Source organism: Triticum urartu, chromosome 5, assembly GCF_003073215.2.
Source record: "Triticum urartu cultivar G1812 chromosome 5, Tu2.1, whole genome shotgun sequence".
Classification (NCBI taxonomy): domain Eukaryota; kingdom Viridiplantae; phylum Streptophyta; class Magnoliopsida; order Poales; family Poaceae; genus Triticum; species Triticum urartu.
The window spans coordinates 567,750,613-567,822,701 of NC_053026.1; positions in this window are offsets into that span (position 1 = coordinate 567,750,613).

Consider the following 72,089-nt stretch of genomic DNA (forward strand, 5'->3'; position numbering starts at 1 on the left):
CTCATTAAGGTCTCTCTCCCTGTCAGGAGAGTCCTGGCCAAACTATGTTCGGCAGGATTGGGATGCGGATGACGAAGAAATTCACCGCCCACCCACCACCCACTTAGTAGCCACTGTCGACAATTTGACCGACATGCTCGACTTCGACTACGAAGACATCGACGGTATGGACGACGATGCGGGAGACAAAGAGGAACCACTGCCCACAGGGCACTGGACAGCCACCTCATCATTTGATATATACACGGTGGACACACCCAAAGAAGGCAATGGCGACGAGACAGCGGAGGACGACCCCTCCAAGAAGCAACCCAAGCGCCGACGTCAGCGGCGCCGCTCTAAGTCTCGCCAAAGCAAAAGCGGTGACACCGGCACAGGAGATAATAGCACTCGGACAGTGCCGAAGACGACAACAATCCCCTCCAGCAAGATTTAGAGCAGGAGGATGGAGAAGCCAGCCCTCCCGAGAGAGCGGCAGATGGAGAGGCGGAGGATGATAATTACATGCCTCCCTCCGAAGACGAGGCAAGCCTCGACGATGACGAATTTGTCATGCCTGAGGATCCCGTCGAGCAAGAGCGCTTCAAGCACCGGCTTATAGCCACGGCAAATAGCCTTAAGAAAAAGCAGCAGCAGCTTCAAGCTGATCAAGATTTGCTAGCTGACAGATGGACTGAAGTCCTTGCGGCCGAGGAATATGAACTCGAACGCCCCTCCAAGAGTTACCCAAAGCGCAGGTTGCTACCCCGACTGGAGGAGGAAGCATTAAAACCTACATCTCCAGCGTATGACGCGGCTGATCGGCCACCTCGTGGCCGCGACAGAGAGGCATTTCAGCCAAAAGCTCAGCCCGCACCCCGACGCCACTCAAATAAAAATGTCAAGGCACGGGGAAACACGCTAGACCTGCGAGACGTATTGGAGGACAAAGCAAAACACGCAAGATCGATCTACGGATCACGAGGGCGCGCCACCATGCGAGACGATAACCGTCACGCCGGATACAGTAAAAGTAAATCCGGCGGCCGAACACAGCGGACAAGACTCATTTGAGCTGCGTCGACATAGCCCAGTACAGAGGCGCCGCACACCCCCTATGCTTCACAGACGAAGTAATGGATCACAAATCCCAGAGGGTTTCAAACCCGTAAATATAGAATCATACGACGACAACAGATCCTGCGGTATGGATCGAGGACTTCCTCCTGCACATCCACATGCCCGCGAGGAGTCGGCCTTGCCTGACTTAGGTGTATATAGCACCCCAATTCGGCCTTCCGAATACTAGGGGCTTCGCCAAAATTTAAAATTGTAGACTTCTATGGCTAAGTGAGATGATAAAGCATTATAGTCTGATTGCCTTGTTCGTTGTGCTGAGCACCTCCCTCGAAGGACCCAACAATGGGAAAAGAGTGGTCAGATTTATCCCGAACACCCCAGCACTCGTGGCATGGGGGCAGAAGCTCGACAACTGGCCATCTCTCAGATTTAACAAACAGCCGCATAGAAGGCAATATTTTAAATTCAAACAAGCATTGCATAGCGCATATGAACAAGTTTTCATAATACAAGATCACACGAGAAAGTTCATTCAAAAATTACATCCTTCGTACACTCGTCCGCCACAAGACGGGCACCCTTCAGGACACCCTCATAATACATCTCAGGGTGGCGATGCTCCTTGCCCTGCGGTGGCCCCTCCTTCACCAGCTTCTCGGTGTCCATCTTGGCCCAGTGCACCTTCGCACGGGCAAAAGCCCGGCGGGCACCTTCGATGCAGACGGACCGCTTGATGACTTCCAGCCGTGGGCAGGCATCCACAAGCCGCCTCACCAGGCCGAAGTAGCTGTTGGGAAGGGAGTCGCCAGGCCACATCCGGACTATAAGGCCCCTCATGGCCTGTTCGGCCGCCTTGTGCAGCTCGACCAGTTGCTTCAGCTGGTCGCTCATAGGCATCGGGTGTTCGGTCCAGTATACTGAGACCAGAACAACTTCTCCGTCGAGCTTCCCTCCTCGGCCTGGTAATACTTTGCGGCATCCGACACGCGCGGGCAAATCTGCGAATGCTCCTGGAGAGCTCCGGACTCGGGTAAGTAACAAGTAATTTACTTTCACATGCTTGCTTTGCATATTGAATGCCTTACCCGCCGCTATCTTCCTCATCGCCTCAATTTCCTGGAGGGCCTTTTGGGCTTCAGCCTTGGCATGCTTTGTGCTCTCGAGGGCCGCGGCAAGCTCGGACTCTCGCGTCTTCGAGTCAAGCTCCAAAGTCTCGTGTTTCTTCACGAGAGCCTGGAGCTCTTGCTGCACCTCGCCCACCCGTGCCTCTTGTTTCTCCCGCTCGGTGCGCTCCTTGGCCGCTTTGTTTTCGGCCTCGGACAACGATTGCTTCAGGGTCGCCACTTCGGTCGTGGCCCCTGGCACATTCATGATGATCCTGTCATTTCGCAACCACATTTTCTTTTTTATATAGACAAGGTATTACTTACCTTTTGTAGGATCGAAAGTATGTCAGAGGGGGGGTGATAGACTACTTGACCAAATAAAAACTTAACCTTTTCCCAATTTTAGTTCTTGGCAGATTTTAGCTACTTTAGGACAAGTCAAGCAATCATCACACAATTCAAGCAAGCATGCAAAGAGTATATTGGCAGCGGAAAGTAAACCATGCAACTTGCAAGAATGTAAAGGGAAGGGTTTGGAGAATTCAAACGCAATTGGAGACAAGGATGTTTTTGTCGTGGTTCGGATAGGTGGTGCTATCCTTCATCCACGTTGATGGAGACTTCAACCCACGGAGGGTAATGGTTGCGCGAGTCCACGGAGGGCTCCACCCACGAAGGGTCCACGAAGAAGCAACCTTGTCTATCCCATCATGCCCATCGCCCACGAAGGACTTGCCTCACTAGCGGTAGATCTTCACGAAGTAGGCGATCTCCTTGCCCTTACAAACTCCTTGGTTCAACTCCACAATCTTGTCGGAGGCTCCCAAGTGACACCTAGCCAATCTAGGAGACACCACTCTCCAAGAAGTAACAAATGGTGTGTTGATGATGAACTCCTTGCTCTTGTGCTTCAAATGATAGTCTCCCCAACACTCAACTCTCTCTCACAGGATTTGGATTTGGTGGAAAGAAGATTTGAGTGGGGAAGGCTAGAGATCAAGATTCATATGGTAGGAATGGAATATCTTGGCCTCAACACATGAGTAGGTGGTTCTCTATCAGAACATATGAGTTGGAAGTGTAGATGTGTTCTGATGGCTCCCTCCACACAAAATCCAACCGTTACACACAATTTACCAATCTCGGTGGGACCGAATCAACAAACTCGGTCGGACCGAAATAGTAAACCTAGTGACCGTTAGAGATTTTCGGTGGGACTGACATGCAACTCGGTAGGACCGATATGGTTAGGGTTAGGGCATAATGTAATCTCGATGAGACCGATTACACAAACTTGGTGAGACCGATTTGGTAATAAGCTAACCAGAGGGTTGGTCAGGCAAACTCGGTGGGACCGATTCGCTCTTCTCGATGAGACCGAAAAGTTACGAAAAGGAAACAGAGAGTTTACATTGCAATCTCGGTGGGACCGATCCGCTCTTTCGGTGAGACCGAAAAGTTACGAAAAGGAAACAGAGAAATTGCAATCCCATCTCGGTGAGACCGAGATCCCTATCGGTAGAACCGATTTGCTAGGGTTTGGCAATGGCTATGACAAGTGAAACTCGATGGCGCCGGGTTGAAAGAATCGGTAGGGCCGAGTTTGGCTTTGGGTTTAGGTCAAATGTGGATATGGTAAAGTAGCTGAGGATTTTGGAGCATATCATTAAGCACATGAAGCAAGAGGCTCATTAAGAAACACCTCATCCCTCCTTGATAGTATTGGCTTTTCCTATGGACTCAATGTGATCTTGGACCACTAAAATGTAAAATGAAGAGTCTTGAGCATATGAGCTAGAGCCAATCCTTTGTCCTTAGCATTTTGAGGGTTCCACTTTCAACATCCATGCCATGCCAATCATTGAGCTTTCCTGAAATAATCATCTTGGAATAGCATTAGCTCAATGACTATATGTTGTTATGAATTACCAAAACCACCTAGGGATAGTTGCACTTTCAATCTCCCCCTTTTTGGTAATTGATGACAACATATAGATCAAAGCTTCGACAAATGATAATAAGAATGAAATACATCGTTGCTTTGAGAAGTATGTGATAAGTAAGAGCTCCCCCTAAATTTGTGCATATTTAAAATTTGCTTTGGACTGCAAATGCACAAAGAGTTAGAGTCATGGGTTACTCTTCCATGTCACATACATCTTGGTGGAGCGCTCAAAAAGATAAGAATGAAATACATGCACTCATCACCAAAGAAAGTGAATGATCACATAAGATAGATAAGATATATCAAGCATGCATAAGTGTAGCTTATGATCAAACACATGATCATCAATGTCTCACAAGCATATCAAAGTATCTCAACCAAAAGCAAACAACGTTTGAAAAACCACCAAATAAAGCAAGAGAGAATAAAAGCAACACACTCTCTCTCGAAGCCTATGATCTATACATTTTTCTCCCCCTTTGGCAACAAGTTACCAAAAAGTTCCTAGAAAATGCATAGTGCTAGATCGACTCTCAGGCTTGATCTTCTGGTGGTGGTGGAGTCTGGATCACTCCAAGGACGAAGCCTTCTGTAGATGTGGTTGGAGTTGGAGCTGAAGTAGATGCTGGAGCTGGTTGGGCTGGTGTTGTGGCTGGAGCTGAGGTGGTGGCTCTGGTGTCAGGAACTAGCACTGCAACCGACCTCTGAGCTCGTGGCACTCTGGCAAATGCATCAGTTGTAGTCTTCCCTCTCCTCTCCTGCATGTCATCTTGAAGTTGCTCCACTGCAGACTGAATCTCTGTTACTTTGATATCCATGTCATAGAACTTTTGTTCTATGATCCTCTCTAAGCTCTTCTGATTCTGAGTGAGGGTGGCCAATCCTTTCTCAATCCTCAGAGTTGATGCTATTAGGTAACCGAGCTGCTCCTGCTTGTTCTTCAAGAAGTACTCAGATGCCTCCTCTTGAGTTGGCATCTTGGCAGCTTTCTCCATCCTTGCCATCTCCTTCTTTGCTTGTGCTTGTGCTGATGATGGTTCATTTTCATTCATCACAACTTCATTGTCCTCAAAATCTGGATGGATGGGCAGGTGTTCCTTGTCCAGCAGGTATGTGCCTGTGCCCATCTTTGAGTTAATTAACTCCTGGATCTGAGGGGCATAACCACAGCTCCTCTTCTGATCAGCTAATGTCCTCTTAATGGTCTCTACCATGAGGCTCATCACCTTGAACTTCTGTGGGACATCAAATACGTGAATCAAATTTATTGCATGGCCTCTGATCATCTTGTGATCACCTGACTTGGGCAACAGAGTGTGCCTCAAAATCCAATTAATAGTTGGCAACCCTGACAGAAGATAATGCACTGAGGCAAACTTGAAAGTTTCAAGAGCTTCATTTGGGATCTCCTTGTACATGTTTGACATGGAATTGTGATCCATCTTCTTCTTGGCATAGATATCCAAGTCATCTTCCCGCTCTTCTGGGGCATTGATCAGCTGAGCCCACTCAGCAACTGTTGATTGGTACCTCGTACCTTCAGACATCCACACAATCCTTCCATCTGGATAGAAGTGTGCCGTGGAGTAGAATTGCATAATCAGCTCTTCATTCCACTTTGTGAGCTTCTGCCCAACAAAGTCTGCTACTCCACAAGCTTCGAAGCTGTCTTGCACTCTAGGAAAGTGCTCTTCATTTTCCTTGATATATTTCCAATCAACCCATCTCATGTCACAAACAATGGGCTTCTTATCTAGCAGCACTGTCTCATAAAAATCTTGTTGTTCCTTGGTGTGAAACCTGTAGTCGACAGCAGTTCTTCTCCTTGAAGCATATGGAGCTGCTTCTCTCCACTTCCTGAGCCCTGAATCTCTCCTGATTTTCATGTTCTCAGCCACAAGATGAGCATCATTATGGTCTGGAATCTTAGGCTTGAGTTTTCTTAGAACTTGTCCTTCATCATCATCTTCAGCAGCTTCAGGCACCGGGGCCTTGTTCTTCTCAGTTGCAGGTATGCTCCTTGTATTCCTCTTTGGTGCTGACTTGGGCTTGGAGGTAGCTTTGGGTGCTTCCTTGGGCTTGGATGTAGTAGCCCCTGATCTTATAGCATCACCCATCAGCTTTGGTATCTTAGGTGCTGGAGCAGCAACCTCTTCTTCCTCTTCCTCTTCAGAATCTCTCATGATTGAGGATCTCCCAAGCACTCTAGTAGTGGTCTTTTTGATCCTCTCCTTCCTCTTCTTCCCTTCAGCAGCAACTGGCTCTATGGGTGCAGGCTTTTCAGGAATCTGAGTTGAAGCTCTGGCCTTTGGCATAGGCTGCCTACCTGCTGGCCTTTTGATTTTCATCCCTGGCTTTGTGCTCTGTGCTGGGCCATATTCCTTCTTGAGCACAACTCTCTTGGAAGTTGCTTCCTCTTCTGCCACATAGTCCTCATCCTCTGAGTCTGAGGTTCTCTTCTTCCTTTGTCTGGTGGCAGTTTTGGCAGGTTGCTAGGGGTGCTCCTGCTGCCTTCATCTGAAGAGCTAGAGGGACTAGTGCCCTCACTCATGTGCACCTGCTCTTCTGACATGTTTTGGCTGTCACTCTGATCTGACATGATGAACAAGCTGACTGCTGACCCTGTGAACATTTTATAGATGAGGTAGAGTAGACGAGCATCACAAAATGCAGAGATTTTTGCAAAAGAATGATTCAAAATCTTAGTTTTAGTTTCCCACAGAAATCATTTCGGATCTACCGATTTTTAAACTCGATGATACCGAAGCAGTTTTGGAACCTAAACTAGTGAACTCGGTCAGACCGAGTCACAGTTCGGTGGCACCGAGACTGCTAGGGTTTCACAAAGTTCCAAAATCGGTCACACCGATTAGTAATTCTCGGTCAGACCGAGTCTCACTTGTGCAATGGCACGAGCCAAATCGGTGGGACCGAGTTTTTCAACTCGGTGGGTCCGAGATGGTTTCGGCGGAAACCTAACCCTAAAATTTTCGAATCAATCCTATTCTACGAACGTATTGACTGGATAGGAGTGTTTCGATCGTGGCTAGAAACAATAAGATCACAATCTGCTAGGAATCAGATAGGGGATAGCACAAAGATCGAGTCCATACCCTAGTTCGGCGGAGACTCGCTACGGCGGCAACGGCGGGGTTGAATTCTGTTGACGGCGATGGAGACCAGCGACTGGAGGCGGCTAGCGGTGAGGAGACGATCCGGAGACCACGTTGGCAGAGCGAGCTATCGCGTGGGCGAAGGGGTTCGGAGAAATTTCCAAATTTTTGCCCGTGACTATATATAGCCCGACCCTGTCGGTGTGACCGAGTGGAACAACTCGGTGGCACCGACATGCAAAACTGTATACAGTTATTCCAACTCGGTGTGACCGAATGGTTCAAATCGGTTGCACCGAGATCGAAAATTCAGATCAACTTAATGATCTCGGTAGGACCGAAAGTAGGATATCGGTCAGACCGAGAATCACAAAGAGGTTTTGGAAGTTTAAGTCTATGACGAATCGGGGACTCCGAGTGCTCCTCACACAGAGTGGTTCGAATCTGACTTGATCAAATTTTGTGATGTAGCATGAATAGAGTTTGAGACGAGAAAAGCATAGATAGCTAGAGGAGGTTCTTAGGCATTCTTGTTCATCCACTTGGCAAAAGGAAATAAAACCAAACAATCAAAACAACAAGTGGATGTCCTCGAATGAGTAAAATATGCAACCAACATGCTCACACAATAAAATGGCAATTGAAATATGTGACAAAGCATGCACAACCAATTCTAGCATCTATCAAGCAATTGGCGATGACTAGGTCATCTATATATGAGTATATTGACTTAGGAGTCAAGTGAGATCACTTGATCATAGGTCATACTCATCGTTTGAGCTCAAGTGGGGTTACCACTTTTACATAAAGCATTGTTGTGTTCACATCTTTAGAGTTGCTTTAGCTCAAGTCTTACAGTAAAGCTCCCCCTAGATGTGATATCCCCCCTAAGAGGGATGAACTAACCTTGGGTTTTGTCGATGATGACTTCATGTAGATGTTGAAGATGTGGATGCTCAATGTTGATGTAGATCACTTGGAGCTATCCATTTGAGTGAATTGCACTTTCAATACCTTGTCCCTTGTCTTACCAACAAGAGGGTTTGTGACTCCTTGAACTAGTGTAAGATGTGGAAGTTGATTGCACTTGTTCTTGCCAAAATGATAAGAGTGAAGTATGTTGGCGGAGTCACCCTCAAGAACTCTCTAGTTCTTCTTCTTTTGGATCCACACCATCTTGATGGGAATCCTTGGAGTTGTAGTCGTACTTGATGAAGTGGAACTTGAAGTGGTCTTGGGAATCCACTTGACTAAGGTCTTAGGAGCTTCTTCAAATGCATCAATTTCCTCTTGAAGCTTGTCCTTGCCTTTTTGCTTGTAGTCTTGTGGTGGAAGATCATCTTGAGCTTGTGTCCCCTTGAAGGAAGTATCATACTTCTCTTGTTGAGGAACAAACTTTGTCTTGGGGTATTGATCTTCTTCCCACTCAACTCCATTGGCATTGAACTTTCGTTCAAAACCAACACCTTGATTCTTCCAGTGCCTTCCTTGCTTGCGCACAATTTCCTCGAATTTCTTACTCCCGGCAAGGCTTTTGTACACTCCTTTCTCTATAATTCCCTTCAATAAGCTATTTTCTTTCTCAAGTGTAACTTGGCTAAGAGAATCATTAGTGGAATCAAGAGAACTACTAGAAGCAACAATATTGGATTTAGCATGATCATTGTTACTACTAGAGGAAGAATCTTTCTTGTTCTTGTTACTAGACTTGACTTGAGGCATGTAAGTGGATAAGAGTAAACGCTTGGCAATGTAAGAAGAACTTTTCTTGCGGAGATCATCATTGATTGCCTTTAAAAACTCATGCTCTTGCTCAAGATTGAGCTTTTCAAAGCGTAACTTCTCATGAGCTCTTAAAAGTTCTCGATGATCTTCGAAGATAGTTTCATGAGCTAACTTAAGAGTGTTTAGTTCTTTAGTTAGAGCCTCAATCTTCTCCTTATCATTGTCATTCGTTTTATCTTGATTAGCATGATTAATTGACATTTCATCATAGTATTCATCACTAGAGTTGTCAACAAGTAAATCATCATCACCTAACAAGTCATCTTCATCACTATTAAAATCAACATACTTGGGGTGTGTTACCTTAGGACCTTTGGCCATGAAGCATCTTCCAATTCCTTAATTTGGTGAGTCAAATATGTCGTAGGAGTTGGTTGACACAAGTGCTAGACCGGCAACACCTTCATCTTGAGTATATTCGGAATCGGAGTGATAACTTCTCTCGGAGTGGTTGTCGGAGTCGGAGCCGGATACCCATTCACCAACATGAGCTTGATGTCTTCGTTTTGTGTAGCTCCTTGGTGATTTTTCCTTCCTTTCCGAGTCCTTGCTTCTCCGTGAGTATCTTCGTTCATAACGATCATCTCTACTCCTTCTCTCTCTTGGTGGTGATTCTTCTCTTTTGCTTCTTCTTTTTAGAGAGTCTTCTCTTCTCTTGTAGGGAGCTGTACACTCATTGGAATAGTGTCCGGGTCTTCCACAATTGTAGCAGTTTCGCTCTCGACTAGAAGATTTTTTGTCATTGTAGGACCTTGGCTTGGAGCTTCTATCTTTGCTTCTACTCTTGTAGAACTTGTTGAAGTTTTTCACCATTAAGCTCAATTCTTCATTGAAGTTTTGTTTATCACTTGATGATGTAGGGGCTTCACATGAGGCTTTGTAGGCACCACTTGATTTGTTGTGAAGTTCCTCTTTATCCTTAAGTGACATCTCATGAGCAACATTCTTCCAATGACCTCCGTTGGCTTGAGATCTTTGTAATTGGGCATCATTTGGATCAATGTGCACACGGTATCATATTTTCCATCCAAGGCTCTTAGAATCTTCTTGATGATGAATCTATCGGTCATCTCTTCACTCCCTAAGCCGGCAATCTCATTTGTGATGAGAGCAAGCCTAGAGTACATTTCAGCGACACCTTCACCATCCTTCATTTTGAACTTGTCAAGTTGACTTTGAAGCACATCCAATTTGGATTCCTTGACGGAGTCGGTACCTTTGTGCATATCAATCAAAGTGTCCCAAATTTCCTTTGCATTCTCAAGACGGTTGATTTTGTTGAATTCTTCGGGGCACAATCCATTGAAGAGAATATCACAAGCTTGAGCATTGTATTGCAACATCTTCAACTCATCCGCGGTAGCTTCATGGTTTGGTTCTCTCCCATCAAAGAAGTCACCTTGCAAACCAACACACACAATAGCCCAAACGGCGGGATTATGTCCAAGAATATGCATTTTCATTTTATGCTTCCAACTAGCAAAATTAGTACCATCAAAGTAAGGACCTCTACGGTGATAATTTCCCTCACTAGACGCCATACTATCCTAGGTTGTGAAACCAAGGCTATGACCACCAAAAGCTATGGAAATCAAAGCAAATGGAGACCAAAGCTCTGATACCACTTGTAGGATCGAAAGTATGTCTAGAGGGGGGTGATTAGACTACTTGACCAAATAAAAACTTAACCTTTTCCCAATTTTAGTTCTTGGCAGATTTTAGCTATTTTAGGACAAGTCAAGCAATCATCACACAATTCAAGCAAGCATGCAAAGAGTATATTGGCAGCAGAAAGTAAAGCATGCAACTTGCAAGAATGTAAAGGGAAGGGTTTGGAGAATTCAAACGCAATTGGAGACACGGATGTTTTTCCCGTGGTTCGGATAGGTGGTGCTATCCTACATCCACGTTGATGGAGACTTCAACCCACGAAGGGTAACGGTTGCGCGAGTCCACGGAGGGCTCCACCCACGAAGGGTCCACGAAGAAGCAACCTTGTCTATCCCACCATGGCCATCGCCCACGAAGGACTTGCCTCACTAGCGATAGATCTTCACGAAGTAGGCGATCTCCTTGCCCTTACAAACTCCTTGGTTCAACTCCACAATCTTGTCGGAGGCTCCCAAGTGACACCTAGCCAATCTAGGAGACACCACTCTCCAAGAAGTAACAAATGGTGTGTTGATGATGAACTCCTTGCTCTTGTGCTTCAAATGATAGTCTCCCCAACACTCAACTCTCTCTCACAGGATTTGGATTTGGTGGAAAGAAGATTTGAGTGGAAAGCAACTTGGGGAAGGCTAGAGATCAAGATTCATATGGTAGGAATGGAATATCTTGGCCTCAACACATGAGTAGGTGGTTCTCTATCAGAACATATGAGTTGGAAGTGTAGATGTGTTCTGATGGCTCTCTCCACGAGTGAAGAGGAGGTGGAGGGGTATATATAGCCTCCACCCAAAATCCAACCGTTACACAATTTAGCAATCTCGGTGGGACCGAATCAACAAACTCGGTCGGACCGAAATAGTAAACCTAGTGACCATTAGAGATTTTTGGTGGGACTGACATGCAACTCAGTAGGACCGATATGGTTAGGGTTAGGGCATAACGTAATCTCGGTGAGATTGATTACACAAACTCGGTGAGACCGATTTGGTAATAAGCTAACCAGAGGGTTGGTCAGGCAAACTCGGTGGGACCGATTCGCTCTTCTCGGTGAGACCGAAAAGTTACAAAAAGGAAACAAAGAGTTTACATTGCAATCTCGGTGGGACCGATCCGCTCTTTCGGTGAGACCGAAAAGTTACGAAAAGGAAACGGAGAAATTGCAATCCCATCTCGGTGAGACCGAGATCCCTGTCGGTAGAACCGATTTGCTAGGGTTTGGCAATGGCTATGACAAGTGAAACTCGGTGGCGCCGGGTTGAAAGAATCGGTAGGGCCGAGTTTGGCTTTGGGTTTAGGTCAAATGTGGATATGGGAAAGTAGCTGAGGATTTTGGAGCATATCATTAAGCACATGAGGCAAGAGGCTCATTAAGCAACACCTCATCCCTCCTTGATAGTATTGGCTTTTCCTGTGGACTCAATGTGATCTTGGACCACTAAAATGTAAAATGAAGAGTCTTGAGCATATGAGCTAGAGCCAATCCTTTGTCCTTAGCATTTTGAGGGTTCCACTTTCAACATCCATGCCATGCCAATCATTGAGCTTTCCTGAAATAATCATCTTGGAATAGCATTAGCTCAATGAGCTATATGTTGTTATGAATTACCAAAACCACCTAGGGATAGTTGCACTTTCACCTTTGTTCTCCTCGAGCTGCCTCTTGGCAAGGCCGAGCTCTTTCTCGGACTGCTCGAGGTCCTGCTTCAGTGCGGCGACCTCCACAGTCAGTGCGGCAGAGGTCAGCAGCGAAGCCTGCATACGCATACAGACATACTTATATTAGACTCCTGCAGATATTATTGATCCTCTATTCGGCTTTTCTTTGTGAACACCAAACAGAGCATCAGGGGCTACTGTCTATGCGGTAATATTTTTCCTATATTTTAAATACTTACCTCAAAGCTTGCTAGAAGGCTGGCACAGGCTTCAGTCAGTCCGCTCTTGGCGGACTGAACCTTCTTGATCACCGCACTCATAATAGTGCGGTGCTCTTCGTCGATGGAAGCGCCACGAAGCGCTCCCAGCAGGTCGTCTGGTGCCTCTGGTTGGACAGAGGTCATCGGTACGGACGGCGTGCCCCTCTTAGAAGGGGGCCGCCTGCCCGAGTCCGGAACCACTGGGGGTTCCGGCACGGTGTTCGGCTGAGGGCCGAACTTGGAACCCCTGGGAGCCTTACTCCCTTCGCTCCTGGAGTCCGAAATGTCGCCTTGAGGCACCTCCGGGACTGTCTCACCCCGGCTCGGTGCCCCTTGAGACAATACATCGGCATTGTCCGTAGGGCGAGGAGAGGAGGCGGATGGAAGCGGATCGCTATCCATATCCGACGAGTCCAAGGAACCGTCCGACGAAGATACGTCGATACGGGCTCGAGGCGGACTGCATGATCATATTCGAAGTTAGGGGAAGCAGTGCAACAAAAGTATGCTATGAGTTACTCTGGTATCCGAATACTTACGACTCCCCGGTTGTCGACTCCCCGGCTTGGCCCTGAGTAACCACTCGTCTTCGTCGTCGGCGGCGGCGGTGGAACAGTCCGGAAGGAGAGTCATTCCCTTCTTGGACCGTTCGGCCTCCCCGGTTGGGGCGGCCTTCCTTTTCTTGTCTCCCCCGGCTGGAGGGGGAGAGTCTCCATCTTCCTCCTCCTCGTTTTCACGGGAGGAGTGCGTGTCGGAGTTATCGTACGATGTGTCCGATACCACTTGGCGCCGGGAACTCTTTCGGGTTCCCTTGGCCTTCTTCTTAGTCTTCTCCGGCACCTCATAAGGAGTCGGAGTCCGCATCTTCGTCAGGACAGCATCCGCAGGGTCTTCGGGCAGAGGGGCCGGACAGTTAATCTGCTCCGATGTCTCCACCCAGTCCTGTCAAAGGCATGGGAGCTCAGACCCCTCACATGGTTAAGCTATGGGAAATAAATACCCTACCAGATGTACAGAACTTACCGGATTCGCAGGGCGCTTCGCGCTTAGCCCGCGGTCCTCGGTAAGAGAGGGAGGGACCTCGGCGCCCTTGAACAACACCTTCCAGACGTCCTTATGCGTTGTGTCGTAGAGCTCGCGTAGAGTCTGGTGCTGGGCCGGGTCGAACTCCCATAAGTTGAAAGCCCGTTGTTGACACGGGAGGATCCAGCGGAAGAGCATGACCTGGACTATGTCGACAAGCTTAAGTTTCTTGCTTGTCATGTTCCAGATACACTTCTGGAGTCCGTCCAGCTCCACCGATGAACCCCAGGACAGGCCCTTCTCCTTCCAGGAAGTGAGCCGCGTGGGGATTCCAGATCGAAACTCGGGGGCCGCCACCCAGTTGGTGTCGCGCGGCTCGATGATGTAGAACCATCCCGATTGCCACCCCTTTATGGTCTCCACGAAGGAGCCCTCGAGCCATGTAACATTGGGCATTTTACCCACCATGGCTATGCCGCATTCCGCTTGTTGGCTGCCTACTACCTTCAGCTTGATATTGAAGGTCTTCAGCCATAAGCCGAAGTGGGGCCGGATGCGGAGGAAAGCCTCGCACACGACGATGAACGCCGAGATGTTGAGGATGAAATTCAGGGCCAGATCATGAAAGTCCAGCCCGTAATAGAACATGAGGCCGCGGACGAATGGATGGAGGGGAAACCCCAGTCCACGGATGAAGTGGGGGAGGAAAACCACCCTTTCGTGAGGTTCCGGGGTAGGGACGACCTGCCCCGCGGCTGGAAGCCGGTGCGCGATATCTGCGGCTAAGTATCCGGCTCCATGTAGCTTTTTGATGTGTCCCTCCGTGACGGAGGAGGCCATCCACTTGCCTCCCGCTCCGGACATGTTTGGAGAGAGTTGAGGAGAAGGATGCAGACTTGGGCGCTGGAGCTCGAGTGCGCGAGAATGGATGAGCAAGGAGGAAGAAGGCGTGCGTAGAAAAAGGTGAGATCTTATCCCTTTATAAGGGCGGACTAAACTATGCGCCCCCACTAGCCTGGCAAAACTCGCTTATCCCCAAAGCGCCATAATTGATGGCGCGGTTGGGTTACCCACGTCCATATTGACGAGAATCCCGTAATAAGGGGAACATGATCTCTGCTTTGACAAGACGTGTCAAGAAACCACCTCGCGTTATGTGCGGGGCTGGTTAAAGAACGGTTCAAATAATTACCGGGCTGTGGCGTGATGTCATGCTGCCGAAACGTGTCAGCAGATTAGATTTGTGGTAATATTATTCCCTCTACGGTGGTATGTGGAACTTATTTTGCAGGGTCGGACACTATCCTTGTATTCAAACTCTTCCGTGGTGTATTCGAAGGAGGAACCCGCCTTGCAATGCCGAAGACAACACTGCACGCCGGACTCATCGTCATTGAAGCCTGGTTCAGGGGCCACTGAGGGAGTCCTGGATTAGGGGGTATCCGGACAGCCAGATTATATCCTTTGGCCGGACTGTTGGACTATGAAGATACAAGATTGAAGACTTCGTCCCGTGTCCGGATGGGACTCTACTTGGCGTGGAAGGCAAGATAGGCAATACGGATATGCATATCTCCTCCTTTGTAACCGACCTTGTGTAACCCTAGCCTCCTCCGGTGTCTATATAAACCGGAGGGTTTTAGTCCGTAGGACAACAGACAATCATACCATAGGATAGCTTCTAGGGCTTAGCCTCTCCGATCTCGTGGTAGATCTACTATTGTACTACTCATATTATCAAGAATAAATCAAGCAGGACGTAGGGTTTTACCTCCATCAAGAGGGCCCGAACCTGGGTAAAACATCGTGTCCCCTGCCTCATGTTACAATCCGCCTTAGACGCACAGTTCGGGACCCCCTACCCGAGATCCGCCGGTTTTGACACCGACAACAAGCATTAAGCATAGCAAAGTCATAGCAACATCAATCTTAGAACATATAGTGGATACTAGGGATCAAACCCTAACAAAACTAACTCAATTACATGATAAATCTCATCTAACCCATCATCGTCCAGCAAGCCTACGATGGAATTACTCGCACACGGCGGTGAGCATCATGAAATTGGTGATGAATGTTGGTGATGATGATGGCGATGATTTCCCCTCTCTGGAGCCCCGAACGGACTCCATATCTGGCCTCCCGATGAAGAACAAGGGGTGACGGCGGTTCAGTATCGTAAAACGCGATGAATCCTTCTCTCTGATTTTTTTTCTCCCCAAACGTGAATATATGGAGTTGGAGTTGAGGTCGGTGGAGCTTCGTGGGACCCACAAGCCAGGGGCGCGCCCCCACCCTTGTGGACAGCTGGTGGGTCCCCTTCGGTTGATTCTTTCGCCAATATTTTTATTAATTCCAAAGATATTCTTCATAAAGTTTCAGGTCATTCCGTGAACTTTTTTTTTCTGCACAAAAATAACACCATGGCAATTCTGCTAAAAACATCGTCAGTCTGGGTTAGTTCCATTCAATCATGCAAATTAGTGTCCAAAACAAGAGCAAAAGAGTTTGAAAAGTAGATATGATGGAGACGTATCAGGCACCTCTAAAAATCCCTACTTCCCTCTGCGATGGGCCTTTATTTTTTTACTTTATGCAATTTTTATTTTTATTTGAGTCTCCACCTTCTCTCTTAAAGCACCAACTAAGGGGCACTATGATCATACTTGAGCATTGGGTGTAGCTAATATCCAAGCGTGTTTCATGAATGGATCAATGATTGAGCATAATGGGCTAGGGATAACTTGCTTTACTGTTGATATTTTGAAAGACATGGTTGCTTGTTGATATGCTTGAGTATTGAAATCTTCATGTCAAAACTAGACTATTGCTTTGAATCATATAAAAGTCCAAATGTCCATGCTGCAATACAAAAGAATAAGTGATGAACATGATAGGAAGCATTCCACATCAAAATTCTGTTTTTATCATTTACCTACTCAAGGACGAGCAGGAATTAAGCTTGGGGATGTTGATACGTCTCCAACGTACCTACAATTTTTGATTGTTTCATGCTGTTATATTATCATTTTGGATGTTTTACAATCATTTTATAGCAACTTTATATCATTTTTTGGGACTAACCTATTGACATAGTGCCCAGTGTCAGTTGCTGTTTTTGCTTGTTTTTTACTTCGCAGAAAATCAATACCAAACGGAAACAGAACAAAACTTTTTGGAGAATTTTTTTGCACCAGAAGACACAAGATGGGCCGGAGAAGTACCAGAGGGGTGCCCCGAGGGGGGCACAACCCACGAGGGCGCGCCTGGGCCAGGCGCGCCCTAGTGGGTTGTGCCCACCTCGGTGGCCTCCCGCACTGCCTCTTTGCTCTATAAATACCTCTGAAATCCAAAAACCCTAGGGGAGTCGACGAAATACAATTCCAGCCACCGCAAGTTCTAGAAACCACAGATCCAATCTAGACACCATTCTCATTGGTGCCTCTCCGATGATGCGTGAGTAGTTCATTGTAGACCTGCGGGTTCATAGTTAGTAGCTAGATGGCTTCCTCTCTCTCTTTTGATTCTCAATACGATGGTCTCTTGGAGATATATGCGATGTAACTCTTTTTGTGGTGTGTTTGTTGGGATCCGATGAACTTTGAGTTTATGATCAGATCTATTTTATCCATGAAAGTTATTTGAGTTTTGATCTCTTATATGCATGATTGCTTATAGCCTCGTATTTCTTCTTCGAACCTTTGGTTTAGTTAGGCCGACTAGATTGATTTTTCTTGCCATGGGAAGAGGTGCTTTGTGATGGGTTCGATCTTACGGTGCTCAATCCCAGTGACAGAAGGGGAAATGACACGTATGTATCGTTGCTATTAAGGATAACAAGATGGGCTCTATTCCTACATGAATAGATCTTTTCTAAATCATGTCATCGTTCTTATTGCATTATTCCGTTTCTCCATGAACTTAATACACTAGATGCATGCTGGATAGCGGTCGATGTGTGGAGTAATAGTAGTAGATGCAGGCAGGAGTCGGTCTACTAATCTTGGACGTGATGCCTATATGATGATCATTGCCTGGATATCGTCATAATTATTTGAGGTTCTATCAATTGCCCAACAGTAATTTGTTTACCCACCGTATGCTATTTTTCTCAAGAGAAGCCACTAGTGAAATCTACGGCTCGTGCGTCTCTTCTTTATCATATTTGCCTTCGAGATATATTTTTATTTGCTTTTATTTTCAGATCTATTAATCTAAAAACCCAAAAGTAACTTTGTGCATTTTTTTGTTATTTATTTTATCTCGCGTTCTCGCGAGATCTATTTATCCAATCTACTACAATTTTATCTATCTTTTTACTAGGGAGGGGTTGACAAACCCTCTTTTACATCGGGTTGCAAGTAGTTGTTCTTTGTGTGCAGGTACCGTTTACATAGTGTTGCGTGGTTCTCCTAATAGTTCGATAACCCTGGTCTCATCACTGAGGGAAATCCCTACCGTAGCTGTGTTGCATCATCCCTTCCTCTTTGGGGAAATACCGACGTAGTTCAAGCCGCATCAGCGCGCCCTGGTGGGTTGTGCTCCCCACGGGCCTCCCCTCTGGTACTTCTTTGGCCCACTGGGTGTCTTCTGATCCAGAAAAAATCTCCAAAAAGTTTCATTGTGTTTGGACTCCGTTTGGTACTGATATTCTGCAATGTAAAAAAGTAAAAAATAGCAACTAGCACTGGGCACTATGTCAATAGGTTAGTCCCAAAAATGATATAAAGTTGCTATAAAATAATTGTAAAACATCCAAGAATGATAATATAACAGCATGGAACAATCAAAATTTATAGATACGTTGGAGACATATCAATACCTTGGTTTCATAATTGAGGGAAATACCTACCGTAGCTGTACTGCATCATCCCTTCCTGTTTGGGGAAATACTGACGCAGTTTCAAGCCGCATGAAAAGGAATTTCTAGCGCCGTGGCCGGGAAGACATCATAAACATCTATCATTTACCTAATCACAAATCTCACCTCCTTGCAATTTACATTATTTGCCATTTGCCTCTCGTTTTCATCTCCTCCACTTCTAAAATGTTTTTGCAAAAATACAAAAATATTTTTTGTTTGCCTTTTTGCTGCTCGATCTTTTGTCCTTGTGTTGCCATGTGTTTCCTATTTTCTTGCATCTTCGCTTGCTAAAAATCTATTGATATGGATCCTCATCCACTTGCTATTCTTTTCAAGAGATCCAATTATGATGAAGCAATTGCTAGTGAATTGTGTTCACTATATTATCTTTATGAAGTTTTGCTTGAAATTCTTGAATCTGAAAATTGTGATGAAGTGTTAAACGAAGAAATTTATAAAGTGATTCATGATAGCTCCTTGAATGAAAAGCATGATTGCAATGATGTATTATAAATTCTATTAATGGCAATTGTTTTAGTGATATGCAAAACCCCAAGCTTGGGCATGCTTGTTTTGTTATGTCCACTACATATTGCAATGATCATGATTGGGGTGATAATGATTCTCATGATCTTGAAAATTTATTTAAACCTCATGATGAATATGATTGCGATAATATTAAAAGTGGGTTTGGAAGAGTGTCAACTTTAGCTAAAAATAATCCCACATATTTGGAGAGTGTTCAATTTTTTGAAATTTTTGATAAAAGTGGGCTTGGAGAGGTCATGACTTTATTTGATTATAATCCCACTATTTTGGAAGAGTGTCAACTTTGCATGTATGTGGATCATGAAGAGAATATTTTATGTGATAGTTATATTGTTGAATTTGATTATGATCCTATATGTAATTATTATGAGAGAGGAAAATATGTTTATAGAAATTTTCAAGTTACTAAATTACCTCTTGTTATGTTGGGATCGTCAATGTTTTATTCCTCTTCTTTGCATATGTTAGATTTTTCTTGTCTTGATAATTTGTGCTCCTATAAAATGTGTATGCATAGGAAATATGTTAGGCTTAAATGTGTTTTTCACATGCTACATGATGCTCTCTTCGTGTTTCAATTAGTATCTTTCATGTGCGCAACATTGAAATCTTATGCCTAGCTAGGGGCATAAAACAATAGCGCTTGTTGGGAGGAAACCCAATGAATAAAATTTATTTTTGCCTTTTTCTTTCTATTATTGAGTGTTTGCACAATTTGTCTACTGTTATGATTGTGTTTTTATGTTTTAATTAGTGTTTGTGCCAAGTAAAGCCTTTAGGACCATGTTTGGTGATAGTTGATTTGATCTTGTTGAAAAACAAAAACTTTTTGCGCCAGTAGCAAAACTGTTAAAAATCACCGAAGCGCGATAAAATCCTGATTTTCAAGATTTATAAACAAATTGCCTATGTTTTCCTAATTTTGCAGAATTTTTGGAGTTATAGAAGTACAGACAAAGTCCAGATTACTATATACTGTTTTGTTTTTGATAGATTACGTTTTCATTGCATTATGTGCTTATTTTGATGAATCTATGGATTGTATCAGGGGGTTTAAGCCATGGTAAAGTTGGAATATAGTTGGTGTAATGGAATAACAAAATATGAATGGGTTTGCAACAATACTTATAGTAGTGATTTGCTTTATTATACTAACGGATCTCACGAAGGTTTTGTTAAGTTTTGTGTGATTGAAGTTTTCAAGCTTTGGGTGAGATCACGATGGATGAAGGAATAAGGAGTGAAAAGAGCCTAAGCTTGGGGATGCCCCATGCCACCCCAAGTTAATATTCAAGGAGAACCAAGCAATTAAGCTTGGGGATGCCCCGGACGGCATCCCCTCTTTCTTCTAACGACCATCGGTAATCTTACTTGGATCTATATGTTTGTTCGTCACATATCATGAGTTTTGCTTGGAGCGTCTTGTATTATATGAGTCTTTGCTTGTTTTTCTTTTTTGTTTGTGTCATCTATCCTTGCTGGACACACCTATTTGAGAGAGCCAAAATTATGCTATGATTTATTAGAATTTCTCTATGTGCTTCACTTAAATTTCTTGAGGTATGGAATTGCTCTAGTGCTTCACTTATATCTTTTTGAGCTCGGTGTGCTTTAATATTTTTGAAGAAAAATTCCCAGGCTTCACTTAGATTTATTTGAGAGTTAGTAAATTTTTTGAATAAATTCTCTCATGCTTCACTTATATTATTTTGAGAGATTGAAATCTTTATGCTAGTGTTCTTCACTTAAATTTTTTTGAGCTTGTCAAAAGCAATGACAACTTATGAAACTAGTCCCAAAGTGATAGATATTCAAGAGGGATATAATAAAAACTTTCATGAAGATCATTGGACAAAATAAACTTGGTTCTTTGTAATAGTTTTGAGATATGATGATAGTAATATATGAGTCATGTTGGTGAGTAATTATGCTTTAGTAAGAATATTGGTGTTAAGGTTTGTGATTCCCTATGCAAGCACGAAAGTCAATAGTTATGCGATGAAATTACATCCTACTTACGGTGCATTATTCGGTGTTAGTTATGCTTAATGCTCTTTTACGTGAATTTTCGTTTCTTGGTTGGTTGCTTCTCAATCTTTTTGATAGCCTCCACTTGTACAAAGTAGAAATATTACTTGTGCATCCAAAATCCTTAAACCTAGTTTTGCCATATGAGTTCACCATACCTACCTATATGTAACATCCCAAATTTTCAATTTGGAATGTTATACACTAGATCATCATTGCATATCATATTTATTGCATTTTGGTTGATCCTAGAAATTTTTCGCAACTCAAGGACCCTCGGAGAGAGTTGGGGATTTCGTTATTTTCATATTTGAGTTGTCTCAAATTTTGAAAATAGGATCATTTGATTTTATTTATTTTATCTTCAATTATTCTATTACAAAAATATGAGAGAGGGAATAAAATGACTTTCCCAAAATAAAGAAATATTGAGGATTTAATAAAAAAACAAATAAGATTTTATTTGGTTTTATTTGCTATTTTATTTGAATTTAGGAAAAATGCGTGTTTTTCAAAATTGCATTTAGGCCCCAAATAAATGTTCATCCTGTGCGGCTTGATTTTAGAAGCCGGGGAAAATTTATTTCAGGATTTTTGGAGTCCGTTTAGTAGTCCTTTTGTTTTTTTTCGAGTGTAAGTTTTTTTTTAAAACGTCCGAACCGACCTACGGGCCGAGCTAGGCCCGGACTCCCCGGACCCAGCCTTTATAAGCGCCGTCCCACCCTGGGCCAAAACCCTAGCCGCCCTGCCTCGAACCCCGCGCACGTCGCCGCCGCGCCGCCCGCTGCCGCCGCCCCGCCGGACCCCGTCGCCGCGCCCGACGCCGCCGCCCGCACCCGACACCGCCCGCCGCCGCCGACGCCGCCGCCCGCCGCCGCCGCCTTGCCGAACCCCGCCGCCGCCGATGCCGACGCCTCGCCGTAGCCGCCGCCGCTGTCCCGCCGCCCGAGGTTTACCTCGATCCCGCCGCCGGTTTTCTCGGAAAAACCGTTCGGTTTTCGTCGGTTTTTTTGTTTCGTTTTTTCTTTAGATCGGTTTTTCCCCGGTTTAGGCTAATTAGCGAGCGTTCGCTCGTTTGTTCGTTTTAACGAACGCGTTCTTCATTTAGATTCAGTTAACGAACATTCATTCGTTAAACTGTTCGTCGTTTTTCTTTTTCTCGGATTAAATCTGCGATTTTCTGATCGCGATTTCTGATCTGATTTTCGTTTTAGTTTATCTTTTCGCTCGTTTATCGGAATCAGGTGATTCAAGCGCCTAGAGTTTCGTCTCGAAACCCTCTTTCCGTTTAACCAACTTAAACAAGTTTTTGCTTCTGTAAAAATTGCCTTAGATCCAGAATAGTAAACGAAGCCTGTTTCTTTTGCCGTTTGTCTTTCGTTGCTTCGTTCGATTCAATTCTTTTGCCAACCGGAGTTCTTAAGTTGAAATTTCTGGTTAAATCTCTTATTTGAGTTTTACCTATGCATTAGTTGAGTACTTATTGTGTGCTTGTTTGTTTGCGATAGAGTACCCGGAGTGCGCCGCCTGTTACTTCGAATCGCTAGGTTTCCCGGATCATCAGCAAGGCAAGTAACACTTTGATCATACCTCCTACTACCCAGTTTTATTGCATTAGATCAATCCTTACACATTGCATGATTAGGATCTAATTAAATTGTGGGTTTGGGAAGTAGTTGAGGTAGTACCTATTACCTGTCTAATTATCAAACCTTTGGGAGTTACTTCTACGTTTGCTTATTATTGCTATGCTATGCTAGTAGACGCAGATTGGGTGAGTGTATCCATGACAGATGCAAGCTTTGTTAATTAATGGTTTACTTAAGGTGGCAACGTAAACACACATCTGGGTGGATTGAGGCACCTGGGTATTCCAGGATTTCCTGTTTTCTTTTGGACCGCCACCCAGGCTCAAAGGGATCATGAGATTATTCATGCTAGAAACTTCCGTGTGCAGCCACAAGCTATTATGGGCTCTAGCATAGTTGACTAAGTTGTGCGAACTCTTACAGTGGTAGACTAGCAGATGTAGGGGATGTAGGTGGTACGGTCTACCCATCATAAGGTGCTAGCGCTTCTGAAAGACTATGTCTCGGTCATCCGTTTCTCAAACACCGTGTAGTGCGAGAAACCAAATAGAGGCGATCGAGTCTTGTGGGGAAAAGTGTGCAAACCTCTGCAGAGTGTATAAACTAATCATGGTTAGCCGTGTCCCCGGTTATGGACATCTTGAGTATCTGGTACCTGGATTATCATGTGAATCTCAACATGTTACTCTAAAGATTAATTTTGTCGGGTTTGTTTAATGATGATGTTTAATTGGGATTGAGAATGTTGTCAACCATTCTCAATGTTTAACAACCACCATAATAGTTAAATAAATTTATTCCTTTGCAATAGGGAAAAATTGGCTTTACGCAAAACTGTAACCATAGAGCTTTCCACCAGCCAAATATGCATATAGTATAGCTGTTTCATTCCATTATTCTCTATGTGTTACATTGCCAGCATATTCCATGTGCTGACCCGTTTTCGGGCTGCAACGTTAATGTTGCAGACTTTTCAGACGATGATTAAGGAGTTTTAGGTCGTGGTTCTATACTCAGTGATGCCGTTGGAGTTGATGGACTCACTTATCTTCCAAGCCTTCCGCTGTTATCGTTATTAGATGGCCTTAAGCCATTTTTATTGTAATAAGTTATCTTTGGAGACACTCGATGTAATAAGTGTGTGATTGCTACTCTGCTATAAATCCTTCAAGTACTGTGTGGTGTCAGCATTACTGATTCAGGGATGACACCGGAGCACAGAGATTGGACCATTGAGGTTTGGTCGCTACACTATATGCGGTATTTCCATGTCGTTCTAAGTAAATTTGTATGTGCCATCTCTAATTTCCAAAATGAATTTCCTTTTTGTGTGCCCATACCGCTCATGAAGCGGCAGGGGGTGGCCAACATTTTCCATGCTAGATGTGTTATTCTCAAGATGAGTGTTTATTCACTTGACATTGCATGAGAGTATGATGGTAATAGGGATTCCCAGTCCCGAAATGAAAAAGAAATTTACTTTCTGTTGTCAAATAATAAATTCATTGGAAAGTGTTGGTATGGAAGGCACCCGTGGATACGGCTAGCCAAGGATTGTGAAAGAATGGTTGAAAAAGGAATGAACTTTATTTTATGTTTGGGAACCGCCTATGATATATCTAGCATGGAAAGTGTTGGGAATTACTCGGTCGTTCTCATTGACGGGAAAAGCATGCCTCTCAAAAAAATTATCTCTCAATTTTTTGTTTGAGCTCTAGCACCTCTACAAATCTCTACTTCCCTCTGCGAAGGGCCTATCTATTTACTTTATTCAATTCTTATTTTTATTTGAGTCTCCATATTCTTTTATAAAGCACCAACTAGGGAGCACTATGATCGTACTTGAGCATTGGATGTAGCTAATATTCGAGTGTGTTTCGTGAATGGATCAATGATTGTGCATGATGGGCTAGGGATAACTTTCTCTTTAGTGTTGATATTTTGAAAGACATGAATGGTAGCTTGTTGATATGCTTGAGTATTGAAGTCTTCATGTCAGAACTAGACTATTGCTTTGAACCATATAAAAGTCCAAATGTCCATGCTACAAAGAAAAGAATATGTGATGAACATGTTAGGCAGCATTCCACATCAAAAATTCTATTTTTATTATTTACCTACTCGAGGACGAGCAGGAATTAAGCTTGGGGATGCCTATATGTCTCCAACGTTTTTGATTGTTCCATGCTATTATATTATCATTCTTGGATGTTTTACAATCAATTTATAGCAACTTTACATCATTTTTTGGGACTAACCTATTGACACAGTGCCTAGTGCCAGTTGCTATTTTTTGCTTGTTTTTTACTTTGTAGAATATCAGTAGCAAGTGGAGTCCAAATGCAGCGAAACTTTTTGGAGATTTTTTTGGACTAGAAGACACCTTGGGGGCAAGAAAGCACCAGAGGGGATCCCCGTGGGGACCACAAGACACCTGGGTGTGCTAGGAGGCCCAAGCATGCCTAGGGGGGTTGTGGGCCCCATAGAAGTCTCCTGCACTGCCTCTTTGCCCTATTAATTATCAAATATTCTAGAAACCCTAGGGGAGTCGACGAAACACAGTTCTAGCCGCCGCAAGTTCCAGAACCACGAGATCCAATCTAACACCATCACGGAGGGGTTCATCATCCTCATTCGTGCCTCTCCGATGATGCGTGAGTAGTCCACCATAGACCTAAGGGTCCGTATGCAGTAGCTAGATGGCTTCTTCTCTCTTTTTGCGGTGTGTTTGTTGGGATCCGATGACTTTGAGTTTATGATTAGATCTATATCCATGAATATTATTTGAGTCTTCTTTGATCTCTTATATGCATGATTATTTATAGCCTCGTATTTCTTCTTCGAATCTTTGGTTTAGTTAGGCCGACTAGATCGATTTTTCTTGCCATGGGAAGAGGTGCTTTGTGATGGGTTCGATCTTGTAGTGTCCTCTCCCAGTGACAGAAGGGGCAGCGAGGCACACATGTATTGTTGTTATGAAGGATAACAAGATGGGGTCTATTCCTACATGAATATATCCTGTCTACATCATGTCATCGTTCTTATTGCATTACTCCATTTCTCCATGAACTTAATACACTAGATGCATGCTGGATAGCGGTTGATGTGTGGAGTAATAGTAGTAGATGCATGCAGGAGTCGGTCTAATAATCTTGGACGTGATGCCTATATATTGACAATTGCCTTGGATATCGTCATAATTATTTGATCTTCTATCAATTGCCCAACAATAATTTGTTTACCTACTGTATGCCATTTTCTTGAGAAAAGCCACTAGTGAAATCTACACCCCCGGGTCTATCTTTTATCATATTGCTCTCAGATCTATTTTTATTCGCATTTGTTTTCAGATCTATTATTACAAAGACCCAAAAATACCTTGCTGCACTTTTTGTTTCTTTATTTTATTTCGTGTTTTACCGAGTTCTATTTATCAACACTTATACAAACCGATCTATCTTTTTACTGAGGAGGGATGACAACCGCTCTTACGCATTGGGTTGCGAGGATTTTTTCTTTGTGTGTAGGTGCCGTTTACATACTGTTGCTTGGTTCTCCTACTGAATTGATACCTTTGAAGGAAATATGCCCTAGAGGCAATAATAAAGTTGTTATTTATATTTCCGTATATCATGATAAATATCTATTATTGATGCTAGAATTGTATTAACCAGAAACTTAGTACATGTGTGAATACATAGACAAAACAGAGTGTCCCTAGTATGCCTGTACTTGACTAGCTCATTCATCAAAGATGGTTAAGTTTCCTGACCATGGACATGTGTTGTCATTTGATGAACGGGATCACATCATTAAGAGAATGATGTGATGGACAAGACTCATCCATTAGCTTAGCATAATGATCATTAAGTTTTATTGCTATTGCTTTCTTCATGACTAATACATGTTCCTCTAACTATGAGATTATGCAACTCCCAAATACTGGACGAACACTTTGTGTGCTATCAAATGTCACAACGTAACTGGGTGATTATAAAGATGCTCTACAGGTGTCTCCGACGGTGTTTGTTGAGTTGGCATAGATCAAGATTAGGATTTTCACTCCGAGTATCGAGAGGTATCTCTGGGCCCTCTCAGTAATGCACATCACTATAAGCCTTGCAAGCAACGTGACTAATGAGTTAGTTATGGGATGATGCATTACGGAACGAGTAAAGAGACTTACTGGTAACGAGATTGAACTAGGTATGAGGATACCAACGATCGAATCTCAGGCAAGTAACATACCGATGACAAAGGGAATAACGTATGTTGTCATAAGGTTCGACCGATAAAGATCTTTGTAGAATATGTAGGAACCAATATGGGCATCCAGGTTCCGCTATTGGTTATTGACCAGAGAGATGTCTCGTTCATGTCTACATAGTTCTCGAACCCATAGGGTCCACACTCTTAATGTTCGTTGTCGATATAATATTATATGAGTTATGTATGTTGGTGACCGAATGTTGTTCGGAGTCTCGGATGAGATCACGGACATGACGAGGAGCTCCGGAATGGTCCGGAGGTAAAGATTGATATATATGATGATATGGTTCGGCCAAGGGGTGAAGCCCACGAGGCTTTAGGTCGCTGCAAAAGGAGTTTTGCGGAGGCCAGGGGGGCCAAACATCGGAGACCCTGGCGTCTGGCCCTGGGCCAAATGCCAAGGCCCATGGTGTCTGGGCCAGACGCCAAGGATTGTGGTGTTTGGTCCTGGAGTTCGAGTGGTACTCTTTCCTTTCTGGCAAAACCGACTTTGAGGAGGCTTTTGCTCCAAGTTTCGACCCCAGGGCTCAACATATAAATAGAGGGGCAGGGCTAGCACCAAAGACACATCAAGAAACACCAAGCCGTGTGCCGGCAACCCCGTCCCCTCTAGTTTATCCTCCGTCATAGTTTTCGTAGTCCTTAGGCGAAGCCCTGCGGAGATTGTTCTTCACCAACACCGTCACCACACCGTCGTGCTGCCGGAACTCATCTACTACTTCGCCCCTCTTGCTGGATCAAGAAGGCGAGGCCATCATCGAGCTGAACGTGTGCTGAATGCGAAGGTGCCGTACGTCCAGTAATTGATCGGGACGGATCGTGAAGGTGTACGACTACATCAACCGCGTTGATAAACGCTTCTGCTTTCGGTCTACAAGGGTACGTAGACACACTCTCCCCTCTCGTTGCTATGCATCTCCTAGATAGATCTTGCATGATCATAGGAATTTTTTTGAAATACTGCGTTCCCCAACAGTGGCATCTGAGCCAGGTCTATGCGTAGATGTTATATGCACGTGTAGAACACAAAGAGTTGTGGGCAATAATAGTTATACTGCTTACCAGCAACGTCTTACTTTGATTCGGCGGTATTGTTGGATGAAGCGGCCCGAACCGACATTACATGACCGCATTCATGAGACTGGTTCTACCGACGTGCTTCGCACACAGGTGGCTAGCGGGTGTCTATTTCTCCAACTTTAGTTGAATCGAGTTTGACTACGCCCGGTCCTTATTCAAGGTTAAAACAACACACTTGACGAATAATCGTTGTGCTTTTCATGCGTAGGTAAGAATGGTTCTTTCTAGAACCCCGTAGCAGCCACGTAAAACTTGCAACAACAAAGTCGAGGACGTCTAACTTGTTTTTGCATGGCATGTTGTGATGTGATATGGTCAAGACGTGATGAGATATAAATTGTTGTATGAGATGATCATGTTTTGTAATAGTTATCAGCAACTTGCAGGAGCCTTATGGTTGTCGCTTTATTGTATGAAATGCAATCGCCATGTAATTGCTTTACTTTATCACTAAGCGGTAGCAATAGTTGGCAAGACGACAACGATGCTACGATGGAGATCAAGGTGTCAAGCTGGTGACGATGGTGATCATGACGGTGCTTTAGAGATGGAGATCAAAGGCAGAAGATGATGATGGCCATATCATATCACTTATTTTGGTTGCATGTGATGTTTATCCTTTATGCATCTTATTTTTCTTAGTACGGCGGTAGCATTATAAGATGATCTCTCACTAAATTTCAAGGTATAAGTGTTCTCTCGGAGTATGCACCGTTGCTACAGTTCGTCATGCCGAGACACCACATGATGGTCGGGTGTGATAAGCTCTACGTTCACATACAACAGGTGCAAGCCAGTTTTGCACACGCATAATACTCGGGTTAAACTTGACGAACCTCACATATGCAGATATGGCCTCGGAACACTGAGACTGAAAGGTGGAACGTGAATCATATAGTAGATATGATCAACATAGTGATGTTCACCATTGAAAACTACTCCATCTCACGTGATGATCGGACATGGTTTAGTTGATATGGATCACGTGATCACTTAGATGACTAGAGGGATGTCTATCTAAGTGGGAGTTCTTAAGTAATATGATTAAATTGAACTTAAATTTATCATGAACTTAGTCCTGGTAGTATTTTGCAAATTATGTTGTAGATCAATAGCTCGCGTTGTTGCTTCCCTGTGTTTATTTTGATATGTTCCTAGAGAAAATTGTGTTGAAAGATGTTAGTAGCAATGATGCGGATTGGATCCGTGATCTGAGGTTTATCCTCATTGCTGAACAGAAGAATTGTGTCCTTGATGCACTGCTAGGTGACAGACCTATTGCAGGAGCAGATGCAGACGTTATGAACGTTTGGCAAGCTCGTTATGATGAATACTTGATAGTTTAGTGCGCCATGCTTTACGACTTAGAACCAGGACTTCAAAAACATTTTGAACACCAAGGAGCATATAAGATGTTCCAAGAGTTGAAATTGGTATTTCAGACTCATACCCGAGTCAAGAGGTATGAGACCTCTGACAAGTACTTTGCCTACAAGATGGAGGAGAATAACTCAACCAGTGAGCATGTGCTCAGAATGTCTGAGTACTACAATCGCTTGAATCAAGTGGGATTTAATCTTCAAGATAAGATAGTGATTGACAGAGTTCTTTAGTCACTATCACCAAGTTACTAGAACTTCGTGATGAACTATAATATGCAAGGGATGACGAAAACGATTCCCCGAGCTCTTCGCGATGCTGAAATCGGCGAAGGTAGAAATCAAGAAAAGCATAAAGTGTTGATGGTTGACAGGACCACTAGTTTCAAGTAAAAGGGCAAGGGAAAGAAAGGGAACTTCGAGAAGAATGACAAGCAAGTTCCCACTCCCATGAAGAAGCCCAAAGCTAGACCCAAGCCTGAAACTGAGTGCTTCTACTGCAAAAGGAAATGGTCAGTGGAAGCGGAACTGCCCCAAATACTTGGTAGATAAGAAGGATGGCAAAGTGAACAAAAGTATATATGATGTACATGTTATTGATGTGTACTTTACTAGTGTTCATAGTAGCCCCTGGGTATTTGATACTGATTCAGTTGCTATGATTAGTAACTTGAAACAAGAGTAACAAAATGAACAAAGACTAGTTGAGGGCAAGGTGACGATGTGTGTTGGAAGTGATTCCAAGGTTGATAAGATCACCATCGCACACTCCCTTTACCTTCAGGATTAGTGTTGAACCTAAAATAAATGTTATTTGGTGTTTGCGTCAAGCATAATATGATTGGATCATGTTTATTGCAATATTGTTATTCATTTAAGTCAAAGAATAATTGTTATTCTGTCTACATGAATAAAACCTTCTGTGGTCATACACCCAAGGTGAATGGTTTATTGAATCTCAATCATAGTGATACATGATGACCCACAAGTATAGGGGATCTATCGTAGTCCTTTCGATAAGTAAGAGTGTCGAACCCAACGAGGAGCAGAAGGAAATGATAAGCGGTTTTCAGCAAGGTATTCTATGCAAGTACTCAAATAAGTAGTAACAGATAGTTTTGTGATAGGATGAATTGTAACGAGCAACGAGTAACAAAAGTAAATAAAGTGCAGCAAGGTGTCCCAATCCTTTTGTAGCAAAGGACAAGCCGGAACAAACTCTTATAATAGGAAAAGTGCTCCCGAGGACACATGGGAATATCGTCAAGCTAGTTTTCATCACGTTCATATGATTCGCGTTCGATACTTTGATAATTTGATATGTGGGTGGACCGGTGCTTGGGTGCTGTTCTTACTTGAACAAGCATGCCACTTATGATTAACCTCTATTGCAAGCATCCGCAACTACAACAAAGGTATTAAGGTAAACCTAACCATGGCATGAAACATATGGATCCAAATCAGCCCCTTACGAAGCAACGCATAAACTAGGGTTTAAGCTTCTGTCACTCTAGCAACCCATCATCTACTTATTACTTCCCAATGCCTTCCTCTAGGCCCAAATAATGGTGAAGTGCCATGCAGTCGACATTCACATGACACCACTAGAGGCTAGACAACATACATCTTATCAAAATATCAAACGAATACCAAATTCACATGACTACTAATAGCAAGACTTCTCCCTTGTCCTCAGGAACAAACGTAATTACTCACAAAGAATATTCATGTTCATAATCAGAGGGGTAATAATATGCATATAGGATCTGAACATATGCTCTTCCACCAATTAAACCAACTAGCATCAACTACAAGGAGTAATCAACACTACTAGCAACCTACTAGCACCAATCCCGGACTTTGAGACAAGAATTGGATGCAAGAGATGAACTAGGGTTTGGAGATGAGATGGTGCTGGTGAAGATGTTGATGGAGATTGCCCTCTCCCGATGAGAGGAGCGTTGGTGATGACGATGGTGATGATTTCCCCCTCCTGGAGGGAAGTTTCCCCGGCAGAACAGCTCTGCCGGAGCTCTAGATTGGATCCGCCAAGGTTCCGCCTCGTGGCGGCGGAGTCTCATCCCGAAAAGTTCCCTTCTATTTTTTCTCATCGAAAGACTTCATGTAGGAGAAGATGGACGTCGGAGAGCCACCAGGGGGCCCATGAGGTAGGGGGCGCGCCCTAGGGGGCGCCCCCCACCCTCGTGAGCAGGGTGTGGGCCCCCTGGCCTTCATCTTTGGCGAGGATTTTTCTGTATTTATTTTAAGAAGTTCCGTGGAGTTTCAGGACTTTTGGAGTTGCGCAGAATAGGTCTCTAATATTTGCTCCTTTTCCAGCCAAGAATTCCAGCTGTCGGCATTCTCCCTCCTTATGTAAACCTTGTAAAATAAGAGAGAATAGCCATAAGTATTGTGACATAAAGTGAAATAACAGTCCATAATGCAATAAATATCGATATAAAAGCATGATGCAAAATGGACGTATCAACTCCCCCAAGCTTAGACCTCACTTGTCCTCAAGCGAAAAGCCGATAACAATAAATATGTCCTCATGTTTAGAAGTAGAGGCGTCGATAAAAATAAAATACGGACATGAAGGCATCATGATTATTCTCATAACATCAACATATATAGATTTTGTCATATGATTACCTATATTCAAGTGGTGATCTATTCACAATGCAAGAGTATAAATCATAAACCTTATTGGGCTCCGACAAACTATAATCTCAGTCATTGAAGCAATTTCAATTTATCATAACATCGGAAAGAGTCTATGTCGGAGCTAAAAAGCAAGTCCACATACTCAACTATCATTTAGTCCTCCATAATTGCTAACACTCACGCGATACTTGTGGTTACGGAGTTTTAATCGGACACAGAGAAAGGTAGGGGCTTTATAGTTTTGCCCCACAACATTTTACCTCAAGGGTAATGTCAACAATAATGGTTCATGCTCCCCTACATCCAATTAGATATATATATATATATATATATATATATATATATCATGTTCTTTCCAACATGCTGAGCTTGCCAAAGGATAAAATGAAAAAGAAAAGGTGAAGATCACCATGACTCTTGCAGAAGGTAGAAGATAATAATAAAGGATAGGCCCTTCGCAGAGGGAAGCAGAGGTTGCCATGCGCTTTTATGGTTGGATGCATAAAAATCTCAATGCGAAAGAACGTCACTTTATATTGCCCCTTGTGATATGAACCTTTATTATGCAGTCTGTCACTTTTATTACTTCCACATCACAAGATCGTATAAAGCTTATTTCTCCCACACCAATCAATCATACATATTTAGAGCAATTTTTATTGCTTTGCACCGATGACAACTTACTTGAAGGATCTTACTCAATCCATAGGTAGATATGGTGGACTCTCATGGCAAAACTGGTTTAAGGGTATTTGGAAGCACAAGTAGTATTTCTACTTGGTGCTGAGAATTTGGCTAGCATGAGAGGGAAAGGCAAGCTCAACAAGTTATAGGATCCATGACAACATACTTTATCTCAGATATAAGAAAGACATAACTCATCACGTTGTCTTCCTTGTCCAATATCAACTCCTTAGCATGTCATATTTTAATGAGTGCTCCCAATCATAAAAGATGTCAACGATAATATATCTATATGTGAAAACCTCTCTTTCCTTATTACTTCCTATTAATTGCAACAATGACCAAAGCTATGTTTGCCAACTCCCAACAACTTTTACTCATCATACTCTTTCTATGTGAAGTCATTACTCTCAATAAGATCAATATGAACTTTTTGTTTCTTTTTATTCTTTTTCTCTTTTCTTTTATTCACCCAAGATCATGGCAAAATAATCAATCCCTTGACTCAACACTAATCTTTATTATATATAGCTCATGGACTCGATTACATAGAGAGATCATAAAGCAAACTCAAAACTAGATCATGCCATAAACTTTATTCTACTAGACCAAGATACTACTAATAGGATCGAACTAAGAAAAATGGTAAAGATAGGAGTTGTGATTGTGATACGATACCGGGGCACCTCCCCCAAGCTTGGCAGTTGCCAAGGGGAGTGCCCATACCCATGTGATTATGTCTCCTTCTTCGTTGTCGGTGTAATATTCTTGGCGATGATTCCCCTCAGGATGCGGTTCTCCTCCTCGAGCTTATTGACTTGAGGTTTGAGGTCCATTATTTCCTTACGAAGCTTTCCTATGATAGCTAAAGCTCCTTGCACCCAAGGGTGTTGCATAGCTGCAGGAGAACAAGTGACACTCCTCTTCATATTTTCATAGGTAAGAAATCTAACATTAGAAGGGATAACCGAGTTCAGAATAGATGAGCTCTGTAGTTCCCCCATCGTGAACCCAGCTTGGAGGCGAGAGGTGGCTTCATATCCTCCATAGCATCTACTCTCATCAAGTCAGCCTCCATCTCTTCCTCCGTTGCTGGCCCAAAATGATCAGCGTCACTGTTTGCCCTTGGTTCCGGTGCCGGATTAGATACCCGGCTCTCCCCGATTGACTCTTGAGAAGACATCTTGCTCTAATTTGCAGCAGCAACAACTCGAAAACAAAAACAGAAGAAATTTGCGTGATACGGGAGTCAAAACCTTCGGGAGAATATATAATGAATTTTTATCGACCAAAATACATAATGTGCAAGAAAATGGAGTCCGGAAGGCACACGAGGTGCTCACGAGGTAGGGGGCACGCCCACCACCCTCGTGGGGCCCTCGTGTCCTTCCCGAACTGCTACTTATTTTTCTATTTTTCTAAATATTCCAAAACGGAGAAATATTGCCTTAAAAATTGTTTTGGAGTCCGTTTACTTACCGTACCACATACCTATTCCTTTTCGGAGTCTGGAACGTTCCGGAAAGTGTCCCTTATGTATTCCTCCGGGGTTACGGTTTCAATAATATTGGTTTCAACATTTATGGGATTACCTGAGATATAATGTTTGACTCTTTGACCGTTTACCACTTTCGGATTTGTGCCCTCGAAGTTGTTGATTTTTATGGCACCAGAACGATAGACCTCCTCGATAACATAGGGGCCTTCCCATTTAGAGAGAAGTTTTCCTGCAAAAAATCTTAAACGAGAGTTGTATAGAAATACATAGTCACCTACATTAAACTCACGCTTTTGTATCCTTTTGTCATGCCATCTTTTAACTTTTTCTTTAAACAACTTGGCATTTTCATAAGCTTGGGTTCTCCATTCATCAAGTGAGCTAATATCAAATAACATCTTCTCACCGGCAAGTTTAAAATCATAGTTAAATTCTTTAATAGCCCAATATGCCTTATGTTCTAGTTCGAGAGGTAAGTGACATGCTTTTCCATAAACCATTTTATACGGAGACATACCCATAGGATTTTTCTATGCAGTTCTACAAGCCCATAATGCATCATTAAGTTTCTTGGACCAATTCTTTCTAGACCTATTAACAGTCTTTTGCAAAATTAATTTGAGCTCTCTATTGCTCAACTCTACTTGACCACTAGACTATGGGTGATAAGGAGATGCAATTCTATGATTAACATCATATTTAGCCACCATTTTACAGAAAGCACCATGAATAAAGTGTGAACCACCATCAGTCATTAAATATCTAGGGACTCCAAACCTCGGGAAAATAACTTCTTTAAGCATTTTAATAGAAGTGTTATGATCAGCACTACTAGTTGGAATAGCTTCTACCCACTTAGTAACATAATCAACAGTAACTAGAATATGTGTGTATCCATTAGAGGTAGGAAAAGGTCCCATATAGTCAAAGCCCCAAACATCAAACGGTTCAATAACAAGTGAATAATTCATAGGCATTTCTTGACGTCTACTAATATTACCAATTCTTTGACATTCATCACAAGACAAGACAAACTTACGGGCATCCTTGAAGAGAGTAGGCCAATAGAAACTAGATTGCAATACCTTATGTGCAGTTCTATCTCCAGCGTCCTCCATAAGACTGGGAGTGACACTTGCGTAGGATCTGTTCCTGTTCATGCTCAGTTACACAACGTCTAATAACACCATCTAGTCCTTCTTTATAAATATGTGGGTCATCCCAAAAGTAATGTCTCAAATCATAGAAGAACTTTTTGTTTTGCTGGTATGTGAAGCTAGGTGGTATAAACTTAGCAACAATATAATTAGCATAATCAGCATACCATGGAGTACTACGAGAAGTACTTATAACATTTAATTGTTCATCAGGAAAGTTATCATTAATAGGTAGTGGGTCATCAAGAATATTTTCTAACCTAGACAAGTTGTCTGCAAAAGGGTTCTTAGCTCCCTTTCTATCAACAATATGCAAATCAAATTCTTGTAGCAAGAGAACCCATCTTATAAGTCTAGGTTTAGCATCTTTCTTTTCCATAATATATTTGATAGCAGCATGATCAGTTTGGATAGTTACTTTAGAATCAACGATATAAGATCTGAACTTATCACAAGCAAATACAACTGCTAAAAGCTCTTTTTCAGTAGTAGCATAATTTCTTTGAGCATTGTTTAGAGTCTTACTAGCATAATGAATAACATTTAATTTCTTATCAACTCTTTTCCCTAGAACAGCACCTATAGCATAATCACTAGCATCACACATAATTTCAAAGGGTAGGTTCCAATCAGGTGGCTGAACAAGAGGTGCAGTGACTAATGCTTTCTTAAGTATTTCAAATGCTTCTACACAATCATCATCAAAGACAAATGGTATATCTTTTTGCAATAAATTAGTCAGAGGTCGAGAAATTTTTGAGAAGTCCTTAATGAACCTCCTGTAAAATCTGGCGTGACCAAGGAAACTTCATATACCTTTGACGTCCTTGGGACATGGCATCTTTTCAATAGCATCAACCTTGGCTTTATCAACTTTAATACCTCTTTCAGAAACTTTGTGCCCCAAGACAATACCTTCATTAACCATAAAGTGGCACTTTTCCCAATTCAAGACAAGATTAGTTTCTTCACATCTCTGCAAAACTCGATCAAGATTGCTCAAGCAATCATCAAAAGAGGAACCATAGAAGGAAAAGTCGTACATGAAAACCTCACAAATCTTTTCACAAAAGTTAGAGAATATGGCCATCATGCATCTTTGAAAGGTAGTAGGTGCATTACATAAACCAAAAGGCATACGTCTATAAGCAAAAGTACTAAAAGGGCATGTAAAAGTAGTCTTTGATTGATCTCTAGCCGACACAGTTATTTGAGAGAAACCAGAATAACCATCTAGAAAGCAATAGTGTGTATGTTTGCATAATCTTTCTAGCATTTGATCAATAAAAGGTAAGGGGTAATGATCTTTCTTAGTAGCTTTATTTAATTTGCGGAAATCAATTACCATCCTATAACCTGTAATAATTCTTTGTGGAATCAATTCATCTTTATCATTAGGAACAACAGTAATACCTCCCTTCTTAGGGACACAATGGACAGGACTTACCCACTCACTATCAGCAATGGGATAGATTATACCTGCCTCCAGAAGCTTTAGTATTTCTTTTCTTACCACTTCTTTCATTTTAGGATTCAGACGTCGTTGAGGATCACGAACTGTTTGGCATCTGCTTCCAAATTTATTTTATGTTGACATAGAGTGGGACTAATGCCCTTAAGATCATCAAGAGTATATCCAATTGCAGCATGATGCTTCTTCAGAGTTTTCAATAATCTTTCTTCTTCATGCTCTGAAAGGTTGGCACTAATATAACAGTATATATCTTCTTTTCATCAAGATAAGCATATTTAAGATTATCAGGCAAAGGTTTAAGCTCAAACACGGGATCACCCTTGGTTGGAGGTGGATCCCCTAAAATTTCAATAGGCAAATTGTGTTGCAGAATAGGTTCCTGTTTAAAGAATACTTCATCCATTTACCTTCTTTCATTCATGAACATATCGTTTTCATGGTCTAGCAAATAGTGTTCTAAAGGATCACTAGGAGGTACGGCAATAGAAGCAAGACCAATAATTTCATCCTTACTAGGTAATTCTTCCTCACGATGTTGTTTACTAAATTTAGAGAAATTAAACTCAGGAACCATATCATCCAATCCAATAGTAACAACATTCTTAGTGCAATCTATGGTAGCATTGACAGTATTTAAGAAGGGTCTACCAAATATAATGGGACAAAAGCTATCTTGCGGAGAAGTAAGAACAAGAAAATTAGCAGGATATTTAGTTTTCCCACACAAGACTTCAACATCTCTAACAATTCCAATTGGTGAAATAGTATCTCTATTGGCAAGTTTAATTGTGACATCAATATCTTCTAACTCAGCAGGTGCAATTTCATTCTTAATTTCTTCGTATAAAGTATGCGGTATAACACTAGCACTTGCACCCATATCACATAAGCCATGATAACAATGATCTCCTATTTTAACAGAAATAACAGGCACGCCTACCACAGGTCTATGTTTATCTTTAGCACAAGGTTTAGCAATTCTAGCAGTTTCACCTTCGAACTGAATAACATGCCCATCGATATTGTCAGACAAGAGATCTTTAACAATAGCAATATTAGGTTCTACTTTAACTTTCTCAGGAGGTGTATAAGTTCTAATATTGCTTTTATGAAAAACAGTTGAAGCTTTAGCATGATCCTTTATTCTAACAGGGAAAGGTGGTTTCTCAATATAAGAAGTAGGAACGATAGGATCATTATAAGTGACAGTCTTTTCTTCAACTTTAATAGGTGCAGCTACTTTTACTTCTATGGGAGGATGATATTTAAACCACTTCTCGTTAGGGAGATCAACATAAGTAGCAAAAGATTCACAGAAAGAAGCTACTATCTCAGAGTCAAGTCCATATTTAGTGCTAAACTTACAGAAAATATCGGTATCCATAAAAGATTCAACACAGTCAAACTTAGGTGTCATACCTGACTCCTTACCTTTGTCGAGGTCCCAATCTTCAGAGTTGCATTTAATTCTATCCAATAAATTCCATCTGAATTCAATAGTCTTCATCATAAAAGAGCCAGCACAAGAAGTATCGCGCATGGTTTGATTATTATGAGAAAGCCGAGCATAAAAACTTTGCATAATCATTTCTCTTGAGAGCTCATGATTGGGGCATGAATATAACATTGATTTAAGCCTCCCCCAAGCTTGAGTGATGCTTTCTCCTTCGCGAGGCCAGAAATTATATATATAATTGCGATCATGATGAACAAGATGCATAGGGTAATACTTTTGATGAAATTCCAGCTTCAATCTTTTATAGTCCCATGATCTCATATCATCACATAGCCTATACCATATCAATACGTCTCCCTTCAAAGATAAAGGGAAGACCTTCTTCTTAGCAACATCATCGGGTATACCTGCAAGCTTATCGACAAACTTCATCCACATATATTAAGTGCTCATCTGGATGCTTTGTTCCATTTGTAAAAGGGTCAGCTAGCAGTTTTCCATCATACCCGAAGGAAATTCAAAAGGAGTTTCGTTTTCAATAGGTTCAGTAGGTTGAGGAGCAACTCTTTGCTCTACTGGACGAGGTGAAGTTACCCCGAACAAGCCCCTCAGAGAATAACTTTCCATAGTAACAAGTGACAGTAAATTTCAGCACACTATATAAATTTTTCCTTACCAAATTCCACCTACCAAAGGCGCTACACTCCTCGGCAACGGTGCCAGAAAAGAGTCTTGATGACCCACAAGTATAGGGGATCTATCGTAGTCCTTTCGATAAGTAAGAGTGTCGAACCCAACGAGGAGCAGAAGGAAATGATAAGCGGTTTTCAGCAAGGTATTCTCTGCAAGTACTGAAATAAGTGGTAACAGATAGTTTTGTGATAGGATGAATTGTAACGAGCAACAAGTAACAAAAGTAAATAAAGTGCAGCAAGGTGGCCCAATCCTTTTGTAGCAAAGCACAAGCCAGAACAAACTCTTATAATTGGAAAAGCGCTCCCGAGGACACATGGGAATATCGTCAAGCTAGTTTTCATCACATTCATATGATTCACGTTCAATACTTTGATAATTTGATATGTGGGTGGACCGGTGCTTGGGTGCTGTTCTTACTTGAACAAGCATCCCACTTATGATTAACCTCTATTGCAAGCATCCGCAACTACAACAAAAGTATTAAGGTAAACCTAACCATAGCATGAAACATATGCATCCAAATCAGCCCCTTACGAAGCAACGCATAAACTAGGGTTTAAGCTTCTGTCACTCTAGCAACCCATCATCTACTTATTACTTCCCAATGCCTTCCTCTAGGCCCAAATAATGGTGAAGTGTTATGTAGTCGACGTTCACATAACACCACTAGAGGCTAGACAACATACATCTTATCAAAATATCAAACGAATACCAAATTCACATGACTACTAATAGCAAGACTTCTCCCTTGTCCTCAGGAACGAACGTAATTACTCACAAAGAATATTCATGTTCATAATCAGAGGGGTAATAATATGCATATAGGATCTGAACATATGCTCTTCCACCAATTAAACCAACTAGCATCAACTACAAGGAGTAATCAACACTACTAGCAACCTACTAGCACCAATCTCGGACTTTGAGACAAGAATTGGATGCAAGAGATGAACTAGGGTTTGGAGATGAGATGGTGCTCATGAAGATGTTGATGGAGATTGCCCTCTCCCGATGAGAGGAGCGTTGGTGATGACGATGGTGATGATTTCCCCCTCCTGGAGGGAAGTTTCCCCGGCAGAACAGCTCTGCCGGAGCTCTAGATTGGATCCGCCAAGGTTCCGCCTCGTGGCGGCGGAGTCTCGTCCCGAAAAGTTCCCTTCTATTTTTTTCTCATCGAAAGACTTCATGTAGGAGACGATGGACGTCGGAGAGCCACCAGGGGGCCCACGAGGTAGGGGGCGCGCCCTAGGGGGGGCGCCCCCCACCCTCGTGAGCAGGGTGTGGGCCTCCTGGCCTTCATCTTTGGCGAGGATTCTTCTTTATTTATTTTAAGACGTTTCGTGGAGTTTCAGGACTTTTGGAGTTGCGCAGAATAGGTCTCTAATATTTGCTCCTTTTCTAGCCCAAAATTCCAGCTGCCGGCATTCTCCCTCCTTATGTAAACCTTGTAAAATAAGAGAGAATAGCCATAAGTATTGTGACATAAAGTGAAATAACAGTCCATAATGCAATAGATATCGATATAAAAGCATGATGCAAAATGGACGTATCAATACACATATTCATAATATTGAAGCCAAAAGATGCAAAGTTAATAATGATAGTACAAATTATTTGTGGCACTGCCGTTTAGGTCATATTGGTGTAAAGCGCATGAAGAAACTCCATGTTGATGGGCTTTTGGAATCACTTGATTATGAATCACTTGATGCTTGCGAACCATGCCTCATGGGCAAGATGGCTAAGACTGCGTTCTCCGGAACAATGGAGCGAGCAACTGACTTATTGGAAATAATAAATACTGATGTATGCGATCCGATGAGTGTTGAGGCTCGCGGTAGGAATCGTTATTTTCTAACCTTCACATATGATTTGAGCAGATATGGGTATATCTACTTAATGAAACATAAGTCTGAAACATTTGAAAAGTTCAAAGAATTTCAGAGTGAAGTGGAAAATCATCATAACAAGAAAATAAAGTTTCCTACAATCTGATCGTGGAGGTGAATATTTGAGTTATGAGTTTGGCCTTCATTTAAAACAATGTGGAATAGTCTCACAACTCATGCCACCTGGAACACCACAGTGTAATGGTGTGTCCAAACATCGTGACCGTACTTTATTAGATATGGTGCGATCTATGATGTCTCTTACCGATTTAACACTATCGTTTTGGGGTTATGCATTAGAGACAACTACATTCATGTTAAATAGGGCACCATCTAAATCTGTTAAGACGACACCGTATGAACTATGGTTTGGCAAGAAACCAAAGCTGTCGTTTCTTAAAGTTTGGGGTTGCGATGCTTATGTGAAAAAAGTTTCAAACTAATAAGCTCGAACCCAAATCGGAGAAGCGCGTCTTCATAGGATACCCAAAAGAAACTGTTGGGTACACCTTCTATCACAGATCCGAAGGCAAGATCTTTGTTGCTAAGAATGGATCCTTTCTAGAGAAGGGGTTTCTTTCGAAAGAAGTGAGTGGGAGGAAAGTAGAACTTGATGAGGTAATTGTACCTTCTCTTGAATTGGAAAGTAGCTCGTCACAGAAATCAGTTCTAGTGATGCCTACACCAACTAGAGAGGAAGCTAATGATAATGATCATGAAACTTCAGTGATGCCTACACCAACTAGAGAGGAAGCTAATGATAATGATCATGAAACTTCAGATCAAGTTACTACCGAACCTCGTAGGTCAACTAAAGTATGGTCCGCACCAGAGTGGTACAGTAATCCTATTCTGGAAGTCATGTTACTAGACCATGACGAACCTATGAACTATGAGGAAGCGATGATGAGACCAGATTCCATGAAATGGCTTGAGGCCATGAAATCTGAGATGGGATCCATGTATGAGAACAAAGTATGGAACATGGTTGACTTGCCCGATTATCGTCAAGCCATAAATAATAAATGGATCTTCAAGAAGAAGACTGACGCTGACGGTAATGTTACTATCTACAAAGCTCGACTTATAGCGAAAGGTTTTCGACAAGTTCAAGGAGTTGACTACGATGAGACCTTCTCACTCGTAGCGATGCTTAAGTCTGTCCAAATCATGTTAGAAATTGCCACATTTTATGAAATTTGGCAAATGGATGTCAAAACTACATTCCTTAATGGATATCTTAAAGAAGAGTTGTATATGATGCAACCAGAAGGTTTTGTTAAAAAGTGCTAACAAAGTGTGCAAGCTCCAGCGATCCATTTATGGACTGGTGCAAGCCTCTCGGAGTTGGAATATACGCTTTGATAGTGTGATCAAAGCATATGGTTTTATACATACTTTTGGAGAAGCCTGTATTTACAAGAAAGTGAGTGGGAGCATTACAACTTTTCTGATAAGTATATGTATGACATATTATTGGTCAGAAATGATGTAGCATTTTCTGGAAAGCATAAAGGAGTGTTTGAAAGGATTTTTTCAAAGGAAGACCTCAGTGAAGCTGCTTACATATTGGGCATCAAGATCTATAAAGATAAATCAAGACGCTTGGTAAGACTTTTGCCAAGTACATACCTTGATAAGATTTCGAAAGAGTTCAAAATAGGATTAGTCAAAAAGGAGTTCTTGCCTGAGTTGTAAGGTATGAAGTTGAGTAAGACTCAAAACCCGACCATGGCAGAAGATAGAGAGAGAAGGAAAGTCATTCCCTATGCCTCGGCCATAGGTTCTATAAAGTATGCCATACTGTGTTGTGTACCTTGCCATGAGTTTGGAAAGGGGGTACGATAGTGATCTAGGAGTGGATCACTGGACAACGATCAAAGTTATCCTTAGTTACCTAAGAGGACAAAGGAAATATTTCTCGGTTATGGAGGTGATAAAGAGTTCGTCGTAAAGAGTTACATCGATGCAAGCTTTTACACCAGTCCGATTGACTCTAAGTCTCAATCTGGATACACATTGAAAGTGGGAGAAATTAGCTAGAGTAGCTCCATGAGCATTGTAGACATAGAATATTTGCAAAATACATATGACTCTGAATGTAACAGAACCGTTGACTATACTTCTCTCACAAGCAAAACATGATCACACCTTAGTACTCTTTGGGTGTTAATCACATATATAGCAATTTGAACTAGATTATTGACTCTAGTAAACCCTTTGGGTGTTGGTCGCATGACGATGTGAACTATTTGTGTTAGATCACATGACGATGTGAACTAGATTATTGACTCTAGTGCAAGTGGGAGACTGAAGGAAATATGCCCTAGAGGCAATAATAAAGTTGTTATTTATATTTCCTTATATCATGATAACTATCTATTATTCATGCTATAATTGTATTAACCGGAAACTTAGTACATGTGTGAATACATACAAAAAACAGAGTGTCCCTAGTATACCTCTACTTGACTAGCTCATTCATCAAAGATGGTTAAGTTTCCTGACCATGGACATGTGTTGTCATTTGATGAACGGGATCACATCATTAAGAGAAAGATGTGATGGACAAGACCCATCCGTTAGCTTAGCATAATGATCGTTAAGTTTTATTGCTATTGCTTTCTTCATGACTAATACATGTTCCTCTTACTATGAGATTATGCAACTCCCAAATACCGGAGGAACAATTTGTGTGCTATCAAATGTCACAACATAACTGGGTGATTATAAAGATGCTCTACAGGTGTCTCCGATGGTGTTTGTTGAGTTGGCATAGATCAAGATTAGGATTTTTCACTCTGAGTATCGGAGAGGTATCTCTGGGCCCTCTCAGTAATGCACATCACTATAAGCCTTGCAAGCAATGTGACTAATGAGTTAGTTATGGGATGATGCATTACAGAACGAGTAAAGAGACTTGCTGGTAACGAGATTGAACTAGGTATGAGGATACCAATGATCGAATCTCGGGCAAGTAACATACCGATGACAAAGGGAATAATGTTTGTTTTCATAAGGTTCGACCGATAAAGATCTTTGTAGAATATGTAGGAACCAATATGGGCATCCAGGTTCCGCTATTGGTTATTGACCAGAGAGATGTCTCGCTCATGTCTACATAGTTCTCGAACCCGTAGGGTCCACACTCTTAATGTTCGTTGATGATATAATATTATATGAGTTATGTATGTTGGTGACCGAATGTTGTTCAGCCCCGGATGAGATCACAAACATGACGAGGAGCTCCGGAATGGTCCGGAGGTAAAGATTGATATATAGGATGATATGGTTCGGCCAAGGGGTGAAGCCCACGAGGCTTTAGGTCGCTGCAAAAGGAGTTTTGCGGAGGCCAGGGGGCCAAACGTCGGAGACCTTGGCGTCTGGCCCTGGGCCAGACGCCGAGGCCCATGGCGTCTAGGCCAGACGCCAAGGATTGTGGCGTTTGGTCTTGGAGTCCGAGTGGGACTCTTGCCTTTCGTGCAAAACCGACTTTGAGGAGTCTTCTGCTCCAAGGTTCGACCCCAAGGCTCAACATATAAATAGAGGGGCAGCGCTAGCACCAAAGACACATTAAGAAACACCAAGCCATGTGCCGGCAACCCTGTCCCCTCTAGTTTATCCTCCATCATAGTTTTTGTAGTGCTTAGGCGAAGCCCTGCGAAGATTGTTCTTCACCAACACCGTCACCACACCGTCGTGCTGCCGGAACTCATCTACTACTTCGCCCCTCTTGCTGGATCAAGAAGGCGAGGACGTCATCAAGCTGAACTTGTGCTGAATGCGGAGGTGCCGTACGTCCAGTACTTGATCGGGACGGATCGTGAAGGTGTACGACTACATCAACCGCGTTGATAAACGCTTCCGTTTTCGGTCTACAAGGGTACGTAAACACACTCTCCCCTCTCGTTGCTATCCATCTCCTAGATAGATCTTGCGTGATCATAGGATATTTTTTGAAATACTGCGTTCCCCAACAACCTTGGTTTCATAACTGAGGGAAATACTTATTGTAGCTGTACTGCATCATCCCTTCCTCTTTGGGGAAGTACCGACGCAGTTTGAAGCTGCATCACATCCTGATATGCATCTAATCTATGTGGATGAAGTTTGTGGATTATTTTAAGACTGCAGGTTTATCCGAATATGGAGTTAAGAAGAAGTTTTTCCCTTTATCTTTGGGGGAAAAGGCATTGACATGGTATAGACTATGTGATGATATTGGAATGTGGGATTGTAACCGGTTGAAATTGAAATTTCATCAAAAGTTGTTCCTATGCATCTGGTTCATCGTGATCGGAATTATATATATAATTTTTTTCTTATGCGGGAGATGGCACACCTAAACCATCTGAACAAATTAAAGTTGAACCTAATATTTCTATGGTTAAGGATCTCTTGGTCGATAATATTGATGGGCATGTTATTTATTTTTGCGATGCTGCTGCTAGAATTGCTAAACCTGTTAGAAATGAACGAGATATGCTAGATAAGAATAAATCTGTAGTGGGCATGCGTGTCATTTATGTTAAAATTGGACATCATTGCTATCATGGTTTATGTGACATGGGTGCTAGTGTTAGTGCTATTCCTATTACTCTATATCAAGAAATTATGAATGATATTTCACTTGCTGAGATTGAATATATTGATGTCACTATTAAGCTAGCAAATAGATATACTATTTCACCGCTCGTGATTGTTAGAGATGTTGAAGTCTTATGTGGTAAGATCAAGTACACTACTGATTTCTTAGTACTTAGTTCTCAACAAGATAATTATTGTCCCATTATATTTGTTACACCTTTCTTGAATATTGTTAATGCTGAAATTGATTGTGTCAAAGAAAAGGTTAAAGTCAAATTTGGTGATGTATCTCATGAGTTTAATTTCTCTAAATTCCGTAGACAACATCATGATAAAGAATTTCCTAGTAAAGATGAAATTATTGGTCTTGCTTCTATTGTCGTTCCTCGTACAGATTCATTAGAACAATATTTGCTAGACCATGAAAATAATATGCATATGAATGAAAGAAATGAGATATACAAGATATTCTTTGATAAAGCACATATCCTTAAACATAATTTTCCTGTTGAAACTCTTGGAGGCCCTCCTCCACCTAAGGGTGATCCTGTGTTTGAATTGAAACAATTGCCTGATACATTGAAATATGCTTATCTTGATGAAAAGAAAACCTATCATGTTATTATTAGTGTTAACCCTTCAGAGCATGAAGAAAAGAGATTACTTAAAACTCTGAAGAAGCACCGTGCCGCTATTGGATATACTCTTGATGATCTTAAGGGCATTAGTCCTACTCTATGTTAGCACAAGATTAATATGGAACCTGATGCTAAGCCGGTTGGTGATCACCAATGATGGTTAAATCCTAAGACGAATGATGTGGTAAGAACTGAAATACTAAAGCTTCTGGAAGCAAGTATAATCTATCTCATAGCTGATAGTAGATGGGTAAGTCTTGTTCATTGTGTCCCTCGGAAAGGAGGCATTACCGTTGTTCCTAATGATAAAAATGAACTTATTCCACAAAGAATTGTAACTGGTTATTATAGGATGGTAATTGATTTTAGGAAATTAATCGAAGCTACTAGAAAAGATCACTACCCCTTGCCTTTTATAGATCACATGTTAGAAACACTATCTAAGCACACACACTTTTGTTTTCTTAATGGATACTCTTGTTTCTCTCAAATACCTGTGTCACAAGAAGATCAAGAGAAAACTACTTTTACTCGCCCTTTTGGAACTTATGCTTATAGATGTATGCCTTTTGGTTTATGCAATGCACCTGCTACCTTTCAAAGATGTATGACTAATATATTCTCTGATTTTTGTGAACAAATTGTTGATGTTTTTATGGATGATTTCTCTATTTACGGGACTTCTTTTGATGATTGCTTGAGCAACCTTGATCGAGTTTTGCATAGATATGAACAAATTAATCTTGTCTTGAATTGGGAGAAGTGCCACTTTATGGTGAATGAAGGTATCACTACTAGAAAAACGGCTATAGCTAATATGGACATTAATGACGCACCATGTATGTGGTGCGCCACTGCTATATAGCAGTGACGCACCAGATACAGGTACGCCATTATTGACATATTACTAATGGCGCACCTGGTGTGTGGTGCGCCATTACTAGTTTTGAAAAAAAAAATAAAAAAATGTTAGCAGTGGCGCACCAGGGGATAGTGCGCCATTACTAGTTGACATAGTAATGGCGCACCTGTACAAAGTGCGCCATTACTATGTGTATGACTGGGTCAAACCTTGGTCAAACTTAGTAATGGCGCACTTTGCATAGGTGCCATTACTATGTCAAACTTACTAATGGCGCACCTACACAAAGTGCGCTATTACTAACTTTGACCAAGTCATACACATAGTAATGGCGCACTTTTTGAAGGTGCGCCATAACCAAATGCACCCCAAGTGGACCGCCTTTTCAGTTAAATAAAATAAAATAAAATGATGGAAATGTCAAAAAAATAAAAGAAAATAAGTTTCCCACGTGATATGTGGTCTAGTTGTTGGGAAATTTTACAAATATGAATTTTGACTTTATTTGCAAGATCTCTCTGGAATTTAGTTAAATGGGCATAACTTTTGCATACGAACTCGGATTAAAAAGTTTTTTTATATGAAAAATCATCTACTCGAAAAGTTACATCTGAATTCAAGGGAACCCGTTGAAGATTTTCAGAATCCCCAAAACCTAACAGAATAAAAGATACGGGGCTTTTAAGATCTAGAGGGGGGGGGAAAATGAAAAAAAACTTAGTAATGGCGCACCATTTGCTAGGTGCGCCACTATTAACAGAAAAAAAATTGATTTCGAATTTCTTTTGGAAAAAATGTTCAAAATATGATACGTAATATGACCGGGAAGTTTGAAATATTTTTTTCAAAATTTCATCACAATGATGAACATGAACAAAGTCATAGACATCAACAAGGTTTAATAGTATTGATATGATAGATATATCAACAAGTGCCTGTTAAGTGAGCTGGTGCTGGGGTTGGATAGAACTGCGAAGTTAAGCGTGCTCGGGCTTTGTTACTAGTGGCGTGGTAATAGTGGCACACCTATAGTGCACCATTAATGGCAAAAATAGGTGCGCCACTAATAGGCCTTTTTCTAGTAGTGTATTGTCTTGGGGCATAAAATTTCTGAATGAGGTATTGAGGCAGACAAAGCTAAAGTTGATGCAACCGAGAAAATGCCATGCTAGAAAGATATTAAAGGTATAAGAAGTTTTTTTGGTCATGCTGGTTTCTATAGGAGATTCATTAAAGACTTCTCTAAAATTTCTAGGCCTCTTACTAATCTCTTGCAAAAATATGTTCCATTTGTTTTTGATGATGATTGTGTAGAAGCCTCTGAAACACTTGATACGTCTCCAACATATCTATAATTTTTTATCGTTCCATGCTATTATAGTATCAATCTTGGATGTTTTATATGCAATTACAAGCAATTATATATCATTTTTGGGACTAACCTATTAACTTTATGCCCAGTGCCAACTGCTGTTTTTTGCTTGTATTTGGTTTTCTAGAATATCAGTACCAAACAAAGTCCAAATGCCATGAAACTTTTTGGAGTTTTTTTCTGGATATAAGAGACCATGGAAGCTTCGGGAGAGGGCCAGAAGATGAAGGAGTGGCCCATGAGGCACCAGAGCGCGCCTAGGGGGTGGGGCGCTCTGGTGGCTCATGGGGCCCATGTTCACCCGTTTGACCTAATTCCGCCTCTATAAATTCTCTAAAATCAGGAAACCAACAGGGAGCCAGCCAAAATACCTTTTCCGCCGCCACAAGCTTTTGTTCTCAAGAGATCCCATCTGAAGGCCTTTTTCGGCACTCTGCCGGAGGGGGAATCAACCACGGAGGGGCTCTACATCAACCTTGCTTCCTTCCGATGATGTGTGAGTAGTTTACCACAGACCTACGGGTTCATAGTTAGTAGCTAGACGGCTTCTTCTCTCTCTTTGATCTTCAATGCAATGTTCTCCTTGACGTTCTTGCAGATCTATTCGATGTAATCACTGATCACTTTTTGCGGTGTGTTTGTTGGGATCCTATGAATTGTGAGTTTATGATCAGATTATTCATGAATATTATTTGAGTCTTCTCTAAACTCTTTTGTGCATGATTATTATAGCTTTGTATTTCTGTCCGATCTATTGATTTGGTTTGGCCAACTAGATTGATTTTTCTTGCAATGGGGGAGGTGCATTGTGATGGGTTCGATCTTGCGGTGCTCAATCCGAGTGACAGAAAGGGACATGACATGAATTTGTATCGTTGCCATTAAGGATAAAAGATGGGGTTTATTCATGCATGAGTTTACTTTGTCTACATCATGTCATCTTGCTTAAGGCGTTAACTCTGTTCTTTATTAACTTAATACTCTAGATGCATGCTGGATAGCAGTCGATGGGTGGAGTAATAGTAGTAGATGCAGGCAGGAGTCGGTCTACCTGTCTCGGATGTGATGCCTATATACATGATCATTTGCCTTGGATATCGTCATGATTATTCGCTTTTCTATCAATTGCCCAACAGTAATTTGTTTACGCACTGTATGCTATTTTCAAGAGAGAAGCCTCTAGTGAAAACTATGGCCCCCGGGTCTATCTTTTATCATATATTAAAACTAAGAATAACTTGTTGAAATTTTCTTTTATTTATTTTATTTTTTATTCTTGTCTGATTATCTATCAAAAACTATACAATTTAATCTTGATCATAACTGTTGAGGGATTGACAACCCCTCTATGCGTTGGGTTGCAAGCATTTGTTGTTTGTGTGCAGGTATTGTTTACATAGTGTTGCTTTGTTCTACTACTGGATTGGTAACCTTGGTTTCATAACTGAGGGAAATACTTATCTCCACTATACTACATCATCCTCTCCTCTTCGGGGAATCCCAGCGCAGGAACATAAAGTGAGATGTCTCTACGCTGAGTGTAGAAGGATGTAACTTAAGAATGGTTAATCCACTGGGTTTTGGCATGATGCCTAGTGTGGAGATTCCTTCGTCCATGAGAAATTACCCCAACTTCATGACATGAACACCGATCAGATATATGGTTGAATCAAATTGAATCTTGAGGTTCATGTGTTGGTTAAATGTTGATTTGTAGCGACAAAGTAGTTCCTTGAGGAGCATGTTATTTAATTTGGTGTTATGATGGGTTTTCCTAGATAGAAATAAACCAACTCCACAAAAACTTAATGTGTAAACAATATATACACATTTGTCATCGATTGGCATGAACAAATCTTCTATATATTTTTGGAAAGCAAAGATCCCTCTTAGAATCAAAATGTAGTTATGAATGATTTGGAATTATGCTATTGCCGCTAAACATAACAAGAGAAAACGCGATTGGGTGGGGGATTACCCCCATAGGTTTTGTACGGAGGATGAAATCATTCATCATGTGTTCCTCTCCTTCTTTGTTGCCACTTATATGCGGAGCACCATTAGTAGTACAATTGGGATTTAAACTAGGCCAAGTTGTTTTGCATGGTATTTTTGGTTACTAAAACATTCATATTGCGGTCAACTTTCATGTTGTTGGGATTTTTCCTTTTGTTGGGCAATATGGAAAACCCTTAACAAAGCTTGCTTTGAAAGGAACTCATATATGCTCCTATTGAGAGTTGATATGTTAGATGTGTGTGTTCTTTCTTATGGCAGGTATCCAGAAGGAGGTTGACAGAAATATGTTGAATAGTGAAATTGATCTCCAATGCACAGCGACACGTTCTTATGAGATAACGCGAGAAGTTGTACCTCCTCTTCGCATCATGAAAGTGCATGAGGAAGATGTTGAATCTAAGAGATGGGTGAATTAAGATGCAAAAACATGGGTTGATGCCCCTAATAAATACAATGCATGATGATCTGTGTTGGCCCCTTTGATGGCCGTTTAAATATAACACTACTACATTGCAAGGTTTCGATGCTCCTTTTGTTCAGACATAGGCCCATAGTCTTCACTTATGGGTTTTAGGCCTAGGTTTATTTTGTTTGTTTCTTTTAGTTTGGAATAGTTGTTCTGTTACATCCAAAGGGATCTTGTTGTGGCAGTAGAGACAATGGGATCAAATTCTGGACGGTGGAGTTTTTTCCGGAAGAAAAATCTAGGATGGTGGAGTAACATGGTTATGAGATGAATGAAATTAGCAAGGTACATAGTTGCAGTGAGATTGTTCAAATTAGAGATTTAGGCTTATCGGTTATTCACGCAAGAGAAGTTTGTTGTTTGAAGGCACTCTGATTTGACTCTCTCACACAAGTGAGTTCTTACTGGCCAAACATTTCCTCGCTTAGTTATGCAAGGTGATGTGGCTTGAACCAAGGTTGTCAAAATCGCGATTCTGTTATACGATTCTACGACTTTACGATCCAAACTAACTCCTCTGATTCTACGATTTTAGTTCATAGAATCTACGTTTTTACGATCCTGATAGTGAAGATTCTACGATTTGCGATCCTACCATCAGAGCTCCGATCCGATTCAAAATCACGATTCTGACAACCTTGGCTTGAACTACGCCGGTATTTCCCCAAAGAGGAAGAGATGATGCAGCACAGCTACGGTGGTATTTCCCTTGGTGATGAGACCAAGGTTATCGAACCAGTAGGAGAACCACGCAATACTATGTAAACGGTACCTACACACAAAGAACAACTACTTGCAACCCGACGTAAAAGAGGGGTGGTCAATCACTCCCGGGTAAAAAGATAGATAAAATTGTAGTAGATTGGATAAATAGATCTCACGGTAACGCAAGATAAAATAAATAACAAAAATTTGTAGCAAGGTATTTTTTGGTTTTTACATTAATAGATCTGAAAATAAAAGCGAATAAAAATAGATCTCAAAGGAAAATATGATAAAGAAGATACCCAGGGGCGTAGATTTCACTAGTGGCTTCTCTCGAGAAAAATATATAGCATACAGTGGGTAAACAAATACTGTTCGACAATTGATAGAACTTTAAACAATCATGACAATATCTAGGCAATGATCATTATATAGGCATCACATCCAAGATTACTAGACGGACTCTTGCCTGCATCTACTACTATTACTCCACACATCGACCGCTATCCAGCATGCATCTAGTGTATTAAGTTGATGGAAAAATGGATTAATGCAATAAGAACGATGACATGATGTAGACAAGATCTATTCATGTAGGAATAGACCCCATCTTGTTATCCTCAATTGCAACGATACATACGTGTAATTTCCCCTTCTGTCACTGGGATTGAGCACCGTAAGATCGAACCCATCACAAAGCACCTCTGCCCATGGCAAGAAAAATCGATCTAGTCGGCCTAACTAAACCAAAGATTCGAAGAAGAAATACGAGGCTATAAGCAATCATGCATATAAGATATCAAAACTCAAATAACTTTCATGGATAAAATAGATATGATAATAAACTCAAAGTTCATCGGATCCCAACGAACACACTACAAAAAGAGTTACATCAAATAAATCTCCAAGAGACCATTGCATTGAGAATCAAGACAGAGAGAGAGAGAGAGAGAGATAGATAGAGAGGAAGCCATCTAGCTACTAACCACGGACCCATCGGTCTACAACAAACTACTCACGCATCATCGGAGAGGCACCAATGAGGATGATGAACCCCTCTGTGATGGTGTCTAGATTAGATCTATGGTTTTTGGAACTTGCGGCGGATAGAATTGTGTTTCATCGACTCCTCTAGGGTTTTTGGATTTTCGGGGTATTTATAGAGCAAAGAGGAAGTGCGGGAGGCGGCCGAGGTGGGCACAACCCACGAGGGCGCTCCTGGGCCCCCGGCCACGCCCAGGTGGATTGTGCTCCCCTCGGAGCCCCCTCTAGTACTTCTTTAGCCCATCTTGTGTCTTATGGTCCAAGAAAATCTCCAAAAAGTTTCGCTGTGTTTGGACTCCGTTTGGTATTGATTTTTTGCGATGTAAAAAACAAGCAAAAAACAGCAACTGGCACTGGGCAGTATGTTAATAGGTTAGTCCAAAAAATGATACAAAGTTGCTATTAAATGATTGTAAAACATCCAAGTATTATAATATAACATAATGGAACAATAAAAAATTATAGATACGTTGGAGACATATCAACATCCCCAAGCTTAATTCCTGCTTGTCCTCTAGTAGGTAAATGATAAAAACAGAATTTTTGATGTTGAATGCTGCCTAACATGTTCATCACATATTCTTTTCTTTTGTAGCATGGACATTTGGACTTTTATATGATTCAAAGCAATAGTCTAGTTTTGACATGAAGATTTCAATACTCAAGCATATCGACAAGCAATCATGTATTTCAAAATATCAACACTAAAGCAAGTTATCCCAAGCCCATTATGCTCAATCATTGATCAATTCATGAAACACACTCGCATATTAGCTACACCCAATACTCAAGTACAATCATAGTGCCCCTTGTCGGTGTCAAAACCGACAGATCTTAGGTAGCGGGTTCCAAGCTGTGTTTCTGAGGATCGATGGTAACAAGGGACAATAGAGACACGATTTTACCCAGGTTTGGGCCCTCTAAAAGGAGGTAGAACCCTACGTCCTGCTTGATTGTATTCGATGAGTATAGGGGTTACAAGAGTTGATCTACCTCGAGATCGTAATGGTTAAACCCTAGTTGTCTAGCCTATGGTTGTTTTGATAGCCTCTACGGACTATACCCTCCGGTTTATATACTCACCGGAGGGGCCTTGGGTTGTACAGAATCGGTTTGTAGAGGAAGGAAATAGTACATCTGGATAGCAAACTTGGTGTCCATGCATATAGGAGTCCTACCCGAACACGGGGGATAGTCTTCTGCTTTATCTTCACGGCCCATCAGTCCGGCCCATATCAAATAGACCGGACACCCAAAGACCCCCTAATCCAGGACTCCCTTAGTAGCCCCTGAACCAGTCTTCGATGATGATGTGTTCGGCACGCGGATTATCTTCGGCATTGCAAGGCGGGTTCCTTCTCCTAAATATTTTAAGTTAGCTTCTTGCATAAAGGAACTGTGTCCGGATCTGCACAATCAATACAACCCTTAGCCATGAAGGAAAGACGTCAAAATAGGAACAATGTATTTTACTGACAACTTTTTTGGCGAAGCGTCACACTTGACCCTTTAACATTTCGAACCGTTATCAGGCCTCCCATTTTGCCTTTCGAGGTCTAGCCTCCATTGGCACGTCTCGTCAAAACAGAGATCGTGCCCGCCCATTATGGGATTCTCATCAATATGGTTTGGGTAACCCAACCGCACCTTACGCACGATCTCGTTGGGAATAGGCAAGGTTTATGGCTTGAGAGGGGGACGTTTGGTATTTTCACTGTCTATAAGAGGACAAAGATCCCTCCTTTTCCGCCATGCCTTCCTCTAGCTCCTGTCTTCCAACCTCCATGCTCTAGCGCCCACAACTCCGATCTTTCCCACTGCTACCACCCTTCCCAGCAATGGTCGGGTCCGGTTCCAAGGGCAAGTGGGAGGCCTCCTCCGTCACCAAAAAGGACGTCAAGGATCTCCGGAGTGCGGGCTATCTATCCACGGATATCGCGCATAGGAGCCCTGACAAAGATCAGGTTATTCCTACTCCAGAGCCTGGTGAGAGGGTCATGTTCATCCCGCATTTCCTCCCGGGTCTAGGGTTTCCCCTCCACCCCTTCGCTCGGGGCCTTATGTTCTACTATGGGTTAGATTTCCATGATCTAGCCCCTAATTCCTTCCTCCACATATCAGCGTTCATCGTCGTGTGTGAGGCTCTTCTCCGCATCCCCCACACTTCGGCCTGTGGCTCAAGGTCTTCAATCTGAAGCCGAAGGTGGTCGACGGATAGCATGCGGACTGCGGTGGTGCTATGGTAAGCAAGCTCCCCAATGTCGTTTGGCGGAAAGGGGCAGTTTAGAGACAGACAAGGTGTGGCAGCCGGAGTGGTTCTACATCAGTGAAACCCGTGACGCCAACTGGGCGGCCACGCCCGACTTCAGATCTGGACCCCCCACGAGACTCACCACATGGACCGCCAAGGGCCTTGATTGGGGGTCCCAACCGGAGTTGAAGATGCTACACAAACGCATCTCCAACATGTTGGGTGCAAGCACTGGTCTCACAAACGTGATTCAAGTGATGCTCTTCCACTGCATTCTTCCCTGCCAGCTTCGGGCCTCCCCTATGTGGGATTTCAATCTGGAGGAGCCACGGACCCTGAAGTGCTTCTTCAGCACCACACACGAAGATATATGGAAGCAACTTTTCAAGGCATTGAAAAATTGGCCGAAGAAGACCGAGGACATCGGACTCGACATCGAGAACCTAGCCTCGGCAGTAAGCATAACTTTTCCAAAGACCTATTCAGTCAATAATTCAAATATATTATATTGCATGTCTTCCGTACAGGGCTGGACGGCAAAGGCGGAGCAGATCAACTGTTCGGCACCGCTGCCCAAGAACCCGGCCACACCCCAGCTAATAGAGATGCTGGTCCTGACGCCCTATTGCCACCTCTTGAGCACTGTGTTGGATTTCCCCGAAGAGGAGAGGATGATGCAGAAAAGTAGCGTAAGTATTTCCCTCAGTTTTTGAGAACCAAGGTATCAATCCAGTAGGAGGCCATGCACAAGTCCCTCGCACCTACACAAAAACAATAGCTCAACGCAACCAACACGCTTAGGGGTTGTCAGTCCCTTCACGGTCACTTACGAAAGTGAGATCAGATAGAGATGATAAATAATATTTTTGGTATTTTTGGTATAGAGATGCAAAGTAAAAAGTAAAAGCAAAGTAAAAAAGCAAAGAAATAATAAAGTGATGGAGATTAATATGATGATAAAGAGACCCGGGGGCCATAGGTTTCACTATTGGCTTCTCTCAAGAGCATAAGTATTCTACGATGGGTGAACAAATTACTGTTGAGCAATTGACAGAATTGAGCATAGTTATGAGAATATCTTGGTATGATCATGTATATAGGCATCACGTCCGAGACAAGTAGACCGAAACGATTCTGCATCTACTACTATTACTCCACTCATCGACCGCTATCCAACATGCATCTAGAGTATTAAGTTAAAAACAGAGTAACGCCTTAAGCAAGATGACATGATGTAGAGGGATAGTTTCATGCAATATGATAAAAAACCCATCTTGTTATCCTCGATGGAAACGATACAATATGTGCCTTGCTGCCCCTTCTGTCACTGGGAAAGGACACCGCAAGATTGAACCCAAAGCTAAGCACTTCTCCCATGGCAAGAACAACCAATCTAGTAGGCCAAACCAAACTGATAATTCGAAGAGACTTGCAAAGATAACCAATCATACATAAAAGAATTCAGAGAAGATTCAAATATCATTCATAGATAGACTGGATCATAAACCCACAATTCATCGGTCTCCACAAACACACCGCAAAAAGAAGATTACATCGAATAGATCTCCACAAGAGAGGGGGAGAACATTGTATTGAGATCAAAAAAGAGAGAAGAAGCCATCTAGCTACTAACTATGGACCCGTAGGTCTCAAATAAACTACTCACACTTCATAGGAGGGGCTTGGATGATGATGTAGAAGCCCTCCGTGATCGATGCCTCCTCCGGCGGAGCTCTGGAACAGGCCCCAAGATGGGATCTCGTGGATACAGAAAGTTGCGGCGGTGGAATTAGGTTTTTGGCTCCTCTTATGATCGTTTGGGGGTACGTGGATATATATAGGAGGAAGAAGTACGTCGGTGGAGCTTCGAGGGGCCCACGAGGCAGGGGGCGCGCCCTAGGGGGGCGCCCTCCACCCTCGTAACCGCCTCGTGGCTTTCTTGACGGAGGGTCCATGTCTCCTGGGTCTTATCTGATGAGAAAATCACGTTCCCGAAGGTTTCATTCCGTTTGGACTCCGTTTGATATTCCTTTTTTTCGGAACCCTAAAACAGGCAAAAAACAGCAATTCTGGGCTGGGCCTCCGGTTAATAGGTTAGTCCCAAAAATAATATGAAAGTGGAAAATAAAGTCCAATATAGTCCAAAATAGTAGATAATATAGCATGGAGCAATCAAAAATTATAGATACGTTGGAGACGTATCAACATCCCCAACCTTAATTCCTTCTCGTCCTCCAGTTGGTAAATGATAAAAACAGAATTTTTGATGTGGAGTGCTACTTGGCATAATTTTAATGTAATTCTTCTTAATTGTGGTATGAATATTCAGATCCAAAAGATTCAAGACAAAAGTTCATATTGACATAAAAATGATAATACTTCAAGCATACTAACTAAGCAATTAAGTCTTCTCAAAATAACATGGCCAAAGAAAGTTCATCCCTACAAAATCATATAGTTTAGTCATGTTTCATTTTCGACACACAAGAATGCTGCACAACCCCAATGATAAGCCAAGCAATTGTTTCATACTTTATTAATCTCAAACCTATAAACTTTCACGCAATATATGAGCGCGAGCCATGGACATAGCACTATGGGTGGAATAGAATATAATGAGGGGGGTTATGTGGAGAAGACAAAAAAGAAGAAAGTCTCACATCAATGAGGCTAATCAATGGGCTATGGAGATGCCCACCGATTGATGTTAATGCAAGGAGTAGGGATTGCCATGCAACGGATGCACTAGAGCTATAAATGTATGAAATCTCAACAAAAGAAACTAGTGGGTGTGCATCCAACTTGCTTGCTCACGAAGACCTAGGGCACTTGAGGAGGCCCATCGTTGGAATATACAAGCCAAGTTCTATAATGAAAAATTCCCACTAGTATATGAAAGTGATAACATGAGAGACTCTCTACTATGAAGATCATGGTGCTACTTTGAAGCACAAGTGTGGTAAAAGGATAGTAACATTGTCCCTTCTCTCTTTTTCTCTCATTTTTTGGGCCTTTTCTTTTTTATGGCCTTTTTCTTTTTTTGGGGCCTTCTCTTTTTTTATGGCCTTTCTCTTTTTTTATTCCTCACTTGGGACAATGTTCTAATAATGATGATCATCACACTTCTATATGATTACAACTCGATACTAGAACAAAGATGACTCTATATGAATGCCTCCAGCGGTGTACCGGGATATGCAATGAACCAAGAGTGACATGTATGAAAGAATTATGAATGGTGGCTTTGCCACAAATACTATGTCAACTACATGATCATGCTAAGCAATATGACAATGATGAATGTGTCATGATGGACGGAATGGTGGAAAGTTGCATGGTAATATATCTCGGAATGGCTATGGAAATGCCATAATAGGTAGGTATGGTGGCTGTTTTGAGGAAGATATAAGGAGGTTTATGTGTGAAAGAGCGTATCATATCACGGGGTTTGGATGCACCGGCGAAGTTTGCGCCAACTCTCAATGTGAGAAAGGGCAATGCACGATACCGAAGAGGCTAGCAAGGATGGAAGGGTGAGAGTGCGTATAATCCATGGACTCAACATTAGTCATAAAGAACTCACATACTTATTGCAAAAATCTACAAGTCATCAAAAACCTCGGCACAACGCGCATGCTCCTAGGGGGATAGATTGGTAGGAAAAGACCATCGCTCGTCCCCGACCGCCACTCATAAGGAAGACAATCAAATAACACCTCATGTTTCAAATTTGTTGCATAACGTTTACCATACGTGCATGCTACGGGACTTGCAAACTTCAACACAAGTATTTCTCAATTTCACAACTACTCAACTAGCATGACTTTGATATTATTACCTCCATATCTCAGAACAATCATCAAGCATCAAACTTTTCTTAGTATTCAACACACTCATACGAAAGTTTTATTATTAATCTTGCATACCAAGCATATTAGGATTTTAAGCAAATTACCATGCTAATAATACTCTCAAAATAATCTAAGTGAAGCATGAGAGATCAATAGTTTCTATAAAACCACTGTACTCTAAATGATACAAGTGAAGCACTAGAGCAAAATTATAAAGCTCAAAAGATATAAGTGAAGCACAAAGAGTATTCTATCAAATTCCAAATCATGCATGGCTCTCTAAAAAGGTGTGTACAGCAAGGATGATTGTGGTAAACTAACAAGAAAAGACTCAAATCATAAAAGACGCTCCAAGCAAAACACATATCATGTGGTGAATAAAAATATAGCTCCAAGTAAAGTTACCGATAGAAGTAGACGAAAAAGAGGGGATGCCTTCCGGGGCATCCCCAAGCTTTGGCTTTTAGGTGTCCTTAGATTATCTTGGGGGTTACATGGGCATCCCCAAGCTTAGTCTCTTGCCACTCCTTGTTCCATGATCCATCAAATCTTTACCCAAAACTTGAAAACTTCACAACACAAAACTTAAAGTAGAAAACTCGTGAGCTCCGTTAGCGAAAGAAAACAAAAGACCACTTCAAGGTACTGTAATGAACTCATTATTTATTCATATTGGTGTTAAACCTACTGTATTCCAACTTCTCTATGGATTATAAACTATTTTACTAGCCATAGATTCATCAAAATAAGCAAACAACACACGAAAAACAGAATCTGTCAAAAACAGAACAGTCTGTAGTAATATGTAGCTAGCGCAAGATATGGAACCCCAAAAATTCTAAAATAAATTTCTGGACGTGATTAATTTATCTATTAATTATATACAAAAATAATTAACTAAATATCACTTTCCAAATAAAAATGACAGCAGTTCTCGTGAGCGCTAAAGTTTCTGTTTTTTACAGCAAGTTCAACAAGACTTTCTCCAAGTCTTCCCAACGGTTCTACTTGGCACAAACACTAATTAAACACAAAAAACACAACCAAAACAGAGTCTAAATAATTTATTTATTACTAAACAGGAGCAAAAAGCAAGGAATAAAAATAAAATCGGGTTGCCTCCCAACAAGCGCTATCGTTTAACGCCCCTAGCTAGGCATAACAAGCAAGAATAGATCTAGGTATTGCCATCTTTGGTAGGCAATCCATAAGTGGCTCTCATGATAGATTCTTATGGTAATTTTATTTTCTTTCTAGCGAAGTGTTCCATGCCCTTTTTTAATGGAAATTGAAATCTAATATTCCCTTCCTTCATATCAATAATTGCACCAACTGTTCTAAGGAAAGGTCTACTGAGAATAATAGGGCAAGAAGGATTGCAATCTATATCAAGAACGATAAAATCTACGGGCACATAATTCCTATTTGCAACAATAAGAACATAATTAATTCTTCCCATAGGTTTCTTAATAGTGGAATCCGCAAGATGCAATTTTAGAGAGCAATCATCAAAATCACAAAAATCTAGCAAATCACACAAAGTTTTGGGAATAGTAGAGACACTAGCGCCCAAATCACACAAAGCATAAAACTCATAATTTTTAATTTTAATTTTAATATTAGGTTCCCACTCATCATAAAGTTTTCTAGGGATAGAAACTTCCAATTCAAGTTTTTCTTCATAAGATTGCATCAAGGCATCAACGATATGTTTAGTAAACGCTTTATTTTGACTATAAGCGTGAGGAGATTTTAGCACGGATTGCAACAAGGGAAATACAATCAATTAAAGAGCAATTTTCATAATTAAATTCCTTGAAATCCAATATAGTGGGTTTAGCAACATCTAGGGTTTTAATTTCTTCAATCCCATTTTTATCAAATTTAGCATCAAGATCAACAAATTCCGAATTCTTAGAACGCCTTCTAGGTAAAGGTGGATCATATTCAGTCCCATCATTATCAAGATTCATATTGCAAAACAAAGATTTAATAGGGGACACATCAATAACTTTTAGATCTTCATCATTATTTTCATAGGAACTAGAAGAACACGTTTTTATAAAGGCATCTTTCTTAGCACGCATCCTAGCGGTTCTTTCTTTGCACTCGTCAATGGAAATTCTCATGGCTTTAAGAGACTCATTGATATCATGCTTAGGTGGAATAGATCTAAGTTTCAAAGAATCAACATCAAGAGCAATTCTATCAATGTTCCTAGCCAAATCATCAATCTTAAGCAATTTTTCTTCAATCATGGCATTAAAATTCTTTTGCGAAGAAATAAATTCTTTAATATTAGATTCAAAATCAGAGGGCATCTTATTATAATTTCCATAGGAATTGTTGTAGGAATTACCATAATTATTAGAGGGATTACTAGGATAAGGCCTAGGATTGAAATTTCCTCTATACGCGTTGTTACCAAAATTGTTCCTACCAACAAAATTCACATCCATAGATTCATTATTATTCTCAATCAAAGTAGACAAGGGCATATCATTAGGATCAAAAGAAACACTCTTATTAGCAAATAATTTCATAAGTTCATCCATCTTTCCACTCAAAACATTAATTTCTTCTATCGCATGCACCTTTTTAGTAGATCTTTCAGTATGCCATTGAGAATAATTAACCATAATATTATCTAGGAGTTTAGTAGCATCTCCTAAAGTGATTTCCATAAAAGTGCCTCCCGCGGCTGAATCTAAATGATTTCTTGAAGCAAAATTCAATCCAGCATAAAAAAATTGTATAATCATCCACAAATTCAAACCATGAGTAGGGCAATTACGTATCATTAATTTCATTCTCTCCCAAGCTTGTGCAACATGTTCATGATCAAGTTGCTTAAAATTCATAATATCGTTTCTAAGAGAGATGTTCTTAGCGGGAGGAAAATACTTAGAGATAAAAGCATCTTTGCACTTGTTCCATGAATCAATACTATTTTTAGGCAAAGATGAAAACGAAGCTTTAGCACGATCTCTAAGCGAAAAAGGAAATAGCTTCAATTTAACAATATCATTTTCGACATCTTTCTTCTTTTGCATGTCACACAAATCAACAAAGCTACTAAGATGGTAGCTGCATCTTCACTAGGAAGGCCGGAGAATGGATCTTTCATGACAAGATTCAACAAAGCAGTATTAATTTCACAAGATTCAACATCGGTAAGAGGAGCAATCAGAGTGCTAAGGAAATCATTATTGTTGGTATTGGTGAAGTCATACAATTTAGTATTATCTTGAGCCATCGCGACAAACAAGCAAACTAACACACAAGCAAACAAAAGGCAAACGGGCAAAAAAGGCAAATAGAGAGGGAGGATAGAGAGAAAGAGGGCAAATAAAACGGCAAGGGTGAAGTGGGGGAGAGGAAAACGAGAGGTAAATGGCAAATAATGTAATGTGGGAGATAGGGATTGTGATGGGTACTTGGTATGTTGACTTTTGCGTAGACTCCCCGGTAACGACGCCAGAAATTCTTCTTGCTACCTCTTGAGCACTGCATTGGATTTCCCCAAAGAGGAGAGGATGATGCAGCAAAGTAGCGTAAGTATTTCCCTCAGTTTTTGAGAACCAAGGTATCAATCCAGTAGGAGGCCACGCACAAGTCCCTCGCACATACACAAAAACAATAGCTCAACGCAACCAACGCGCTTAGCGGTTGTCAGTCCCTTCATGGTCACTTACGAAAGTGAGATCTAATAGAGATGATAAATAATTTTTTTGGTATTTTTGGTATAGACATGCAAAGTAAAAAGTAAAAGAAAAGTAAAAAAGCAAAGCAATAATAAAGTGATGGAGATTAATATGATGATAAAGAGACCCGGTGGCCATAGGTTTCACTAGTGGCTTCTCTCAAGAGCATAAGTATTCTATGGTGGGTGAACAAATTACTGTTGAGCAATTGACAGAATTGAGCATATTATGAGAATATCTAGGTACGATCATGTATATAGGCATCACATCCGAGACAAGTAGACAGAAATTATTCTGCATCTACTACTATTACTCCACTCATCGACCGCTATCTAGCATGCATCTAGAGTATTAAATTAAAAACAGAGTAACGCCTTAAGCAAGATGATATGATGTAGAGGGATAGTTTCATGCAATATGATAAAACCCCATCTTGTTATCCTTGATGGCAACGATACAATACGTGCCTTGCTGCCCCTTCTGTCACTGGGAAAGGACACCGCAAGATCGAACCCAAAGCTAAGCACTTCTCCCATGGCAAGAACAACCAATCTAGTAGGCCAAACCAAACTGATAATTTGAAGAGACTTGCAAAGATAACCAATCCTACATAAAAGAATTCAGAGAAGATTCAAATATTATTCATATATAGACTGGATCATAAACCCACAATTCATCGGTCTCAACAAACACACCGCAAAAAGAAGATTACATCGAATAGATCTCCACAAGAGAGGGGGAGAACATTGTATTGAGATCCAAAAAGAGAGAAGAAGCCATCTAGCTACTAACTATGGACACGTAGGTCTGAAATAAACCACTCACACTTCATAGGAGGGGCTTGGATGATGATGTAGAAGCCCTCTGTGATCGATGCCTCCTCCGGCGGAGCTCCCGAACAGGCCCCAAGATGGGATCTCGTGGATACAGAAAGTTGCGGCGGTGGAATTAGGTTTTTGGCTCCTCTTCTGATTGTTTGGGGGTACGTGGATATATATAGGAGGAAGAAGTACGTCGGTGGAGCTTCGAGGGGCCCACGAGGCAGGGGGCGCGCCCTAGGGGGGCCCTCCACCCTCGTGACCGCCTCGTGGCTTTCTTGACGGAGGGTCCAAGTCTCCTGGGTCTTATCTGATGAGAAAATCATGTTCCCGAAGGTTTCATTCCGTTTGGACTCCATTTGATATTCCTTTTCTTCGAAACCCTAAAATAGGCAAAAAACAGCAATTCTGGGCTGGGCCTCCGGTTAATAGGTTAGTCCCAAAAAATAATATAAAAGTGGAAAATAAAGCCCAATATAGTCCAAAACAGTAGATAATATAGCATGGAGCAATCAAAAATTATAGATACGTTGGAGATGTATCACCTATCAGGCGCCGGAGAAGAAGACCAAGCAGAAGAAGGGCAAGAAGGCCAAGGGCGGCCCCCACCACAAAGGTCCTTCAGACGTAGTGTCCGGAGAGACCGAAGCCCTCTCTTCCCACGAGGGAGATGAGGAAGAAGAGGAGGAGGTGGAAAGCGACTCCCCCCATAAGGGGAGGAAGAAGAAGAGGGTGGCCTCCGAAGACCCGGAGGAGAGGAGGCGCCTAAGAGAGGGAAGATGACCCTCCCGGACAGTTTGGACTCAGAGTCTGAGCTAGTCCCCAAGAGACCTCCTAGGGTGAAGCCTCGGGCCGAATCGTAAGTATTCGAAAACTTCCTGTTTATCTTCGGTCTTTCTGTTTCCATTATATAAGTTATTTTGTTATTTGCCTTTCAGCCCTCCCCGCAAGCTCCCGCAAACTCCATTATCGGAGGGGAATTCTCTGCCGCCCGAGATGGCAGAGAGTGACACGCCGCCTTGAGCCCCTTCGCCTATTGTCATGGAGGACACCGAAGTGTCGTCCCGAAGGACCTCTCCTGGCCGAGAGGGGGCACACGAGGCCGTCAAGAGAGTGCCCAAGGTTAACACCTCGGTCGCCGAAGACCTAGGGGAGGCGACCCCTATGACAACCGATGGTGGGGACCCCCAACAATCCGGGCCCCAACCGAACACCATTCTGGAGACAACATGGCTCCAAGATCGGATAAGCAGCCCCCTTCGAAAGAGAGGGAGGAGCACCAGCTCGATCAGCAGCCTCCACTAATCCAGAGGCACCCAACGCTCTGGAGGAAGCACTTAGTGCTTCCGTTGTGGAGGAGCACCGCACCCTGATGGGTGTGTGATGTCTACTACACAACCTTCTTCTTGTAGACGTTGTTGGGCCTCCAAGTGCAGAGTTTTGTAGGACAGTAGAAAATTTCCCTCAAGTGGATTACCTAAGGTTTATCAATCCGTAGGAGGCATAGGATGAAGATGGTCTCTCTCAAGCAACCCTGCAACCAAATAACAAAGAGTCTCTTGTGTCCCCAACACACCCAATACAATGGTAAATTGTATAGGTGCACTAGTTCGGCGAAGAGATGGTAATACAAGTGGTATATGGATAGTAGATAATAGTTTTTGTAATCTGAAAATATAAAAACAGCAATGTAACTAATGGTAAAAGTGAGCGTAAATGGCATTGCAATGCATGGAAACAAGGCCTAGGGTTCATACTTTCACTAGTGCAAGTCCTCTCAACAATACTAACATAATTGGATCACATAACTATCCCTCGACATGCAACAAAGAGTCACTCCAAAGTCACTAATAGCGGAGAACGAACGAAGAGATTATGGTAGGGTACGAAACCACCTCAAAGTTATTCTTTCCAATCAATCCGTTGGGCTATTCCTATAAGTGTCACAAACAGCCCTAGAGTTCGTACTAGAATAACACCTTAAGACACAAATCAATCAAAACCCTAATGTCACCTAGATACTCCAATGTCACCTCAAGTATCCGTGGGTATGATTATACGATATGCATCAGACAATCTCAGATTCATCTATTCAACCAACACAAAGGACCTCAAAGAGTGCCCCAAAGTTCTACCGGAGAATCACGACGAAAACGTGTGCCAACCCCTATGCATAGGTTCATGGGCGGAACCCGCAAGTTGATCACCAAAACATACATCAAGTGAATCACGTGATATCCCATTGTCACCACAGATATCCACGGCAAGACATACATCAAGTGTTCTCAAATCTTTAAAGACTCAATCTGATAAGATTACTTCAAAGGGGAAACTCGATTCATTACAAGAGAGTAGAGGGGGAGGAGAAACATAAGATCCAACTATAATAGCAAAGCTCGCGATACATCAAGATCGTATCACCTCAAGAACACGAGAGAGAGAGAGAGAGAGATCAAACACATAGCTACTGGTACATACCCTCAGCCCCGAGGGAGAACTACTCCCTCCTCGTCATGGAGAGCACCGGGATGATGAAGATGGCCACCGGAGAAGGATTGCCCCCTCCGGCAGGGTACCGGAACGGGTCTAGATTGGTTTTTGGTGGCTACGGAGGCTTCTGGCGGCGGAACTCCCGATCTATTGTTTTTTCTGGAAGTTTTACAATACGTAGGTATATATGGGTGCAGGGGGTACGTCGGAGGAGCTACAGGGGCCCCACGAGGCAGGGGTGCGCCCTAGGGGGCGCCCCCACCCTCGTGAGCACCTCCCGTATCTCCTGACATGGAGTCCAAGTCCATCCGGTGGATTTTGTTCCAAAAATAACTTCTCCAGTTGATTTCGTTCCGTTTCGACTCTGTTTGATATTCCTTTCTTTGAAACACTGAAATAGGCATAAAACAGCAAATCTGGGCTGGGCCTCCAATTAATAGGTTAGTCCCAAAAGTAATATAAAAGTGGATAATAAAGCCCAATATTGCCCAAAACAGTAGATAATATAGCATGGAGCAATCAAAAATTATAGATACGTTGGAGACGTATCAGTGTGGTTATGGGGAAGGTTCAGTCCACTAAAAACAGATTGAATGAAGCCTTCTGCACCCTACTGACAGGCTTTGAGGTATGCGACATAATATTCTAAAAACCATTCATATAGAAGATTAATCCTGTATACAAACAGTAGCCCTGAGACTCCGTCCGGTATAGAAGAAACCGGACAGAGGATCCACATAGTATTCGGGAAAGTAACATATTGTGCTGATATTGCAACAAGCCTCCATGTTGGCGGCAACCGCCCATGCCGCAGAAGTTTACGAACTCAATCAAAAGTTTTAGGTGGTAGATGAGGAACTCGACCGCATTAATAAGCGGTTGGATGAGACGCAAGGTATGCATACAATAATGTAGTTGTATATCAGAAGTGATATGTATATTAAGAGGTTAACTCATAGAATGTTTTTTATTATGAGCATAGTTGGTGCAGCCGAGGTCAAGACCCTCAAAGGTGCCCTCGCCCAGGCCAAGAAGGAAGCCGAGGCGAATAAGGCAGCCACTGACAAAGCGGCTGCAGAACTAAAGACCGAGCGAGCTGCCCGCCGCCAAGACGAAGCTCGGGTGGCCGAAGTCAAGTAGGAGCTGAAGGATGCCATCAGCAGATGTGAAACCTTGGAGGAGAAGACTTCGACCCAGTCGTCTGAGCTTGCCAAGGCTCTTCATGATGCCAAAGAGGCGTGGATCAAGTCCCGGAGTGCTTGCGAAGAGATCCATCAGGCAAGGCAGATAGTGGCTGGCAAGGCCTTTCTTTTGCAGAGTATCTTTGGAGGTCAGTGGTATGCTTTGCTCACCCGAGTGTGGAGTTCTCCAGGCATGTTTGCGGTTCTTCCGAAGAGTGCCACCGATGCCACACAGTTCTTCCAAGCCCAGGAGGGGAACTCGACCGAGAAGCTGTTCTGGTCGCAATTTCTTGCGCCGGAACACCCGACACCTCTGAACGACTAGCTGAAGCAGCTGACGGAGCTGCATAGGGTGGCGGGCTTGGCCATAAAGGACCTAATAGTCCAACTCTGGCCAACTGAGTCGATTCCTAGCAGCTACTTCGGTTTGGTGAAGCGGCTTGTCGATGCGCGGCCTTGGATTGGTGCTGTGAAGCGCTCGGCCTGCATAGAGGGTGCCCGGATGGCCTTCGCCCGCATCAAGATGCAATGGGCAAAGATGAAGGCCGCTGAAGTAGCAACCACAGGCCCACCCGAAGGCAAAGATCATTGGAAGATGAAGAGTTACTTCGATGATGTCCTAGAAGGAGCCCGAATGATAGAGGGTCAATGTTCTAAGGACGTAATATTTGATTGAGTGTGTTCGGGTTGTACGAATTATGTGCTGAACCCATGCTGCTTATAAATCTATGTTTGCGCTTTTTGTTTCAAGCGATGTTTCCTCCTGTGCGGCCATTTATTGTTATACTTCTGGAAGTTGCCAGTCGTCAGTTCAGCCCCCATGTAGATACTACAGGGGTGTTCGACATAACACGTGACCACACTTTATCCAACATCTTGGTCCATAGAGGAGGTGTTTGCGTGGTGAACCAGGCAATCGGAGTATGCGGCTTTATTACTTTCACTTAGCCATAGGAGTTTGACTGTGGAGCTAAGTACTAGCCCCTTGTGCGTGTGTGGCTATCCGGGCTATGGTGCCTTTTCCACGCGGCTGGACGAAGACCAGCCCCTCGTATAACACGGGGTGAATCGCTAATGATTTGTAGTATAATACTAAGTCATCGAATCGCCGACCAGCTCTCGTCTATCATGACGGTCAGTTTTCGGCTTTCTCTACTCAGGTACTTGACCAGACGAACCAGAAATACAATCCCAGTAGTTCTCCCTTTACCACCTTAGCCGAACGAGCGGAACGTAAGGTGGTAAGCACAGGAGCCGGGCAACCCAACTATAGACCAAAGACATGATTCAGAACCAATGCATATAATGCAATATTCAGGACGCCGAAGCTTCCCTATAGGTGTTCGGACTTGAACTGTGCATGGCCGAATACAGCCCACGGTGTTTAAGGCCAGACTAAAGCATGTGTGGCAGTCTGACGTAGGGAGGGAATACAGATGGTAATATGAAATAAAGTGAATGCCAAACAAGAGTGGTGATCAATTGATTCCTTTATACCCTGATTAATACGTCGACCCGTGTTATTACAGATAATTCCATGAATATCGAGGCCATTTTACATGCCAAAAATTTACACAAGGGAAAGGTTGATACATGGCCTAAAAGTAGTGGTTTGAAGATCCCAGTGGTGCCCTGCCACGCGTTTGCGTCGTTTCTCCTTGGTAGGAAATCCTTTGAGAGGAGGAGTCGATGGTCGTCTGCAAGGAAGGGGGCCTGGGAAGAGCCTCCATACAACCTAGATCAGGTAGGTTTTTTAACAAACCTACAGTGGAAAAATAGTTGAGGTCTGAATAGGGTCAAGCCGTACTATGGACCTTTTCCGCAGTGTGCCTCCGGCGCTGCCCAAGGTATTTTAAGTGCGTAATTATGTATGCGCGGTAAGTATTACACAACCTTATGGGGCGATCAACAGAGGCTAAACTGCTATTCGAGCTCCGGCTCCACTGGGCTATCGCATTGTAATGCAGATCGGACTCGCTTAGAAGTTTCATGGGTCTTGATGACCGATGAGCTATGCGGCTTGATGAGGCCGTCCTGTACTTCGGCTGCTAGGGCCGTAGTGTGCTCCTCAGTATGGAGGGAGCACTCCATATTACATTGACTGTAATGACGCCATGAGGTTCAGGCATTTTGAGCTTCAGACAAGCATAGTGGGGACTGCATTAAAGCGGGCAAAAGCAGTTCGTCCGAGCAGTGCATGATAACCACTGCGAAAAGGGACGATGTCGAAGATCAATTCTTTGCTTCAGAAGTTGTTTGGAGAGCCGAATATGACTTCCAGTGTTAAGGAGCCCGTGCAGCAGGCCTCCATGCCGGGTATCACTCCTTTAAAGGTAGTGCTGCTAGGCTTGATTCTTGATGGGTCGATACCCATCTTATGGACAGTGTCCTGGTAGATCAAGTTGAGGTTGCTGCCACCGTCCATAAGGACTCTAGTAAGATGGTACCGTCGATGATGGAATCGAGTACCAGGGCCACCGAACCTCCATGACAGATACTGGTTGGGTGGTCCCTGCGATCAAAGGTGATCAGACAAGCTGACCATGGGTAGAATTTTGGGGCGACAGGCTCTACGGCATAGATGTCCCTTAATGTGCATTTGCGCTCCCTCTTGGGGATGTGGGTGACATAGATCATGTTCACCGTTTTCACTTCCGGGGGAAATTGTTTCTGTCCCCGATGTTCGGTGGGTGAGGTTCATCATCGTCCTCGCTTTGAGGTCCTTTCCCCTTATGCTCGGCATTTATCTTACCGGCCTGCATGAAAACCCAGCAATTTATGTTGGTGTGGTTGGCAGGCTTGCCAGGGGTGCCATGAATCTGGCAAGGTCTCTCTAGTATTTTGTCCAATTTGGACGGACCGTACCTATTGCCTTTGAACGGCTTCTTCCGCTGACTGGGTTTGGAGCCACTGAATCCGGCGTTTACTGCCGTGTCCTCTGTTTCTTCGTTATTGTTCCGATGCTTGTTTTTTGTTGCGCTGTGGCCTGCCGTTGCCGTCCCTGGCCTCAGAAGTGCCGGGGTCACTGGTAGTCTTGGTTCTACGAGCCAACCAGCTATCTTCGCTCGCACAAAAGCGGATCATAAGTGCGGTAAGAGCCGCCATAGTCTTCGGCTTTTCCTGATCGAGGTGTCGGGCGAGCCATTCATCACATACGCTATGTTAAATGCCATTAAGGCGTCGGCGTCTGGATAGTCCATGATTTGGTTCTTTTTAATTAAGAACCGACTCCAAAGTTTGCGAGCTGACTCTCCAGGTTGCTGGATTATGTGAACTAGGTCGTCAGCATCCGGTGGCCAGACATAAGTGCCCTCAAAGTTGGACCAAAAAGCATCCTCTAAGTCTTCCAAACTTCCAATGGAGTTCTCTGGGAGACTATTCAACTAGTGCCGTGCTGATCCTTTCAGCTTTAGAGGGAGGTATTTAATGGCGTGGAGATCATCTCCGCGAGCCATGTGAATGTGGAGAAGAAAATCTTCAATCCATATGGCAGGATCTGTCGTTCCCTCGTACTGCTCGATGTTCACGGGTTTAAACCCTTCCGGAAATTGGTGCTGCATTACCTCATCGATAAAGCACATGGGGTTTGTGGCACCCCTGTATCGGGCGACATCGTGACGAAGTTCGGACGACATTTGTGTTCGGTGCTGACCCGGAGTTGATTATGTCTGTCGTTCTAGGCTTGATGGCCGTCATCTCATGTGGGTACACGTCCTCTTGATCCATAGATTAATCTTGTCTGGCCGGCTCTAATGGTCAGGTCCTGACGTAGGTCGTATGTGTAGCCCGGAGCCACTGTCTCCTTGCCTCTATGGTGAGGGGGCACGACCGGTGTTTGGCATAATTAGTCGTTTTGTCCCGTCCACATGGTGGTCGGTCCTGTTGATCAGCCTGATTGTATTTTGACGGTATTGGAGCAAGGGCCTCCTCGTCGAATTGTGGTAGTAGCCTTCGTTTTGGGTAACTCTTTGTCGGGCGCTCAAAGCCATATCTTTCTTCAGCAGCTAGGACCTTAGTCCATCTATCATTGAGCATGTCCTGTTCGGCTTTAATCTGCTGTTGTTTCTTTTCCAGGCTTCGCGCAATGGCGATGAGCTGTCGCTTGAAGCGTTCTTGTTCGAGGGGTTCCTCTGGGATGATGAAATCCTCGTCACTGAGGCTGGCATCCTCTTCGGAGACAGGTAAGTAGTTACTATCTTCCGAATCTTCATGATCGGCGAGTTCTTTGGGGCTGAATTGACCCTCTTCCCTTTCATCCTGGTCGAACGCAGGCTCCACGAGGTTTTTGAGGTCTTCGGCATTATCTAGAGTGTCATTATCTCTGGTGCCGGTGTTTCTTTCCCTTCCTCGACATGATCATGAGCGGCGCCACTGACGTCGGCATTTTGGTGGTTCATCGATGGGCTTATCCTCATCTGGATCCTGAGTGCCATCGTCATCCTTCTTCTCAGGGGTGTCCACTCGTAAGTAGAAGTGGCCGTCCAACGCCCGGTGATGGACGGATTTTGACATTGTTCGGCTTCTACATCGTCGTCCATGCCATCGATGTCTTCAGAAGCATAGTCTAGCATGTCAGTTAAATCCTCGACAGTGGCTATTAAGTGGGTGGTGGGTGGGACGTAAAATTCCCTAGTCTCATCCCCTACTCGAACTGGGCGTAGTTCGAAGGTGACACCTCCGTGATGGCAAGAGATTGCATTAAGTCCAGCGCCTCATTTAAGAGCGAGAGTTGGACGGGTGTCTAAGGATCTACGGAACTAGGTTTGGCGATAACCGCTAGACCGAGCTCGAAGGACGCAGACCTCGAGAGTCCGGAGTTGGTGCCCAGAGGCGAGTCCATCTTCCCAATGACGGGGAGAGTCCCGTTTGATTCTGGGTCCACCAACGGCGTAGTTGCCTCTAGGTCTCTGGCTAGAAGCTCCATGATGGGAGAGAGCCCGGCGGGGTTCACCCTCCCATTTCCGGATGAAGTAGTCCGGCCCGGATCTAAGGCCGAGGCGGACATGAGTGTCGACCCCTAGACGGGATCTAATAGTAGATCCGAAGGGCCTCCTTCGTGCTGGTGGGTAGCGGTGGCCGAAGTCGTGAACCCCTCGAAGATCGGGTCTCCTCGGATATCAGCGACGTAGTTCAAACTTCCAAACCTGATCTGTTGACCAAGGGCATAGTGTTGGGGAACGTAGTGATTTCAAAAAATTTCCTACGCA